The 72,089-nt window shown below is 37.6% G+C and overlaps 3 protein-coding genes across 3 annotated transcripts; 1 reads left to right on the top strand and 2 right to left on the bottom strand.

Annotated features, from left to right (window-relative positions):
• Nucleotides 1-16,322: 16,322 nt before the first annotated feature.
• Nucleotides 16,323-31,619, bottom strand: LOC110738504 (calcium/calmodulin-regulated receptor-like kinase 1). The gene is made up of 5 exons (XM_021918915.1): nucleotides 31,489-31,619; nucleotides 30,713-30,866; nucleotides 30,414-30,540; nucleotides 17,920-17,991; nucleotides 16,323-16,629 (listed from the first exon to the last, which is right to left on the bottom strand). The coding sequence occupies exons 1-4, from the start codon at nucleotides 31,617-31,619 to the stop codon at nucleotides 17,966-17,968; spliced, it is 438 nt and encodes a 145-aa protein (XP_021774607.1). The 3' UTR covers nucleotides 16,323-16,629; nucleotides 17,920-17,965.
• Nucleotides 31,620-41,996: 10,377 nt separating this feature from the next.
• On the top strand, nucleotides 41,997-42,533 carry LOC110738503. The gene is made up of 2 exons (XM_021918914.1): nucleotides 41,997-42,259; nucleotides 42,329-42,533. Exons 1-2 carry the CDS (start codon nucleotides 41,997-41,999, stop codon nucleotides 42,531-42,533), a joined length of 468 nt encoding a protein of 155 aa, XP_021774606.1.
• A 10,217-nt stretch (nucleotides 42,534-52,750) lies between these two features.
• LOC110738454 (alpha carbonic anhydrase 7-like) lies at nucleotides 52,751-56,296 on the bottom strand. Its single transcript, XM_021918861.1, has 7 exons — nucleotides 56,066-56,296; nucleotides 55,662-55,879; nucleotides 54,419-54,525; nucleotides 54,179-54,281; nucleotides 53,342-53,506; nucleotides 53,189-53,242; nucleotides 52,751-53,009 (listed from the first exon to the last, which is right to left on the bottom strand). Exons 1-7 carry the CDS (start codon nucleotides 56,151-56,153, stop codon nucleotides 52,914-52,916), a joined length of 831 nt encoding a protein of 276 aa, XP_021774553.1. The 5' UTR covers nucleotides 56,154-56,296; the 3' UTR covers nucleotides 52,751-52,913.
• Between the last annotated feature and the right edge of the window lie 15,793 nt (nucleotides 56,297-72,089).

Below are 72,089 nucleotides of genomic sequence, written 5' to 3'. Positions count from 1 at the left end.
TCGTCTTCTGGCACAAATGCAATGGAGCAGGAGGTAGAAGAAGAACCGTCGAGCTTCTCGATGGTATGCGCAGACAAATGGCATCACCTGTACTTCTGCCTCGTAACTGAGAAGGAACTGAGACAAATGAGCTCTCAAGTTGCTAAGTTTAAAGCCGACCACCAAACGGGTGAGGGCTATAAAATAAAGATCGCTCCCTTGGAAGGCGTCGTAGTCTGGGAACACGGCGAACCTAGGGCGGATGAGTTTTTTGGATGTTATGAGCCGGCAATTAAAGTCGGCCTCAGGTTTCCACTGCATCCGGTAAGGGATGAGATTTTGAAGGGCCTGAACATGGGCCTGTGGCAACATACCCCAAACTCCTGGTAAAATATCCTGGGGTTTGTTGCCACATATGAGGTTAGGGAAAAACGTCCGTCATTCGCAATTTTTAGCGAATGATATATTTGACGAAGGCCCGAAAAGGAGACAGTTGGTATACCACCCATACCAAGCCCAAATTTATGATGGTGCTCTCCATGCCGTCCAAGTGGAGGGACTGGAGGCACCAGTATTATTATATTAGATCAGATAATAAGGAGTTGAACCTATGGTACAACTCCTGGAATAAAAAGCCCTTCCTTCAAGGAAGGAATTCGGAACTCATCATGCCGCCTGTCCCTAATGACGCATACGAGGCGGTTATGGAGTCAGATCTATTTGGGGGGAAGACCCGGAAAAGTGAGGACGGTCAAAGAGTGATCGTCCCTAAGTTCTATGTGCCCCACTATACATGGCTGTTAGATCCTGTTTTCCTGTCGGCTTGTGGGCTGAGCCGGCAACATGACAGGGGTGAGTAATCCTTTCTTTCTTACAGCTGACGGCATATTCTTTACAATAATTTTTCTAACTCTTAAACTTCTGTTTTAGCATACGCCACATCGAAGCTTCCACAAGAACAGACTTCCGAGGCCGAGAGTGCGAGGCTCCGGATCGTGAAGTTTGCTGCCAAGCAGCAGTGATTTGAGGAGGAGCAAACGACGGCAGTAAGCTTTTCATACTTTGAAATTTTTTTAAACTCACCTTGTCTTTGCCGTCTCCCCCATCCTGCCTTGTATGCTTTGAAACTTCAAGAGTTTGTAGCATGTTAGTTGGTAGTATGTCGTCTGTCCTTTAAGTACCTAAGTTTTTCATATTAAGTTATCTATGCATGTTCTGGATGGCATTTTGCCGTCCATCTTTTAGGCACAAATAATGCTTAGGTTATTCATAAGGGTGCTCGACGGCATTTTGCCGGCCAGCACTATAGACTGGAAAAAAATAATGAGGTTATTCTCTTGGGTGTTGGTCGGTTATTTGTCGTCCAGCACCTTAGAAGATGTTCTGCAAATTTATTGCTTTCTAGATCGGTGTTGGTCGCCATTTTGCCGTCCAGCACTTTGGGAAGAAATGTTTAATTTCATTTTTTTCTTAAGGGATGTTGGTCGGCATTTTGCCGTCCAGCACCTTAGGATGCAATCCATGAATTGCATTATGTATGGGTGCTGGTCGACATTTTTCCGTCCAACACCTCAGAAACCAAAGTTAATATTTCAGTGCTTTCCACAAGGGTGTTGGTCGGCATTTCGCCGTCCAGTACCTTGGGAAGCAATTTTGGATTAACTTGCTCTCTAACGGGTGTTGGTCGGCATTTTTCTATCCAACACCTTAGGAAGCCCTTTTAAAAAAATTTTATGCCTTCTAAGTGGTTTGGGCTAACTTTCCACCTTGAATTTATTTTCCAAGAGGGCGAAACTAGGCCGCCTCCCCGGTCGCTCACAAAAATGACTTTTCCGGCCAGCAGCAAAAGGTTGTGAAGAGGGCCGACTCTGAGGGTAAGCGGCGCAAGAGCAAATCACTCCGCAAAAGCACCATCGACAACCATCTTATATGCCGGCTACTGACTCCAGCAAAAAACACAAGACATAAATTGTCTATATGACCGGCTCTCTTGTGTGAGTCGCCCCCCTCAATCAGAGCCTAGCTAGTGCTACGCCCACTCTTGCCTCCTCCAACCATCCCTCTTAGAAGAGGACAACTCTCTTTGATTCTCCCATAAGCCGGAAGGTATTAATTACCTAGAGAGGGTCAAGTCCTATCGTTACTCATCGGGGTCTGAGGGGTCATGGAGTATGAGAAATATTTTCTCTCTACTAATACAACATGAGTCTTCCTTTGTAGATAAGCAGCCGGATCTTGCGCAAACCGGCAAGAAGGCTATGAAGGCCATCCGGGAAGACCGACACCTGGTGAAGAATTATGACTCCGACAACATCGACAAGTTGATGGCCGTGCTTGCTGAGGTAACGAGCCGTCACCTTTTCTTTTTTCACTAAGGATATTTGTTGAGTCTAATACTTTGTTTTTTCAGGCCATGATCAGAGTTGACGGCTGCAAAGCCTGGCACCGTAAGAAGTCTGAGTAGGTAAGAGCTACTAAAGTCGAATGTGGTAAACAGACTAATAAGGTGCTCTACGAGATGCTTAAAAATGATATGATAACCAAAGAAAGCATCTATAACCAGGAGGACACCACCCTCAGACTACGGAAGAGCCTGGAAGAAGTCGTGGCCATGAACGACAAACTCAAGGCCTAGGCTGCTGATCATGAGGCGGCGGTCTCTAAACTATTAGCTGAGGTTACCAAGGTCAATCTTGACGCTGTTGCAGCTGGCGGCAAGGTTGCCGACCTGGAGACTAAGGTTGTTGAGTTCCACACCAGATGTGACAACTTGGAGGAGGAGAACAACCGACTCAAGAAAGGGGAGGCAGAGATGGATGAGAAAATCAAGCAGGCCAAGATCCGGATCCTTGAGCACTTTGACAAGGTTGTAGAGACAAAGATGAGGCTCGCTTGGTCAGTCACTTGTCCCCATGAAGACTACGAGTCCCTAAAGGAGGAGTCGGCCCAGGTGCCAAACCACGAGTAGAAGTCGGCGGATGATGTCGGCGCTGCGCTAGAGCAGCTACTACCTCTTTAAGTCTAGCTTTTGTGATTTCTATTTTATTCTCTCGGCCTGTGTGCCGGTTTGATTGTAATTATTGCCCCAATGGGGTCCAGCACTTTATGAAGCAACCTTGGTATACAAGGTTGCTTGTTACGGTGCTGGTCGGAAAAATGTCATCAAACACTTTATGAAGCAACCTTGGAATGCAAGGTTGGATATTATTGTGCTAGCCGACAAAATGTTGTCCAGCACTCCATGAAATAACTTTGGACTACAAGGTTGAATATTATGGTGCTGGCCGGCAAAATGTCGTCCATCACTTTATGAAGCAACCTTGGACTACAAGGTTGAATATTATGGTACTGGCCGGCAAAATGTCGTCCAACACTTTATGAAGCAACCTTGGAATACAAGGTTGGATATAATTGTGTTGGCTGGCCAAATGCCGTCCAGCACTCATGAACCAACCTCGAAATACAAGGTTAAATTTGTGGTGCTGGCCGGCACAATGCCGTCGAACACTCAATGAACTAACCTTGGAATACAAGGTTGAATATTATGGTGTTGGCCTGCAAAATGTCGTCCAACACTCTATGAGGCAACCTAGGTATACAAGGTTGATCAATGTATTTGACGATTTCGTGTCATCTTTAAATGCAAAGGAGCCGAAGCCTAGATGGGGAGTCGGCATACTACCAACCATGCGCCATCTGATTTATAGTGCAGGAAAAAACCACCCGAAAGGGAGCCCATACTCTTTGAGCGAATTCACCCGGAAGGATGTCGCCGAAATTGTGCTGGACGGGTGTATGTCGTCCAGATTCGTAGTAAATATTTAAGATATGCAATAAATATGGTCTGGACTGTTGTGTATTGTCAAGCGCTATATTGCTACGTATAAGGGCTGGACGGTTGTATGCCATCCAGCATCCTTGTGGGCCACCTTAAGTGGCGTTTAAAATATGGGAGAGCCGGACGATTGTATGTCGTCCAACACCTTATCAAACAACTTACAACGCATGATTGAAATGTAGGAGGGCTGAACGGTTGCATGTCGTCCAACACTATTGGGGATGTCATCCAGCATCTCATCTAGCAATAAAAGTTTAAACTATATGGGTGTTGAACGGTCCGTTGCCGTCCAGCACCTTAGCAAAGAAAGTAGATTATAAAGCATGATACAATTGAATCCAAATAACTTTATTAATATGAATGTAATTACAAGGATTCTAGAAAAAATACTTTTTGAGATTGTCGACATGCCAGGACCTAGGGAGATGTCGACCATCTAATGATTCGAGACGGGAGGTGCTGTATCGAACTTCTTCACGGATCCGGTAGGGGCCTTCCCAATTAAGAGTCAATTTGCCTTGTTCAATGGCCCTACCAACCGCTTCCATTTACCTTAGTACAAAGTCACCAACCTTTAGAGGTCTCCTATGTACTCTTTTGTTGTAGGCCCCTCCGTTCTGGCAAAAAATCTAAGGCTAACTACATTGCCTCCTAATTTGCCGTTTCATCATATAGCATGACTCGAAAATTTGGTTCATATAATTCAATTGGGAGGACGGCTTCAGCGTCATATACCATGAAGAAAGAAGTTTCACTCGTAGACCCCTTGACCATCGTGCGTATTAACCAGAGCAAATTTTCCAACTCGTCTGCCCACAAGCCTCCGGCCTTTTCAAGTTTTTTTTAATTCCGTTAGCTATTACCTTGTTAAAGTCTTCAACTTGGTCGTTTGCTTGTGGTCGTCTAATGGAAGCGAAGGCATGTGAAATGCCCTGATCACCAAGCCGGTTTTTCAGATATAAGTCTCAAATTGTGGCCCATTGTCAAAGACTATCGATAATGGGACTCCATACCGGGTGATTACATTCTTCCATATGAAGGATATCAAATCTTTTGTTTTGATGCCCCGGACCGCCTCTGCTTCAACCCACTAGGTGAAATAATCCACTTCCACAATGACATACCGGCGCTAATTGGATGCTGCTGTATACGGCCCTAGGATGTCCATGCCCCATTTGGAAAATGACACTGGGCTATGGATTGTCGTCAACTCCCTTTGTCGGCTTGTAGATTAGTCTTGCAAACCTCTGGCACTTGTCACATTTCTGCAACAAATTGCATTGCATCTACTTGCATAAGAAGTATCCTTGTCGGATTGCTCTCTCGGCCAAGACCTTGCTGCCTATATGTGAAGATTAGGGTCCTTGGTGGAAGTCATCCAAAATCTCATGTCCCCTCTCAGGGGTGCATCACTTTAGGAACGACTTGTGGAAGGCTTTTTTGAACAGTTGCCCATTAATTATGACAAAACCGGCAGCTCGCTAAAAGGGCGTGATTCAAGTAATCATTACAACGAAATTATAAAACATGCATTATAACGTTAGGCATAAGCATAATATAAGCATAAATACACGCATAACATTCGATTAAGGATGAATATCAACATGAAAACAACATTAGAAGCATCCTAGGCATGATACTTATAAGATTAATAAAAATCCTAGCATGCTACTACTAATTAAAATTAACGAAGAGAGTTTAGAAGATCGTACCTCATGCTAGCAACCTTTTTACTTTCACATCTCGATTTTAATGGGTTTCCTCGTGCCCGGCTTCATTCACTAGATCCGCGCGTAGAAAGAATGGTTAAAGTTCAAGTTGTTGATTGATGTGTATGTAGTTTAGGGTTATGTTTAGGCTCGAATTTAGACTATATTTAGGCATAATATTTCTGTGTTTGAAGGTTTATTTTGAGGGATTTTCGTGGCTAAGAGATGTATTAGGAATTAGCTATTTTAGGAATATGAAGAATTGTTGATTGTTCGTTGATGATTAAAACGGGGGTCTAAGGTTGGTATTTATAGGCGAAGGGGTAGGCCGAGGTCGGGAAAAGGATAAGAATGGGGTGGCGCGATTCTAGGAGGCTGACGTGGACCGCCACATAAAAAGGAGTTTGTCGCGCCGCGACAAGGTTCATCGCGCAGCGATGAGGTTCATCGTGCCGCGATGGACTCCAATTTACACGCTGGCTGGCACGTGTCATGCTATAACTGGCTAATGGTCTTATACGCGTATTTCTACACGTAGGACTAGATTTTTCAGATAATTAAAAGCTGATCAAAGTTATTATCCTACTTAATTAAAACTTATCTTCACATTTATCAATTATCGCGTTCACACTTTAATCTTATCCTACTCGGGAATATTTCGAAATATTCTAAAATGTTCTAGAACATTTCCTAGGGTCTAGGAGGGATGGCCGAACTATCCTAATGGGCTAAGGTTTGCTCGGCCTAGGGTAGGTTTAAGAACGAGCCTAAGGCTCGGTTCGGGCTTAGTTCAGTGTTCAGGCTATAACTTGGTCCATATAACTCGGAATTTGACTTATAATATATTGCTGGAAAGCTCTTTTCGAGCTTAATCCAATAGAACAATAATCAGACCAAAATAATGGACAGTAAACACGGGCTAGGGGCTTTTTTGGTTGTGGACACGAAAACAAATAATGGGTAGGCTTAGATGAACGGGCTATCGTCACGAAATATTAAATTTGAATTTTAAGAGTCACAAAATGTTAAGAATAAGGCTTAAAGGCACGAAATAAATATTTGGGGATTAAGACACGAAAATAAATATTATTTTTAAAGACACGAAAAGGAATTTTTTCGGGTTTTAAAATACAGAAATATGCGAATCATTGAACCGAAGCCAGACTAATCAATTTGACGTGAAAGTAACCTTCATCATTGGGTCTGGTTTTGGGGAGACACAGAATTAGGTGTCTACAGAAGCTGCCACTTTAACTAAGTTTGTAGAAACCTAAGTTTCAAAAACGATAGTCAAAGTATGCTGAAAAGGACGAAGAATGGTCTAGAACGTTCTGCGATTCCAGACCACTTTATTACGCCAGTACCTGCAGAAAAACATTAGTCCTACAAGCTAAAAGATAAAGACGCGTACCTGGCACCATCGTGTATACGCGTTCTAGTGGTATCCTCTATAATCATTCTTGACAGCCCCCACTTTCTCAAGGAGTACCGCCGATACGACGACCTCCTCACTCTTAGGGAGCGTCGTTTGGTAACCCTTTCATTCTTAAAGGGTGCCACCTGACAGTTCCTCATTCTCAAGGAAGCTGTCAAACTAATTGTGCGACTACAACAACCTCACTCATTCTCAAGGAGTGTTCCTGTATGGGGTAACCTCACTCATTCTCAGGGAGTGTTACCCGGTAATCTCTTCATTCTCCAGAGAGATATACTTGACAGTTCTTCATTCTCAGAGAGTCATCACTATCACACTAAGACAATCTCACAAGGAGCATCGTCTAAAAGTAGCATCTTCATTCTCAGAGAGCGCTACGGACAGTCCTCATTCTCGGGGATATCTGTCCTAAATGTGTGACTATAAACTCACGCATTCTCATGGAGCGATGTTATATGGGGCTTATCTCCTCACTCTCAAGGAGCATCACCCGATAATCTCTTCATTCTCAAGAGAGCATTACCTAACAGTCCTCATTCTCAGGAAAGCCTGTCACTATCACACTAATGTAACCTCACAAAGAGCGTTGCTCTAAAAAGTACCCTCACTCATTCTCAGGGAGTGCTATAGACAATCCTCATTCTCAAGGAAATCTATCTAAAATGTGTGACTATAACAAACTCACTCATTCTCCAGGAGCGATGTTATATGGGGCTTATCTCCTCATTCTCAAGGAGCATCACTCGGTAATCTCTTCATTCTCCAGAGAGCATTACCTGACAATCCTCATTCTCAAGAAAGTCTGTCACTATCACACTAATGCAACCTCACAAAGAGCATTGCTCTAAATCGAGTGGTAGTTCGTCTTCACTCTTAGAGAACACTACCTTTTAACAATAAAGGATCACCTGAGGGGATCCTAAAAATGACGGTCAATCCTATTCTCAAGGAATCTATCGGACCTGTCTTCATCCACTGTACCTGCACAAAAAAGAACTAGGGACTTTGCTGGCGTGTGTGCGGTGTATTCATTTTCAATTTTCATTTACCAATTATCGATTACCGATCATCAATTATCATGTGTATTTCTTTTTATCAATTTTTCGATCGTGCGTGTGTGTGCATGTGTATTTCTTTTTATCAATTTCAATTATCAATCATGTGTTTAATCCATTCTATGTAAGTGTGTGCGTGTATGCGAAAATTTTCCATTTATTTTTCTTAAAAAAACGGAGGGTATCCGACTTTCTCCTCAAAAAAGAAAAATAAACACGGGAACGGAAAATACATGGGCGATTTGTCACGAACAAAGGTTGTAGTATAGGACATTGTGAAAAATACACAATGTGGGAATTGTCGCGTGGCGACAGAATCTGTCGCGCAACAACAAAGTTTGTCGCGCAGCAACAACCACGGATTTTATATTAAACCCCAGAATTTGTGAATTGCAAAACGACGCCCGCAAATCACCACATAACGCCCACACTTTTTTTGTGAATTGACACTTTTGCCCTTCTATATATAAAAAAAAAAAACTCTCATTCACTTCGGCGGCAGCAACGTGGAGGGCGTTTGGCTAGAACGCCACCTCCACGGTGGCGACATCTGGGTTGGACGCCACCACCGTGGAGGTGGCGTTCTAGCCAGACACCCCTCACCAGATTTTTTTTTTTTTTTTGTGTATTTTATTTTATTTATTTTTTAGTATTTTATTTCTTTTTGTTTTTAGTTTTTTTTTTTTGTTTTTTTGATAATTTTTTTGTTTATTTGATTTTTTTTTGTTAGTTTTTAGTATTTTTTTTTCTTTGTTTATTTTATAATTTTTTTTTCAGTTTTTGGTTTTTTTTTTTTTTTTTTTGTTTTTTTGAAATTTTTTTTGTTACTTTTTAGTATTTAACTTTTGTTTATTTGATATTTTTTTTCCTTAGTTTTTAGTATTTTTATTTTTGTTTAATAGATTTTTATTTGATGTGTATGGGCAGACGGGTAAATTATATATTATGGCTTATGTGGAATACATTTTTGTTATGTGGCTTAGTTAGTAACGTAGGATGATGATAATATTATGAATATGATCAATTATACTAGAAAAATGTTGAATGCAACGATACAACTTGTATATGGGATGATGGTGAAATGCCGAGGCCTTTTTTGGACCTTTTTCTTGTCCAACTGCTCGCCACGTGTCTTCCTATGGATGGCTGACAGCTGGAGCGCGTGTTTCCACGCGCTTGACCGGGTCAAAGATAAACTTTAAGGACGTTCAAAGCATTTATCTAAATAATTCAACTTATTATCCTTAATTATCTTTAGTATATTCATACTTGTGTTCACACTCATGTTCAAGAAGTGTAAAACATGCCTTCATACATGAATATCATAACTTGAAATCATCCTTTGCAATATAGGCTTACAAATAATAATAATAATAATAATAATGTTGTGCAATACAAATTTTTTCAATCAAATGTTGGAAGTAAAAGTAACATAATATTATCAGTTATTAACTTGATCAGATTCTGAGGTTTGCGTTTCCGGATCCTTTTGATCTTTATTTTTCCATAGACATCCAAAAAAAAATTCGTATACCCTGTTGCAATAAAAAGTAATAATGGGGCCAATAGGTCCTACAAACCTGACAACGAATACTTTGTGCATGAGTAGCATTGGCATAGAGCATATTACCAAAGTGTAGATAGCGATCCGAGGTTGAACACGGATTATTGTAGTAAAAACTCCAGTCATGAAAGTTTGATTTTATATAATTATATTATGATTGATGGATTATCTAATTTCATACCCCTCTTCATTTTAAAGAATCCACAATCCTATAACGAATGAACTCTTTTAATTGACATTTCCACAATTTAACATAAAATTACTTTGAACTGACTCCAAATACACCACTAACAGCAATATAAATTGACTTGACCTAAGAAATTAGACTCTTCGGCTGAATCTTGGCCCAGCATAGCTCAACAACCTGAATATAGGACCTTAGCCCTTTACTGTCTCCTAGAACAACCGTCTCTAAGTCAATGGATGTTTTCTTGGCCGGTATGTTCATTGAAAAGTTCTAGACGAACAGAAAAGCCAAAGTTCCGAAATAAGTGATGCAACCAGCCAGCAAATTGCTGAACCACCTCTGGGCTATGCCTTTCAGTTTGGCTGAAAAGCATCTGCACCAAGTGGCGTCATCACCCCTTGGAGATACATCAAATAATTAGTGTACGTCTGAATATGGTCTTTCGGTTTGAAAGTACCATCGTAGGCACCTACCAGGACATTCTTAACCTTGAAAGGTTGAGAAGCCTCTAAAATGTTCATTGCGAACGCAGATGGCGGCTCTCGCATATTGAGTAGTCTCATCAGGGGTTTAACGCCATGTGCCAGCCCTCCCCCCAAATGACCGACTTGGGTATACGCCAGCCTATAAGGACCGAGCGGATTTTGAGAGGAAGGATGGGAGTATCCTTCCTGCAGGGTGCTGCCGAACAACATTGGAGACTGGGGTACGTGACCCACTTGGGACTGTCTCAGAGAGCTGTTGTAGAACATTCGATCCGGCATAGAAGGTGTAGATGTTGTATTAGAGATTTGACTTTGAAACCATTTCTTATGCTAGAGGTGTAGGGTTTCGTAGTGACCCACACTACGCGGAATGAAACCCATCAAGACCCGCCCCCATAATAAATGCAATTAACAAGCAAAATATAATTAAAAGCATAATAAAGGATATAAGATTATACCTTTGACGCGTGCTTCGCTCTACTATGAGCTCTTACTTGAACCTCGAAAACACGAGGCCTTCGATGGGATCGTACCCTCGAACCCGACCCGAGCGTCCTAAGCCTCGACGCTTAGTCGAGGCCCGGACAAATATAAACTTGGAGTTTTACGAATTTCAAGGTATACTCAACAATGAAGTTGCCTTTACTTTTCCACTCAAGTGTTCTTCTCAAAATCCCAACCAAGTGGGTATTTATAGAGAATGGGAACTTGAATCCCAATTCATGATCAATGTGGGATCATGTGCAAAAGCATTAATTTATTTAATTCTAAATTAAATAATTAATTAAATGCAATCACAATGCAACAAGTGTCAAGGGGAGAGAGAGAGTTAAGTGAGGACCAAGAGAGGTGGGGGGACCATTGCCTTGCTCCCCAAGGCTTTGCCCAAGCCTTGGTCCCCACCCTCACAAAACCGGCATAGGGGCTGCTGGGCTGGCAGCCAGTTAGCATGCCAGCTAGCCCAGCCAGCCAGCACAAGGCAGCAAGCATCAGCCCAACCAGCCCCCATGCGCGCTGCGTACTGCTGCTGGATGATGCTTACGCTGCTTCTTGCTAGGCGTTGGGCGCTGCTAGCAAGTGTTGCTGGCTGCCTGGCTCTTGCACGCACACGCACACCCAGTCCCCCCACGCACTCCCAATCGCACATACACGCACAAGCCCAGGCACCCTTCGCTGCTGCTGCTTGCTAGCCAACATGCACTGGCACTCGCACATCCAGGCACACGCACACCCCTCGCATGCCTACGCACAGCAAGGCCAGCATGCACTAGCACTCGCACACGCATACGCATAGGTGTGTTGTGCTTGGTGCATGGCCTGCGATGGTGCCTACGCACACGCACACACGCAAGGAAGCCTAGCATGGTGCTGTTGTGCGAGGCTGCTATTGCGATGGTGCGAGGCACACACGCACACGCACACACGCAAGTGCCCAGCACTGCGATGGCTGTGCTTGGTGCATGTGGCCTGCGATGGCTTGCGATGATCCTAGGCACATGCACATGCACACACGCATAGGCCTGGCCATGCGATAGTGCTGTGCATGGTGCGTGTGGCCTGCGATGGTGCTGCCACGCCATGCGAAGGCTACGATGGGCTTCCTTGTGCGCGTAGCACTCATGCCTCGCCTAGCACACCATGGTGCGCCTAGCATACACATGGTGTGCCTAGGTTTGCGATGAGCTAGCCTAGCCTAGCTACGACTATGCTCGTACTTGTTGCTTGTGATTTTGCGACGCTCGGCCTCGACGCCCTAGGCTCGATAACCGACGTCTATGTTCGTAAAACTCCGTCGACTCATTAAATCCTTCGGATTAATTCGTCATCTCGGATCGGTTGTTCGATTGGGTTCGACCCGAAGGGTTCAGTTAAGATTAAGCTGTAATATTAATTATACCTTAATATTACTAATCGAAAGCGGCCTTTACCTAGGCATTCCGATCACTTGACCTTACTGAAGAATTAGCTTTGTAATAATTTTGAACCCTCTATCAGAATAATACACTTGTTGGAAGGACACCATTCCTTTCATTCTCCCACTTGTCCTTCCGGACAAGTGTGCATATAGTGTATAGCCCATTTCCTATGTCTCTTAATGTCTCTTCGTGAACTATAAGGTAAGATTCATCGTCATCCTTATTACGTTCAGAAGTGTTTCTCGATCTCCGAGTTTGACTGTCAATAAGCAGATGATTTCTAAAATCCATCTGAGCACGGCCATGCATTTTCACAGTCTTGCTCATCGAGCGGCCTTGTAAACAACAAAGACATATTCTCTTTTGTTAATAGGGGGACATTCCCAGTCTTGCATTGTAAGTTTCTCTTACTAAGAGGACCTAATCTCCCGAGTGTTCCCGTTATGATCCCCAGTTACGGCAGACGTTAGGCAACATCAAAGAGACTAGTTCTCAAACAAGAAAACTTCACAATACTCATGGTCGAAGAAAACGAGTTTCGATATCTATAATGAGAAATGTACTTATGACAATTTTGAATCTCTTAAAGTACCCTCATAGGTCAATCCAGTGTAGTTCCAAATTGGCACCTGTGCAAATGATTTATGACCATCATGTCCTTGCAGCACAAGAAACGGTGCTGTAAATCATACTACACACTAATCTCTGGTGGTCATCAATCGTCCATCAGTCAGATGACCTCGATTAGGGATAATTTTTGATTTAAATATTCAATGTTCACTTAATAGGTGTTCTTTATCCAAGACATGGTCTTGATACCCTGTTTTGAATATTTCCATAAGTCGAATGGACTCATTATTTAATTCTAAACCACAATTAAATAGCAATGGAGTGAAAAATAATTTTGCACAAAAATTAATTACTCCATTAATGAATGGTTTCAATACAGTGTCTTACATTAAAACAACCAGTTTAATTAAAACACATGTACAGGGAGTTTCAAAGCCAGTCTCCGATGTGCTTGATTCCCATTGCCTCAATGTGCTTGTTGTGTTTCACTTGAGGCAAAGGTTTAGTCAAAGGATCGGCCACATTATCATCCGTGCCGATCTTGCAAATTCTGATTTCACCTTCGGATTCCTATTCCCTTATCATGTGAAATCGCCTTTGGACATGTTTGACCTTCTAGTGCTCTCTTGGCTCTCTAGCCTGAGCGATAGCTCCATTGTTGTCACAGTAGAGATCTATCGGACCCTTGATGGAGGGTACAACACCAAGTTCACTAATGAACTTGCGAATCCAAACAGCCTCCTTAGCAGCTTCTGAAGCAGCCAAGTATTTGGCTTCAGTTGTAGAGTCTGCAGTTGTGCTCTGCTTGGCACTCTTCCAGCTAAATGCTCCTCCATTTAGGCAAAATATGTACCCTGACTGTGACTTGAAGTTGTCTCTGTCAGTCTGGAAGTTAGCGTCCGTGTAACCTTCAACAACCAGATCATAATGGCCACCATAAACCAAGAATTTATCCTTGTTCCTTTTCAGGTACATCAGGATATTCTTGGCCGTAGTCCAATGCGCCTCTCCTGGGTTTGATTGGTATCGGCTCGTAGCACTCAAGGCATACGAGACATTTGGCCTGGTACATATCATGGCATATATGATCGACCCAATAACGAAGCATATGGAATCTGATCCATTCTCTCTCGCTCAACAGGTGTCTGTGGACACTGTTTCTTGCTGAGAGTTACGCCATGGGACATGGGTAGATGCCCTCTCTTGACATTCTCCATGTTGAATCGTGCCAGTACTTTATCAATGTAAGTACTCTGGCTCAATCCAATCATTTTCTTAGATCTATCCCTGTAGATCTTGATGCCTAATATGTACTGTGCCTCTCCTAAGTCCTTCATTAAAAAGCACTTTCCCAACCAGCCCTTTACGGACTCTAGTAATTTTGTGCTGTTTCTAATGAGCAATATGTCGTCGACATATAGGACTAGGAATGCGATGTCATTCCCACTGACCTTCTTGTATACACAAGATTCATCTGGATTCTTGATAAAACCAAACTTGCTGATGGCTTCATCAAACCGCAGATTCCAACTCTTGCTGGCTTGCTTTAGTCCATAAATGGACTTCTTAAGCTTGCAAACCTTTCCAGCGTTGCTAGGATCGACAAAACCTTCTGGCTGTGTCATGTACATAGTTTCTTCCAAAATCCCATTTAGGAAAGGCGGTTTTGACATCCATCTGCCATATTTCATAATCGTAATATGCAGCAATCGCTAGAATAATCCGGACAGACTTTAGCATTGCAACCGGTGAAAAGGTTTCATCATAGTCAATCCCGTGGACTTGTCTATAACCTTTTTCCACCAGTGTAGCCATGTATATCGATACATTTCCATCCTTGTATGTCTTCAATTTGAAGATCCATTTGCAACCAAAGGGTGTGTAACCCTCGGGCAAATTCACCAAGTCCCAGACTTGATTTTCAGACATGAAGTCCATCTCGGATTTCATGGCTTCTTGCCATTTAGCAGAGTCGGGGCTCGTCATAGCTTGTTTGTATGTCGCTGGCTCATCTCCATCCATAACTAGGATGTCTTGATCATCAGTTAAGACAATACCAAGGTATCTGTCTGGTTGAGATCTTTGTCGTTGCCACCTACGAAGGGTAATAGGTTGAGCATTTACATTGTCTGTTTGATTCTGACCAATCTTCTCAGCTGCTTCCAAAGCACTTAGATTTTCAGTTTTATCAGGTTGACATTGTTGCTCGTCCTCTCAAACTTCGTCCAGTTCGATTTTCCTCCCACTTGTCATTTTGGAAAGGTGTTCCTTCTCCAAAAAGACACCATCACGAGCAACAAACACTTTGTTCTCGGATTTATTGTAGAAGTAATACCCTTTGGTTTCTTTTGGATATCCCACAAAGAAACACTTATCCGATGGGGTGAAGTTTATCCAAAATTAATCGTTTGACATATGCTTCGCATCCCCAAATCTTGAGAAAAGACAACCTAGGAGGTTTCTTAGTCCATAATTCTTATGGAGTCTTTTCAACAGCTTTTGACGGAGCTCAGTTCAGTGTTAGTGCCGCGGTTTGTAGCGCATGTCCCCGGAAAAAGATAGGAAGTTCACTAAGACCCATCATTGATCGAACCATGTCTAACAAGGTTCGATTCCTCCGTTCGGACACTCCGTTCTATTGAGGAGTTCCGGGAGGTGTCAACTCTGAAAGAATACCATTTTCTTTCAAGTGATCGTCGAATTCATGGCTCAAATATTCGATACCTCAATCCGATCGAAGTGCTTTAATTTTCTTGCCAAGTTGATTTTCAACTTCTTTATGAAATTCTTTGAATTTGTCAAAGGATTCAGATTTATTTGACATTAAGTAGATATAGCCATATCTACTAATGTTTGTTAACGAAGTTGAATTCTTAGATATCTTAGTTATCGGTATCAACTTTTGTCTAATCATATGTAAAAACATGCAATTTCCATTGAATATATATTTTCAAGACAATTTTGAAACAACTATTGTCAAAGTCTTACATGCAAAACAACTAGGTGTCCAACACCATATATCATATTATGTTCAAAAGTATGATGAAAAACTAAGATTAGTTTAATTACATGTCATAGAAAAAATAGTGCATGCAAGCACGACCGAAAAACCATCTTCGTCGTCTACTTGTCCATGCACCAACACTTGATAAGCTTCTCACTTGGTCTCTGAAAAAGCAACATAAAGTGAGTCATACACTAGGAAAAAAACCTCAATCCCCACCGGTTCAAACCACACATTCCCCACCGGTTTTGAACCGTTCTTGATTTGAGGGGTGCTAAATCCCCAAAGATTTCCCACCGGTTCAAAACCGGTGGCAAAAACCACTTTTCCCACCGGTTTTGGAGTGAACCGGTGGCAAAAACATGTGATTTATCTTAAAGCTGGAGGACTTTTCCCACCGGTTTTCAAGTGAACCGGTGGCAAAACTATAACATTTCCCATCGGTTTTCACACTAGCCCGGTGGCAAAAGTGCCCCAAAAAATAAAAAAAAAAATTTTTTTTTTGCATTTTTTTCACTTAAATTGTACCAAATACTTATATATAATCATAATATACATAAAACACATATATTTGCCTCAATAACTTGTAATATTACACTTTAAAAAACTAAAACAAAATGGACATATAAACACTAACATATATATTTTTGGGCATATACACACTAACATATGCTGTCTGACAGTATACAAAAACTAATAGAACTCAGGACTTCAAGGGCGGCAAGAATGCAAAACTGATGCAGAGCAGAGCACAGTGACATTGGTGGCAATGGTGTTTGTCTTTGTAGTATCAAATGCCATTTCCCCACCCAAGCTGGTGTCCTCATTGCCGATGGCAGCATTGATGTCCATTGTAGGGGAAGGATTCAAGCTAACTCTAGAGTTAACTGCAGCATGATAATTCCGTTAGTGCACATCTAACTGTATCAATACAAATAAACATCAGGCATAAATCAAAAGAATCTAAAAATTCTCTATTTTTATAAGTTGAGCCATTAGCTACCAAATCTTGTAAATATCTGAAACTCATTTCTAACTCTTGTAGATACGGGCTTGTTTGTGACTTGTGAGTGCTCAATGTTAACTATTACAAGCCTCTAGACTCAACAATCCTGAATAATACCATACATTGATGCTAGTAGTATATAACGATTCAGGCAAGATACAGATATTAGAGCTGAAATGTGACCCTTAATAGGAACACCCATCAACACTAGAGCTGAGCATACATGCCAGACAGAATAGTGGTCACAGGATCCTACTACTTGTAATGCCAACAATTTAAAGAAGAAAAGAGATCCTGGGGTGTGTTAGAAAAAGGTGAATCTGCACATCATCCTGAAAGAATCATCCTGAAAGAATCAAGTACCTGTCCTTTAAAAGTGTTGGCTCTTGGGATTATTTTACTGGTTTTGATGCTGAGTTGAAGACAGCAGTAATATTGAACTAGAAGAAAAGCTCGCAATCAAAGCTGTATATTACATGATATACTGAGTCAATATAGCAGTTATGTCTTCATAATAATACCGCAAATTTCATGGTAAATGCTATAACTTTTGATGTTATTGTGAATGAAATTTTAATGAAAGTTTCTTGTAGATGCTCAAATGAGCTTAGAGAAGTGATAGTGATGTAAGGTGGTTGCTTAGCAAGTTTTGTCTGCCTGCAAGCTTTTGGTTCTGTTGTTCTGGAGGTCTGTATTAAGCATTTTCAGTTCTGCATTATTAATAAACTCTCTAACTAATTGCTTAAGAAATGAAAAGAAAAAAAACTCATGCATCTTAAATGATCCTTTTTAAAAGCGCAGTATTCAGATCTATGCGATTACTCTGATATATTAGTAGTCCTATAAAACACTTACACTTAATTCCTAGTTTTTGTTCTTGAGGATGAGCTTATAACACTTGATTCAACTTTTGTGCACAATACAACTTAACTTCTATTCAGAGTTTTGCAACAAAATTGGCCTGACTATAACTAATGCCAAAATGATCTAGGGATAACAATATCTAGAAAAATAAATGCATATAATTATCCATAAACACATGGAACCCCAATATCAAATCCTTTAATCAAAAGGAAGCATCAAGTCCCAACTCCCAAGCCCTTAAATCCCAAGGACATCACAAGCAAAATAAAATGTCAAAGCTGTTGGGAAGTGATAACAATGAACATACCCTAGCTTTCATTGACTGATCCAACAAAATGTTGGAAGATTTAATGTCACGATGTATCACAGGAGGAACTGCCTGAAAGCAGAAGGAAGAAATCAGATTGAAAACAGCAAAAAAAAATAAGTAGGTTTTCGCTTATCTAAACCCCACTCAATAGATAGAATAAATAAATTACCTCGTCATGAAGATACTCCAAGCCTCTTGCGACATCCAATGCTATATGAACCCTTCGTTCCCAGCTCAATGGTTCCATCTTTTCATCTGGAGAAAGAAAATGAATATCATGAACCCTGTATATTATGGGTTAGCTTATGACAATGTAAGAAAGAAAGCGTGGATCTTATCTGCACAGTATTAATCTAATCTATATAAACACTGTGCAACTGTAGGGTTTCGTAGTGACCCGACACTACGCGGAAGGAAACCCACCAAGACCCGCCCCTTAATTAAAGCAATTAAACAAGCATAATAAACTTAATCAAAGAAGATTAAGGACAAGAATTATACCTTTGACGCGTGCTTCGCTCCCAAGGAGCTCTTACTTAAAAATCCCGAAAAGACGAGATCTCCGACGGATCGTACCCTCGACCCGACCCGAGCGTCCCAAGTCTTGAAGGTTAGTCAAGACCCGGACAAAATAACTATGAGTTTTACGAATCAAAGGTTTACTCTTTTCTTAGAGTTGCCTTTTTAATTCCACTCAAGGTTGTATTCTCAAAATCCCAACCAAGTGGGTATTTATAGAGAATGGGGACTTGAAGCCCCTTTTCATGATCAATGTGGGATCATGTGCAATTGCAATAATTTATTTAATTCTAAAATAAATAATTATGAAAAACAATCACAAGCCAACAAGTGACAAAAGGAGAGGATGGGTTAGGTGAGGACCATATCCCATGGGGGGGACCATTGCCTTGTTCCCCAAGGGAAGCTTGGTGGCTTTGGTCCCCTCCCACTTCCCCTCAAACCGCCATTTTCAAGGCAGCTAGGCTGGCTGCCACCTAGCGCTGCCAGCACGCACAGCCAGCTAGCATGCTTGGCTGGCGCACCATGCATCACCCAGCCCAGCACTTGCGTGCTGCTAGCGAGCCACGCCTTGTGCTGGGCGCTGGGCACTGTTGCCTTGCTATCGCAGGAACACGCACACACATATGCGTGGTACTGCTGCCTTGCTATCGCAGGCACACGCACACGCTTGCGTGGTGCTGCCTTGCTATCGCAGGCACACGCACACGCATGGTGCTGCTGCCTTGCTATCGCAGGCACACGCACATGCATGCGTGGCTCTCGCATAGCCAGCATAGCCAGTCCAGCATACGCATGGCCCCTAGCCAGCCAGCACCACTCGCCCCGTGCCCGCACAGCTACGTGCTTCCAGGCCCGCACGCACTAGCGCTGTGCTTGGTGTGTGGCCTGCGATGGTGCCTAGCACACACGCAAGGCTAGCGCTGCGCACCAGCTAGATGTGCTTGGTGCATGGCCTGCAATGGTGCCTAGCACACACGCAAGGCCATCACGCACTAGCGCTGTGCTTTGGTGCACACACACACGCACACACGCACATGTGCCTAGCACAGCGATGGTGTTGTGCGTGGTGTTGTGGGGCTGCGACAATGCCCACGCACATGCACGCACACATGGGTGCTATGCCTGGTGCGATAGGGCTGAAATAGCCCCTATGAGCACCCAGGCACCCAGGCTAGCACGCTGCTAGCTGCGATGGGCTGCCTGGTGCTTGTAGGGCTTGCGATAGCTGCCATGCGCACCTAGGCACCCATGCTAGTACACTGCTAGCTTGCGATGCGCTGCCAGGGCGCGCCTAGGCTGCGATGGTGCCTAGCACACCATGGTGCGCCTAGCACACACATGGTCCACCTAGGCTTGTGATGAGCTAGCCTAGCCTAGCTACGGCTACGTTCATACTTGTTGCTTGTGATTTTGCGACGCTCGGTCTCGACGCCCTAGGCTCGATTTTCGACGTCTGTATTCATAAAACTCTATCGACTCATTAAATCCTTTCGGATTAATTCGTCGTCTTGGGTCGGAGATTCGATTGGGTTCGACCCGAAGGGTTCAGTTAAGATCAAGTTGTAATATCAATTGTACCTCGATATTACTGATCGGAAGCGGCCTCCACATAGGCATTCCGATCACTTGACCATACTGAAGAATTAGCTCTGTAATAATTCTGAACCCAATTTCGGAAGAATACACTTGTTGGAAGGACACCATTCCTTTCAATCTCCCACTTGTCCTTCCGGACAAGTGTGCATATTGTGTATAGCTCATTTCCTTTGTCACTTAATGTTTCTTCGTGAACTATAAGGTAAGATTTTTTGTCATCCTTATTACGTTCAGAAGTGTTTCACGATCTCCGAGTTCGACTGTCAATAAGCAGATGATTTTTAAAATCCATCTGAGCATAGCCATGCATTTTCACAGTCTCGCTCTTCGAGCGGCCTTTTAAACAACAAAACATTTTCCCTATTGTTAGTAGGGGGACAATCCCAGTCTTGTATTGTAAGTTCTTCTTACTAAGAGGACATAGTCTCCCGAGTGTTTCCGTTATGATCCCCAGTTACGGCAGACGTTTGGAAACATCAAAGAGTCTAGTACTCAAACAAGAAAACTTCACATGGTCGGAGGAAATAAGTTCCGATAGTCATAATGAGAAATGTACTTATGACAAAATATTAAATTTTCTTAAAGTACTCTCATAGGTCTTATCCAGTACAGTTCTAAACTGTACCTGTGCAAATGATTTATGACCGTCATGTCCTCGCAGCACAAGAAACGGTGTTGTAAATCATACTACACACTAATCTATGGCGGTCATCAATCGTCCATCTGTTAGATGACCTCGATTAGGAATACTTTTCGATTTAATATTTAATGTTCACTTAACAGGTGTTTCTTTATCCAAGACATGGTCTTGATACCCTATTTTGAATATTTTCGTAAATCGAATGGACTCATTATTTAATTCTAAACCACAATTAAATAGTAATGGAGTGAATGATAATTTTGCACAAAATTAATTACTCCATTAATGAATGGTTTTAGTACAGTGTCTTACATTAAATATCCTATTTAATTAAAACACATGTACAGGGAATTTCAAAGCCAGTCTCCAACATGCTTGATTCCCATTGCCTCAATGTGCTTGTTGTGTTTCACTTGAGGCAAAGGTTTAGTCAAAGGATCGGCTACATTATCATCTGTGCCGATCTTACAAATTCTGATTTCACCTTCGGATTTCCATTCCCTTATCATGTGAAATCGCCTTTGCACGTGTTTGACCTTTTGGTGTTCTCTCGGCTCCCTTGCCTGAGCGATAGCTCCATTATTATCACAATAGAGATCTATCGGCCCCTTGATTGAGGGTACAACACCAAGTTCACTGATGAACTTGTGAATCCAAACAGCTTCCTTGGCAGCTTCCGAAGCGACCAAGTACTCGACTTCAGTTGTAGAGTCTGCAGTGGTGCTCTGCTTGGCACTCTTCCAGCTAAACACTCCTCCATTCAGACAGAATATATACCCCGACTGCGACTTGAAGTTGTCTCTGTCAGTCTTGAAGCTAGCGTCGGTGTAACCTTCAACAACCTGTTCTTTGTGGCCTCCATACACCAGGAATTTATCCTTGTTCCTTTTCAGGTACTTAAGGATGTTTTTGGCCGCAGTCCAATGCGCCTCTCCTGGGTTCGATTGGTATCGACTCGTTGCACTCAGGGCATACGATACTTCTGGCCTTGTACATATCATGGCATACATGATCAATCCGATTAGCGAAGCATATGGGATCTGATTCATTCTTTCTCGCTCAATAGGTGTCTGCGGAAACTGTTTCTTGCTGAGAGTTATGCCATGGGACATTGGGTAAATGCCCTCTTTTGGCATTTTCCATGTTGAATCGAGCCAGTACTTTATCAATGTAAGTACTCTGGCTTAATCCAATCATCCTCTTAGATCTATCCCCGTAGATCTTGATGCCCAATATGTACTGTGCCTCTCCTAAGTCCTTCATTGAAAAGCACTTTCCCAACCAGCCCTTTATGGACTCCAATAATTTTGTTCTGTTTCCAATGAGCAATATGTCATCGACATACAGGACTAGGAATGCAATATCACTCCCACTGACCTTCTTGTATACACAAGACTCATCTGGATTCTTGATAAAACTAAACTTGCTGATGGCTTCATCAAATCGCAGATTCCAACTTCTGTTGGCTTGCTTTAGTCCATAAATGGACTTCTTCAGCTTTGCAAACCTTTTCGGTGTTGCCTGGATTGACAAAACCCTCTGGTTGTGTCATATACACAGTTTCATCCAAAATCCCATTAAGGAAGGCGGTTTTGACATTCATTTGCCATATTTCGTAATCGTAATATGCAGCAATCGCTAGGATGATCCGGACGGACTTTAGCATTGCAGCTGGTGAAAAAGTTTCATCATGGTCAATCCCGTGGACTTGTCTATAACCTTTTGCCACCAGTCTAGCTTTGTATATCGATACATTTCCATCTTTGTCTGTCTTAACTTTGAAGATCCATTTGCAACCAATGGGTGTGTAACCCTCGGGCAAATTCACCAAGTCCCAGACTTGATTTTCAGACATGGAGTCCATCTCGGATTTCATGGCCTCTTGCCATTTTGCAGAGTCGGGGCTCGTCATAGCTTGCTTGTATGTCGCCGGCTCATCACCATCCATAACTAGGATGTCCTGATCATCAGTTAAGACGATACCGAGGTATCTGTCTGGTTGAGATCTTTGCCGTTGCGACCTACGTAGGGTAATCGGTTGAGCATTTACATTGTCTGTTTGACTCTGACCAATCTTCTCAGATGCTTCCAAAGTATCTAAATTGTCAGTTTTGTCAGGTTGACATTGTTGCTCGTCCTCTCGAACTTCGTCGAGTTCTATTTTCCTCCCACTGTCATTTTGGAAAGGTGATCCTTCTCCAAAAAGACACCATCACGAGCAACAAACACTTTGTTCTCGGATTTATTGTAGAAGTAATACCCTTTGGTTTCTTTTGGATATCCCACAAAGAAACACTTATCCTATTTGAGGTGAAGTTTGTCCGAAATTAATCGCTTGACATATGCTTCGTATCCCCAAATCTTGAGAAAAGACAACCGAGGAGGTTTCTTAGTCCATAATTCTTATGGAGTCTTTTCAACAGCTTTTGACGGAGCTCTATTCAGTGTTAGTGCTGCTGTTTGTAGCGTATGTCCCCAGAACGAGATAGGGAGTTCACTAAGACCCATCATTGACCGAACCATGTCTAACAAGGTCCGATTCCTCCGTTCGGACACTCCGTTCCGTTGAGGAGTTCCGGGAGGTGTCAACTCTGAAAGAATGCCACATTCTTTCAAGTGATCGTCGAATTCATGGCTCAAATATTCGCCACCTCGATCCGATCGAAGTGCTTTAATTTTCTTGCCAAGTTGATTTTCAACTTCTTTCTCAAATTCTTTGATTTTCACAAAGGATTCAGATTTATTCGACATTAAGTAGATATAGCCATATCTACTATAATCGTCGGTGAAAGTGATGAAATATCGGTAACCTTGCCTTGCGGGTGTGCTCATAAGTCCACATACATTCGTGTGCATTAGACCTAATAAGTCACTTGCCCTTTCTCCTAACTTGGAGAATGGTTGTTTGATCATCTTGCCTAATAAGCATCCTTCGCAATTTTCAAACGACTCTAAGTCGAATGAGTCAAGAACACCTTCTTGAAGAAGTTTCTTGATGCATTTGATGTTAATGTGGCCAAGACGACAATGCCACAAGTAGGTTTGATTCGACTTGATGGTCTTAGCTTAGTGGTATCAACTTTTGTCTAATCATATGTAAAACATGCAATTTAATTGAACATAAATTTGTAAGACAAACTTGAAACAACTATTGTCAAAAGTCTTACATTTGAAATTCCTAGGTGTCCAACACCATGGATCATAATATGTTCAAAGCATGATGAAAACTAGAAATAGTTTAATTACATGTCATAGACAAAATAGTGCATGCAAGCACGACCGAAAAACCATCTTCATCGTCTTCTTGCTCTTGCACCAAACACTTGATAAGCTTCTTCACTTGGTCCCTAAAAAGGCAACATTAAGTGAGTCATACTTGGTATCTAATACCTATGATAAGCTTAATCCATAAGTGTTAAGGAAGATACCTGAGCTGGTCGGAGTGATCCCCTCTTCCTTGACGAGCATGCATTCCCTCTTGTAATGTCCTTGTATGCCACAATGGAAGCATCTCATCTTTGCCTTAACCTTCTTGAACTCCTTCTTCTTAGCTCTCAAGAGCCTTTTGGTCATTCCATAGGCAGTGGCTTGGCTAAGTAGTTGCACCACCTCCTCGAGGGAGTGTGTCTCCTTTCCCGCAACGATATGCACTCTGAGAACATCATAGCCCGAGTGGAGTGAAGCAAACAAGATATGCCCCGCCATCTCATCTTCCAATGGAATTCCGAGAAGCTGCATGTGCTTGAAGAGCCTAGTCATACCAAGCACATGAGGTCGGAGGGGCATGCCGGGTCTCAATTTAGCAATGTAGACCTTGGTCCAAAGCCGTCGCCTTTCCTTAGCAAGACATCCAAGGTTTGGTGGCTTAATCCTCATGTTTGAGAGTGACCTAGTCAAGTCAAACACGAGTCCATCAAAGTTGCCATTGTCACTCTTGGTGACTCTTACATTGACAACGTCCTCAAGTGCTTTGAGGAACATGTCGGGAAGGTAGGAGGAAAGGGTTTCCTTCCAATCTTCCGGGATAGAATTTGCCATAAGTCGTGAGACCCTTTTGCAATTGGAAGACCATTCTTCATGAGCCTCGTCGGTCATGATCCCTTTGGCAAAGAAGCTTATTGAACATTTTATCCACGCATTTTAAGATTGTCCCTTATGGGCGAGAATAAAATGATTCCGAGATCCCAACGATCAAGAAATGATTAAGCATGCTTTGGCTTGTCTTAACCATTAAATATCTTAAGGTAAGCAATCCAATTGCTAATAGCTCCAAGCTACTCTCGGTTTGATAAAATGTCGCATCTAATGCATACTTGACATTTTATCTCTTTTGCCACGACATCTAAGGACTCCTTACTGATATCGTTGAGCTTAACCAAGACAACTTGTATACCTAGTATACCTTACGTTCCTAGGGAAGTAGTGATGCCTCGCTTTGGCGTAATCCATCACATACGCGCATTAGTTCGGTAAGTGTTGTTCTTGGAACGACAAATTTTAGCTCAATATTATTAAGGGACCTAGGGTTTTTATGTTGGTTGATTTAAGTGAACTTAACTAATCATCGCAACATTATAGAAATCCTAGACATGCATCTAGCAAACATATATAATAACAATATATAAGGCATAAAAAATAGATGCATTTGGAAACTAGCATAACCCCTTGAAATCTTCAATTTCCATGGGTCTTCATCTTGGCTCGTCTTCGTCAAAACGCCGTCTTGAGACATCTTGGCCAAAATGAAATAAAAGCATCTAGCTAGAACGACTAAGATTAATCTAATTAGTACAAAAATACTAAACGGTTCGCAGACCGTATTTAGATTTACAAAAATACATAACGGAACGCAGTCCGTATTTTCTATCCTAGTCGGGCCCCACTAGTTGCCATTTTCAAAGAACCTGTTTTGAAAACAATCTTTCATTCACCCGTTCACTATTTGTGAACGGCCCATGCAATTTTACGAAATACATAATTAAACACGCAAAACTAGTAACTAACTTAGGTCGTTAATCCAATTAACGCGCCTAATTAAAACTAGTCAAAGTGGTTTAATCCATTATTTCTAAACGCAAAATGCTAACGCATTTACTTAAGCTCCCACTAAATTCTGCATCCGTACTTAATTAATCCAATTAATTAAGTCAGCATAACCCGTAATTTGTCAAAATTTTGCAAAATCAAAAATCGAGGTTTTTAGCCTCGTTAAAATAATTAATTAAAATTATTAACACGGAAAAAAAATCGCAAAATCATAGCTCAAGTACTAAGCAGCAAAAAAAAAAGGCATCATCCTATGATGGATGGCGCACCATGGCTGCTAGGCAGCCCATGGCCTCTGCACCATGGTGCGTGGTGCTAGCAGCTAGCAAGTGTGCCTAGCACAGCCTGTCTAGCTAGCTAGCACCAGCAGCATGCTAGCAGCTTGCTGGCACAAGCATCAGAGGGCTGGCTGGCTGGGGCTTGCTGCCTCGCTGCCCAGCAGCAGCACAAGCGTTCTAGCAGCCTAAGGCCCCATGCGCCAGCACACGCACCACACAGCAGACCCCTCCTCGCCACACAGCCACGCACCAAGCGATGCACAGCCTTATGCGCACCACAGGCAGCCTACATGTGGGCTGCTAGGCAGCCCGGCTAGCCTTATTGACGCTTGCGGTTTTGCATCGTTTTGCGTGCATTTTACTCGGAATTTAATTCCAATTTGTGTGTGACAATAATCAATTCTAAATCAAATTTTAGAATTAATTTTTGAGGGAAAATAAAATATAACAAATATTAAGTCTAACTTAAACAAATTTATTTTATTGGTGCACAAGCCTAAATTTATCCAAAATTTCAATTTTGAACAAAATTAGGTCAAACTTTATGCTTAAAATAAAATGAGCTATGTCCAAAATTAATCTTGCCAATATGCAAATTAATAATGGATTTGACAAAAGGGAGTTGGAAAAATAAATTAACCATCCAATGATAAAAAAATTTCCAACTTGCATACTTGTGTAAAATACCAAGATTACATCTTCCAACATGAATATTAATCAAATTTTACTCACAAGTAATTGAACTTAATGGATTTTAATCAACCAAAACATGAAAAAAAATCCAAACTTTGTTCAACATGGAATTTAGGGTTAGGGTTCCAATCATTTAAACCTTTAAAAATTATAACTTTAACATATCTTGGGAACTTAAAATACAAAATCACAACAAGTTTTCACACCTTATTGCAATTTATTTGCAAAATTTGTGAAAAACAAGTTTATGTGACAACTTCGTATATCAACTTAAGCACTAATAAACACTCCATTATTATGCTCAAGGATATTTTAAAAACAGTAGATTAGTGATGCAAATGTGCATTTAATCTAACCTTGTAATACTTGCATTAATCAAGGCTTAAAAAGAATTAAAATTTTCGTTGAAAAACGAAAAACCCCAGAAAAATTTGGTTTCTGGTTCGAATTTGGTTTCTGGATAACCCTATATGGACTGAAATAGTTCCAGAATGTCAATTCCACCAAAAAATCACTATTTTTGAGCCAAAATCTGGGTTCGACAGCCAAATCGAAAATAAAATCGAGTTTTAAAAATTAAATAAAACGAGCATCTAATCTAATTAGATGAATATGAACCAGAAAATTAAATTCTTTCAAACACCCTAATTAAACAATAATTGCAAAAATTAAAAGGAGCGTGGCTCCGATACCGCTGTAGGGTTTCGTAGTGACCCGACACTACGCGGAAGGAAACCCACCAAGACCCGCCCCTTAATTAAAGCAATTAAACAAGTATAATAAACTTAATCAAACAAGATTAAGGACAAGAATTATACCTTTGACGCGTGCTTCGCTCCCAAGGAGCTCTTACTTAAAAATCCCGAAAAGACGAGATCTCCGACGGATCGTACCCTCGACCCGACCCGAGCGTCCCAAGTCTTGAAGGTTAGTCAAGACCCGGACAAAATAATTATGAGTTTCACGAATCAAAGGTTTACTCTTTTCTTAGAGTTGCCTTTTTAATTCCACTCAAGGTTGTATTCTCAAAATCCCAACCAAGTGGGTATTTATAGAGAATGGGGACTTGAAACCCTTTTCATGATCAATGTGGGATCATGTGCAATTGCAATAATTTATTTAATTCTAAAATAAATAATTATGCAAAACAATCACAAGCCAACAAGTGGCAAAAGGAGAGGATGGGTTAGGTGAGGACCATATCCCATGGGGGGGACCATTGCCTTGCTCCCCAAGGGAAGCTTGGTGGCTTTGGTCCCCACCCACTTCCCCTCAAACCGCCATTTGCAAGGCAGCTAGGCTAACTGCCACCTGGCGCTGCCAGCACGCACGACCATCTAGCATGCTTGGCTGGCGCACCATGCATCACCCAGCCCAGCACTTGCGTCCTGCTAGCGAGCCACGCCTTGTGCTGGGCGCTGGGCGCTGTTGCCTTGCTATCGCAGGCACACACACACGCATATGCGTGGTGCGGCTGCCTTGCTATTGCAGGCACACGCACACGCATGGTGCTGCTGCCTTGCTATCGCAGGCACACACACATGCATGTGTGGCTCTCGCATAGCCATCATAGCCAGGCCAGCATACGCATGGCCCTTAGCCAGCCAGCACCACTCGCCCCGTGCCCGCACAGCTACGTGCTTCCAGGCCAGCACGCACTAGCGCTGTGCTTGGTGCGTGGCCTGCGATGGTGCCTAGAACACACGCAAGGCTAGCATTGCGCACAAGCTAGCTGTGCTTGGTGCATGGCCTGCGATGGTGCCTAGCACACACGCAAGGCCAGCACGCACTAGCGCTGTGCTTTGGTGCACACACACACGCACACACGCACATGTGCCTAGCACAACGATGGTGTTGTGCGTGGTGTTGTGGGGCTGCGACAGTGCCCACGCACATGCATGCACACATGGGTGTTGTGCCTGGTGCGACAGGGTTGCGATAGCCCCTATGAGCACCCAGGCACCCAGGCTAGCACGCTGCTAGCTGCGATGGGCTGCCTGGTGCTTGTGGGGCTTGCGATAGCTGCCATGCGCACCCAGGCACCCATGCTAGTACACTGCTAGCTTGCGATGGGCTGCCAGGGCGCGCCTAGGCTGCGATGGTGCCTAGCACACTATGGTGCGCCTAGCACACACATGGTCCACCTAGGCTTGTGATGAGCTAGCCTAGCCTAGCTACGGCTACGCTCATACTTGTTGCTTGTGATTTTGCGACGCTCGGTCTCGACGCCCTAGGCTTGATTTCCGACGTTTGTATTCGTAAAACTCTATCGACTCATTAAATCCTTTCGGATTAATTCGTCGTCTCGGATCGGAGATTCGATTGGGTTCGACCCGAAGGGTTCAGTTAAGATCAAGTTGTAATAATAATTGTACGTCGATATTACTAATCGAAGGCGGCCTCCACCTAGGCATTCCGATCACTTGACCTTACTGAAGAATTAGCTCTGTAATAATTCTGAACCCTCTATCGGAAGAATACACTTGTTGGAAGGACATTATTCCTTTCAGCAACATGTGTTTTAAGAAATTCCATCAGAAATATTAAGGGAGCATAACACCAAATTTCATACTACATATATATACAGTAGAAGCACGAGTCAGGTCAGGCAGGTTAAAATTTAATGCACTCAAATTCCTGAAGGAGAACTTGGAAACTTATATTATTCATCAGCCTATTATAAATCAACATGAATGCCTACTTATATGTATTTTTTTATGATTTAATGCCAAAATAGAGGTTTTTTATTAATGTCCTATTGCTAGAAGAAACCAACCATATGACAGACAAACAGGAATATCAGACCCAAAGCATTCCCCAAACTTATTATTACGCTACTACAATTCATTCAGTTTATCGTCCAGCTATAACAGTATATAAGTTGCAAAGCAGAGAATTTAGTTCCCCAAATATCTCAAAATGCCACCATGCTAAAATCAAAAGAAAAGGGTCCAAATGAGCATTCGTAGAATCTATTTAATTGTAGTAAAATTCTAAGATACAGCTCACCTAAAACTAGAATAATCAACCCAAGATTGTAATTCAAGTCCTGTAGTTCTATTTCACAACAAATTTCAACCCAATTCGGATACTACCCTCCATCACTTCTCGCGAATAGCAATAAAAATTACGCTCTAGAAGATCATAAGAAAAGGAAAAATCAAAGTTTGATTAATAGATGATAAGGGAAACAAAATCTTATTCAGACAACTATAGATTTTGTTAATGGGACTGGTGTCACTGGTCTGAACAGGATGATACCAATTAGGGATGCTGAACAAGAAGTTCAAGCGACAAGAACTTCCTATAGAGCCACTTTTAACAGAAGAACCTCTTCCTAATTAAGCTTGCATAGTTGCATGCATGGAAGCCCCAATTGCAATTATCCTTGCAATGGGATCACTTAAGCTGAAAAATGAGGAAACCTGTCAATTTGCAGGCTCCAACGTAAGAAAGGTTCACAAAACTAGGTTTGCAAGGTAGTTTAATCATTGATGTTCTTCAGTCAATCCACAGATGAAAATCAAATATCGTAACTTTTCAACATATCTCAATGTATCCATTTACATGCACAGTAATTAATTTTCCTGGAAAAGAAGTTGGTTAAATCTGATTATTTCATATCATTGCAATGACACCTAGAAGGGCTGGAACACTCTTATTTCTACATTAACCTAGGCTCGCATAAATGCTGAAGATATAATTTGTTCACTTACTGTATAAATGGGAAGCTAGGCTGCCATTGCTCATATACGCATATATAAGCATGTTTTTTCCCTTCTCTGTACAATATCCAAGCAAATTCAAGAGGTTCCTGTGATGCAACCTTCCTAACAGCTTAACCTGAGAAACAAGAGCATGCAATAAAAGAAGGTGAGATCAAGAATCAATCAGCACAATAACTACAACACAAAAAGAGACAGCAACTTGTCTACCACACAGGACATCTAAGGATGAACCTTGGTATAGATTATATTGCCGCTAAGAAGTTGCACTGATTAAAATATGACATTACCTCTGTTTCAAATTCTCGCTCCCCTTGCTTTGAATCAGTTGCCATCACCTTCATAGCAACTATTTCACCAGTTGACATCTGAGCTTTGTACACAGGACCATATGCACCCTGGCCAACCAATGTTGTGAAATTCTGAGTCGCCTTCTGCAAATCCCTGCAAAAGAAGTAGCCAGCTTATACTCTTATAGTCATCAAGTAAAGTGCAATCACAGTTCTGTTCATATCAGTAGTTTCACCATGATTTGAATCTGCAAGAAATTACTCTCCAACAAGGATATGACAAAGAGGGTGGAGAAAGAGAGCACTTGAGATACTGAGACCAAAAATCATATTAAGATGTAAATTATACTTGAATTATACATTCTTAGCAAAGCAATGACACCAGCCAAACACAGTAATATGACATTATAAGCTGTAATGAGGTCTGCTACGACAATTATTTATTACCATAAGAAAGCAATTAATACCTCCTTTTACGATTCTCACGTAAATTACAAAGAATCAAAACAGCAGCATATATGTAATAAAATCTAACACCAAGATTCAAGCATCAAGTTATGAAACATAATTGATTTGTTAGCAACATTTACAAAATCCATTGATCAATCTATAAAAATGGCACTAATCGGACTGATAAGATTTCTCATCTTCACTACCCAATTTGGTTTTGTCCCTATGATCACATAAAGAGGATTGCCAATTCCTTATTTTTAATGTCTCAACGGAATAATGTTAACATTGTCACTAAAAACTTAAGTAAATTTCAGAAAGCAAACCTGTAAGCAAACTCAAGTATACCAGATACAGAAACAACATTACTTCTCTTAAAGCCGTCAAGCCACAAAGACATCCCACTGACACTTTTTCTATATCGTCTTGGAGATTCAGGGCCAAGGGTAACGCTCATTTTATAAAACAAATTAACATTAAAATAGTTCATCCAAACAACTTATTTTTTTTTATTTTTTTTTTTACCAAATGATCCATTTACACAGAGCAATTACAACTTACAATCACCGAAGCATGGCAACAGTTTAAAGGTTTTTCGACTTTCCATGGAACTGAATTATCAAATGTACTCAACATAATTCCGTACTTCCTTTGTGTATTTGTAAAATAGTTGTATAAAAATAGATAAGCAAGCTAAGCAGTTGACCTGAGCAGAAGATATGGCATAAGCATTGAGCTCACTGTCAATGTAGTAGCAGCTAACACACAAATCATCTCCCTGATAACATCATCAACAAAACATATCACAACACTTATACGATTGTACCACAAATCCACAATGTGCATTCCGTAATCCGGTCATCATTTCGATTTATATCATTGCTCTTTATGTCTCTCTAAACACCAAAAAATAAGTATCTTCAATTGAAATGACTATAAGTAATCACTAGGCGAAAATACGCATTCCCCACCGGTTCAAACCCCCCGAAAAATCAACAATGTCTTGTTAGCAAAATACAGGACAGGGATGTATGCCTAATCAAGGCTCAACTAAACCTATTCTTCCAGTGTTAATTACACCTCTAACCTATATTATATACGCTGCAATCTTAGATTTGTAAACAAACTTTTATGCACAATCTACCATTTCTAGCTTCTTTCCATTATCCCCTTTCACATACTACAGCTCACAGGGGCTATAGCCTATAGGACCCCAAGGCTTTCGACCACATGAATATATACAGCTATCAAAGGAATGGATTATGGATATAAACGCCCCCAAACCTCTCAAGAATCTTCAAGCTCGAGTTCGCGACTAGGTAGCCATTGTAATGTCTTAACAAATCCCACAATGATATATACACGACACAAGCATTTACATAATAAACACAACAACGCAAATATGCAATAACACAGAATTCAAACCAAAACCATATAAACAAACACTAACCAGTCCCAGCAGCAGTAACAGCCTGCCTATACTTCTTATCCTGAACATCACCCGCTACAAAAACACCCTTCACACTCGTCTTCGTCGTACCCGGTGTCGTAACCACATACCCATCCGCATCCAACTCCACCTCATTCCCAAAAATCCTAGTAGCAGGTTCATGCCCAATAGTAAAAAACAACCTAGAAACCTGCACATCCTTAACCTCCCCACTAACAACATCCTTCACCTTCAACCCTCCCAAAACCCTATTCTCCTGTCTATCTCTTGACTGCGTTTCAGCCCAACAACCACTCCCCAACTCAGCCCCAATAGCCACCCCCTCCCCCTGCACCACCACCAAAACCACCTTCCTTCCAGAGCCACATAAGCGCAATAGACCCCCTGCCCCAGCCCCACCAACGAAACCGCCCAAAACTTGAATTCCTTAACCCGAAACCACCCTAACTCCCATCCCTTTCCCCACCAGAAACCCCCACCCCTTTCCCTGACCCGAAACCGCCGTAGACTCAAAACTCTACCCCTGAAACCATTCCTCCACCCCCAGAATTTGTGAATTTGTGTTTTTCCTATAAAATAAAATAAATAAACTAAAATTCACAAATTAGCAACCAAAATTGACTCAATTATCAAACTAGACTCCAAAAATTACGTTAAATTCTTCGACTTTGTATAACCAATAGTTCAATTTTCCAACTTCGAATAACCCTAAATTGAGTATATACTAACAATTAAATACACGATTAACACTAGATTGTCAAAATTAATATTAGATGATTAAAGAAAAAGAAGCATCTAACCTTAGAGACTACTTCAATGGAGGAGAGAAAGCTCAGAAGCCCCTTTAATGGAGAATTTCGAGTACGCATAAATGGAGGAGAGAGAGAGAGGAAAGAGTACAGCGAGAAACGCTTAAATGGACGAGGGAAAGAGGAAGGAGTACGGCGAGAAAGATATGAAGGAGTACAGAGAGAGGAAGGAGTACAGAGAGGTTCGTTTTAATGGAGAAGAGAGAGAGGAGAGAGAGGTAGCGCAGACGAGAGAGGAGGAAAGATCGAGGAATTGAAGGAGAAAGAAAGAAGAATATAAGCGGTTTTTTTTATTTCATAACACTTTTCCCACTGGTTTTGTTAGAACCGGTGCGAAAAACATACTTTTCCCACCGGTTTGGTTAGAACCGGTGGCAAATCCATTTTCCATCTTTTTTTTAATAAAATAAAACTTTTCCCACTGGTTTTCAAGAACCGGTGGCAAAATGGGGGTGCCTTTTTCAATTTTTCTACTAGTGAGACTTGGTATCTAATACCTATGATAAGCTTAATTCACAAGTGTTTAGGAAGATACCTGAGGCAGATGCTCCATTCCTCTCTTCCTCTTCTCGAAAGAGCTTGCATTCTCTCTTGTAGTGGCCTTGCCCACCACAATAGAAGCAACACATCTTCTCCTTGACCTTCTTGAACTCCCTTCTCCTTGTTCTTAAGGGCCTCTCGGTCATTCCACATGTGTGGCTCGGCTGAGTAGTTGCACCACCTCCATTAAGGAGCGTGTCTCCTTTCCTGCTACTATATGCACTCTAAGTGCATCATAGCCCGAGTGGAGCGAAGCAAGCAAGATATGCCCCGCCATCTCATCCTCCAATGAGATTCCGAGAAGCTGCATGTGTTTGAAGAGCCTAGTCATTCCAAGCATATGAGGTCGGAGGGGCATGCCGGGTCTCAATTTGGCATTGTAGACCTTGGTCCAAAGCCGACGCCTTTCCTTAGAAAGACATCCCATGTTTGGTGGCTTTATCCTCATGTTTGAGAGTGACCTAGTCAAGTCAAACACGAGTCCATCAAAGTTTCCATTGTCACTCTTGGTGACTCTTACATTGACAACGTCCTCAAGTGCTTTGAGGAACATGTCGGGAAGGTAGGAGGAAAGGGTTTCCTTCCAATCTTTCGGGATAGAATTTGCCATAAGTCGTGAGACCTTTTTGCAATTGGAAGACCATTCTTCATGAGCCTCATCGGTTATGATCCCTTTGGCAAAGAAGCTTGGAATGGGAGTATCAAGAGTATACTCCAAGGAACAATTCCAGAGAGTTCTCCTGAGTTCCTCCTCCCATTCCTTGAAGTTGACCAAGTTTAAAGAAAAGGCCAACTTTTTGGGGAGTTCCGGGCACATTTGGTTGTTGTTTGAGTTACTTGCAGACATTGTTCTACAATTGAAAGAATTTAAAATGAAAAACCATTCATAAACCAATAAGTTAAAATTCAAAAGCGTTCATGCAAATTTTCAATCTTATTGAGCATTTTATCCACGCATTAATAAATTGTCCCTTATGGGCGAGAATAAAATGATTCCGAGATCCCAAAGATCAAGAAATGGTTAAGCATGCTTTGGCTTGTCTTAATCATTAAATATCTTAAGGTAAGCAATCCAATTGCTAATAGCTCCAAGCTACTCTCGGTTTGATAAAATGTCGCATCTAATGCATTCTTGACATTTTATCTCTTTTGCCACGACATCTAAGGACTCCTTACTGATATCGTTGAGCTTAACCAAGACAACTTGTATACCTAGTATACCTTACGTTCATAGGGAAGTAGTGATGCCTTGCTTTGGCGTAGCCTATCACATACGCGCATTAGTTCGGTAAGTGTTGTTCTTAGAACGGCAAATTTTAGCTCAATATTTTAAGGGACCTAGGGTTTCTATGTTGGTTTGATTTAAGTGAACTTAACTAATCGTCGCAACATATGAAATCCTAGACATGCATCTAACATTCATATATAACAATAATATATATATAAAGTATAACTTGATGCATTTGGCAACTAGCATGACCCCTTGAAATCTTCAATTTCCATGGGTCTTCATCTTGGCTCGTCTTCATCGAAACGCCGTCTTGAGACATCTTGGCCAAAATAAAATAACTAGCTAGTACGACTAAGATTAATCTAAAGTACAAAAATACTTAACGGTTCGCAAACCGTATTTAGATTTACAAAAATACATAACGGAACGCAGTCCGTATTTTCTATCCTAGTCGGGCCCTACTAGTTGCCTTTTTCAATAACCTGTTTTGAAAACAATCTTCCATTCACCCATTCACTATTTGTGAATGGCCCATGCATATTACGAAATACATAATTAAACACGCAAAACTAGTAACTAACTTAGGTGGTTAATCCGATTAACGCGCCTAATTAAAACTAGTCAAAGTGGTTTAAACCATTATTTCTAAAAGAAAATTGCTCACGTAATCAATTAAGCTCCCACTAAATTCCGCATCCATACTTAATTAATCCGATTAATTAAGTCGGCATAACCCATAATTTTGCCAAAATCAAAATTTTGCAAAAGCCAGAAAAATCGAGGTCTAACCTCGTTAAAATAATTACATAAATAATTTAAAACGGCAAAATTTTCACAAAATTGCATAGCTCAAAATTAAGCAAAATAGCCCACACAAGCGCTTGGTGGGTGCGCACCATGGCTGCTAGGCAGCCCATGTGCTGCGCTTGCTGTGCTGTGTGCCAGCATCCATGCCCAGCGTAGTATGCTGCGCCAGCTAGCACTAGCAGCTTGCTACGAATGCTGCGCATGCTAGCTGGTGCCTGGCAGCGTATGGCAGGTTGGCTGGGGCTTGTTGCATCACTGCCCAGGAGCACGCACAAGTAACTCCAGCAGTCCTGCCATGCACCTAGCACTATGGCAGCACGCATGTCCCACTGCCACACAACAGCCCCTCAAGGCACACCCCTGTGCGCACCATAGGCAGCCACATGTGGGCTGCTAGGCAGCCCGACTAGCCTTGGTGGCGCTTGGGTTTTTTGCCTTGATTTGCGTGCCATTTCTCGGGATATTAATCCTGATTTACGTGTGACATAAAATTAATCTAAATTTATTTTAGAATTAATTTAAGGGCAAAAATGAAAATAAAATAAGTCCAACTTAATTAAATTCAATTTTAACAATGCACAAGCCTAAATCATCCAAAAATTTATTTTTGAAATAATTTAGGTCTTCCTTTATGCTTAAAATTGAAATAGCTATGTTCATAATTAATTTAGCCAATATGCAAATTAATAATGGATTTGACAAATGGGAGTTGGAAAAATAAATTAACCATCTAATGATAAAATTTTCCAACTTTCATACTTGTGTAAAATATCAAGATTACATCTTCCAATATGAAGATTAATCAAAATTTTACTCACAAGTATTTGAACTTCATGGATTTTAATCAACAAAAAATGAAAAATCCAAACTTAGTTCAATATTGAATTAAGGGTTAGAGTTCCAATCATTTAAACCTTTAAAGATTAGAAATTTAACATACTTGGGAACTTAAAATTACATATTCACATCAAACATTCACACATTAATGCCACTTATTTGCATAATTGTGAAAAATCAAATTTGTGTGAAAAAGGCATATCAACTCAAGCACTAATTAAAACTCCATAATTATGCTTAAGGATAATTAAAATAGCAGTAGATTAGGGATGCAATAATGCATTTAATCTAACCTTGTAATGCTTGCATTAATCAAGGCTTAAAAAGATTTAAAATTTTCGTTGAAAAAACGAAAAAAACCCCAAAAACTTGGGTTTCTGGTTCGAATTTGGCTTCTGGACAGTTCTCGAAGAGGGTTGAATCTGTTTCAGAATATCGATTCCACCCAAAAATCACTATTTATAAGCCAAAATCTGGGTTCGACAGCCAAATCGATAAAAATACGAGTTTTAAAATTAATTAAAACGAGCTTCTAATCTAATTAGAAAAGCAAAACCAGAATATAAATCTTACTTTAAAAACACCTTAAATAATCAATAATTGCAAAAATTAAAAGGAGCTAGGCTCCAATACCGCTGTAGGGTTTTGTAGTGACCCACACTACGCGGAATGAAACCAACCAAGACCTGCCCCCATAATAAATGCAATTAACAAGCAAAACATAATTAAAAGCATAATAAAGGATAAAAGATTATACCTTTGACGCGTGCTTCGCTCTACTATGAGCTCTTACTTGAACCTCGAAAACACGAGGCCTCCGACGGGATCGTACCCTCGAACCCGACCCGAGCGTCCTAAGCCTCGAAGGTTAGTCGAGGCCTGGACAAATAAAAACTTGGAGTTTTACGAATTTCTAGGTATACTCAACAATGGAGTTGCCTTTACTTTTCCACTCAAGTGTTCTTCTCAAAATCCCAACCAAGTGGGTATTTATAAAGAATGGGAACTTGAATCCCAATTCATGATCAATATGGGATCATGTGCAAAAGCATTAATTTATTTAATTCTAAATTAAATAATTAATTAAATGCAATCACAATGCAACAAGTGCCAAGGGGAGAGAGAGAGTTAAGTGAGGACCAAGAGAGGTGGGGAGGACCATTGCCTTGCTCCCCAAGGCTTTGCCCAAGCCTTGGTCCCCACCTTCAAAAAACCGGCATAGGGGCTGCTAGGCTGGCAGCCAGCTAGCACTGCCAGCTAACCCAGCCAGCCAGCACAAGGCAGCAAGCATCAGCACAGCCAGCCCCCATGCGCGCTGCGTGCTACTGCTGGGTGATGCCTACATTGCTGTTTGCTAGGCGTTGGGCGCTGCTAGCAAGTGTTGCTGGCTGCTGGCTCTCTCACGCACACGCACACCCAGGCCCTCGCACTCCCAGTCGCACATACACACACAAGCCCAGACACCCTTCACTACTGCTGCTTGCTAGCCAGCATGCACTGGCACTCACACATCCAGGCACACGCACACCCCTCGCATGCCTACGCACAGCAAGGCCAGCATGCACTAGCACTCGCACACGCACACGCATAGGTGTGTTGTGCTTGGTGCATGGCCTGCGATGGTGCCTACGCACACGCACACACGCAAGGAAGCCTATCATGGTGCTGCTGTGCGAGGCTGATGTTGCGATGGTGCGAGGCACACACGCACACGCACACGCATACACGCAAGTGCCCAGCACTGCGATGGCTGTGCTTGGTGCGTGTGGCCTGCGATGGCTTGCGATGGCCCTAAGCACATACACACGCACACACGCATAGGCCTGGCCATGCGATAGTGCTGTGCATGGTGCGTGTGGCTTGCGATGGTGCTGCCATGCCATGCGAAGGCTGCGATGGGCTGCCTTGTGCGCGTAACACTCATGCTTCGCCTAGCACACCATGGTGTGCCTAGCATACACATGGTGCGCCTAGGTTTGCGATGAGCTAGCCTAGCCTAGCTACGACTTTTCTTGTACTTGTTGCTTGTGATTTTGCGACGCTCGGCCTCGACGCCCTAGGCTCGATATCCGACGTCTTTGTTCGTATAACTCCGTCGACTCATTAAATCCTTCGGATTAATTCGTTGTCTCGGATCGGTTGTTCGATTGGGTTCGACCCGAAGGGTTCAATTAAGGTTAAGCTGTAATATTCATTATACCTTAATATTACTGATTGGAAGCGACCACCACCTAGGCATTCCGATCACTTGACCTTACTGAAGAATTAGCTCTGTATTAATTCTGAACCCTCTATCAGAATAATACACTTGTTGGAAGGACACCATTCCTTTCAGGAGGTACTCTCGTGCATCTGTGAAAATGGGTTTGTTGTCGTCCGAAACTTGCTGGCGGGACAGTTTCCTAGGAGGGTCACCCTTTGGAAGGCTGACCTTGTCCCAATCAATGGGGATTGTCTTCTTTGGATGTGGAGTCGACAGTCTAGTCCGCACATCCTTTAAATTATAGGGCTGAGCGGCAATTTCCATGCCTTTATCTTTTAACTTGGCTGGCTTTTTTGGGGTCGGCTCTACGGGAGTTGGAGGATTAGCCTTTAGCATGCCGGCTATTTCCCCCTTGAAATCTGACAAAATTTGCAGCAACTCAGCCTGCATTATTGCGGTTGGAGGCAGCTGGAGTGTGGACGACACAAGGGTGTAGACACCTAATTCGGTGCCTCCCCCAATACGAGACCCGATGATGAAGGTTACCTAGCCGTCAAATGATAGTTTGGCTTCGATTTAATGATTCGCGCATTCCCCTTACCTTATTCTTAACTATTTTGTGCCTTTAAGAGTCTAAAATTATATTTCGTGACATTTAGCCCATTCATTCAAAGCCCTAAACTAGCCCATTTCACATCCACGACCCCAATAACGTTTTTTCATCTCAATGATTGATGTCAGAAAACAAGGTGAGTTATAAAAGCAGCTAAATTACACCTTTATAAGATTGAAATATAAACTAAACTTGTTTCACTACAACTAGTCATGATTTATTTTGAATATGAAAGTCAATCGACAAAAATAGATGAGTATTTCTATTAAAGATTGAAGTTAGTAGCCTTAGCGATGGTAGTATTCTAATCCCAAAGAGTCTTCTAAAGAGTCAGATCACCGACGTATAGCCTAAGATGTGAACATTTTTTTATTACTGCGTTTATTTTAAGTTGTCTACTTATAAAATTGAACTAAATATCATTCCTTAGGCATGCTTTGATTGGGTATAATATATTAAGGGGGTAATAAAAGTCAAACTTGAAAAAACATAAGTAATTAGAGGTGTTGCTATAGGAGGTATGATGTTTACAAATGAATAAGGTAGTTGTTGCATGAGGAAAAGAGAGAAATTGAGGAATTATTACCCTCATAATGAGGGTAATAGTTACACACCCTCCCCTAAGTGTAACTATTACCTCATACCTCACGATCACTAACATAATTTTTCTTACAAGCACACCATCACTATCTCCTTCTTCTCTATTTACTTTCATTTTGCATAGTTTGACTTTTATTACCCTACCTATTAATACATTTTCCTCAATCCAAGCACGCCTAGATAAAAATCTTCTGGTTGTTGATCTTGTAGCTATAAATCTTTAGAATGGATATTTATAGAGAGTGGATGGAATGTGATAATGTAATTAGTGATTTATATATAAATAGAGCTAATGAGTTACTTTGTTTTAATTGTTTTGATTTCTTTCTTTGTTTTTTTGGGCTGTGTGTGTTTGTGTTCTGCCGTTTGATGGTTCTTGTAGATATAGCTGTTGTGAGTCTGTGAATGGTTGTGATGATGGACTTAAGGTAAGTAAAGGTGGATAGATTAATTAGGATCAACAAAATAACTCGCTCTATATACTACTTCCTTGACTTTGATTCCTAAGGTTGCAAATGATGTTGATGTGACTCAATTTCGTCCTGTTGCTTTTTGTAATGTGCTTTATAAAATTCTATCTAAAATGATCTGTTCTAGACTTAAGGAGGTGTTGCCTTGTATCATCAGTGAGGAGCAGGGGCTTTTGTCTCTGGCAGAGCTATTCTTGACAATATTATGTTATGTCAAGACCTTGTGAAGGATTATAAGAATAAGATAAAGCCTCCTAGATGCACTATTAAGGTTGATATCAGGAAAGCTTATGATATTATTAAATGGCTTTTTATTGAGAGAATGTTGACTGCTCTTGGCTTTCCTAGTGTGTTTGTGAAGTGGATTATGGCTTGTGTTTCTTCTCCTACTTTCTCTCTCATGATAAATGGTGGTAGACATGGTTTTTTCAAGGGAGCCAGGGGTATTAGAAAAGGAGACCCCCTTTCTCCTTTACTGTTTGTGGTGTGTATAGAGTACCTTACTCGGTTCCTGAAGAAAGTTGGACAGAAATCAAAGTTCAGATACCACTATAGATGTAGGTCTCTGAAACTCAATCATTTGGTGTTTGCTGATGACTTGATGTTATTTGCTCATGGTGATAAGAGGTCCAATTCCCTTCTTTCTAGAGCCCTTAAGACCTTTTACTTGGTTTCGGGTCTTCAGGCTAATGAGGATAAAATAGCTATTCTGTTTGGCAATGTGCAAGATGTTGTGAAATAAGATATTCTTCAGAATTCTGGATTCATTGAAGGACAGTTCCCTTTCAGATATATAGGGATCCCTCTAAATTCTAAATATATTAGAGCAAATGATTTTGATGTGCTTATTGATAAGATGATGGCTAGGATTAGATGTTGGTCAAGTAGAAACCTATCTTATGCTGGTAGAGTTGTCGTTCTTAATGCAGTGCTGATTAGCTTTTATTCTTTTTGGGCTCAGTGTGTCCTTCTCCCAAAGTATGTCATTGCCAGAATTAATCAATTATGTAGGGCTTTTCTTTGGGATAGTAGCATTTCTCTTTCTAAAGCTCCTCCTATTTCTTGGGATTGGGTGTGCAAACCAAGGAAAGCTGGTGGTTTGGGAATCAGAGATTGTTTACTGGTAAACATGTTTGGAGAGTAGCTTGTAAAAAAGACTCTCTCTGGGTGAAATGGGTGCATGCTGTGTACATAAAGAATAAAAATTGGTGGAATTATGTGCCAAGTAAGGGCTCAGGTTGGGCTTGGAAGAGAACTGCAAGGTTAAAGAGGAAATGAAGGCAGGCTTTGATAGCAGAAACTGGACTGACAAAGGCTATTCAATTGGAGAAGGCTATAAATGGTTACAAGGAAGTATGCCTGATGTTAGATGGACCAAATGGATATGGAATAATTTCAATATTCCAAAGCACTCTTTTATAGCTTGGATTGCTATTCATGACAGATTAAGGTTGAGAAACAAGTTGTTCAAACTGGGAATCTGTGAAGATGAGGCTTGTTTGCTCTGTGGCACTGAACCTGAGAATTTGCATCATCTGTTTTTTAATTGCATTTACAGTAAGGGTTGCATGAAGAATGTTTGTAACTGAATTGGTGTGAAGTATAGAGATTATAGCATTGAGAATGCTTGGAAAATTTGGAGCAGAGGACTGAAAGATCCAATTAAGAAGAAGGTGGTGTTGGCTGTTCTTACAGCCTTACTTTATCATATTTGGCTGGCCAGAAACCACTCCTACTGGAAGAAGGCTGTGATTCACCCTGAGAAGCTTTGCAAAGTGATTTGTGTGGAAGTCATTGAAAGAAGTCAGTAGATGATAAGTAGGAATTGGACTAGAGCTCAAGTTAAATGGCTTTATAAGCTTAGAAATTCTGTTTAAGGCTTGTTTGGTTGGGTGTCTGTTTTGTTGATCCTTGTGATCTTTTTTTCTTTTGTTTTGTTGTGGCTGTTTTTGTTGGTGGTTGGTTGCCCTTAAGGGCGTTGTAGTTTGAAGTTGAGGGCTTGTCCTCTTTTTTTTTGGTAATAAATTCTTACTTACCAAAAAAAAAAATAAAAAAAAAAGAGCAACAACCCAAATCTTGTTGTCTTTCGAGCTACCAATAAGAATGATTTCCTAGATAATTCTGGATACAAGTCATACAACTATCTTACTTCTTTTTATCAAGAATGTATTAATATACCTGTAAGGCTGCACATCCTACCATTTTTATTAGGTTGCACTTCTGAGTTCTAAAGGGTATTTATTTCTAACGTTTAACAATGCACTATAGACAATAAATTAATCGTATTTCATAGGGTAATCATATTGTAATCTTTGATTTCACTGTCTTCTTTACCAAGGTTTATCTTAGGCTGTGAAAGTGACTGAAAGATCATAATGTATATGGATTATTTTCTACAGGCCAATTCCAACACTTTACTTTGCCTCTCATGTCCAGTAAACTTAGTTGGAAGTTTTATCTTTTTACTACATTTTTAATAAGGTAAGTTATAAGATTAGTTGTTTGGCTATACCTTTAATCATATGACAAATGATTTCTATTTTGTCTATTGTTTCATTATGTATTTTATCTCACTATCCCTTCGATCTTTTTTTGTTGTTCTTTCCACTTTTGACTTTTTTTGTCTCACAAAAGGATTCCGGAGTTGAAGAGCAAATAGAATGGGAGATAGTATTATTTACTCTTTATTTTCCTAATTATGCATGGTGAATATCTGACGTATTACATTAAAAATTGGTGTTTGTCTATTTCCTTCCCTTGGTCTTGGATGAATGAAAAATTGCTTTATGAATTTTGATATTTGTATGTTTTGCTTGCCATACTAGTAAAATGTTTTAATTCTATATCTTTGCTTAGAAATTTAATTATTTTCCTTAGTTTTTGAAAAATTATTATTCTAACTTTGTTATTTGATAAGTAATACAGGTCGTACAAGTACATAGAAGAAGATATATATTAAAGACAAAAACGAAGAGTTGATATATTAGCATTTTAGATTGTTTATAGTAATTTTTCCCTCTTTAAGGGTTACATTCCTTCCCCCATGTACATAATTAGATATAAACAAATATACATTTAGTGTTATTAGAAATGTACTAGCTTAGATCATGAATTACAAGTTATTTAGGATTTTTATAAGTATTGTGTAGTAAAATTTTATTGGATATTATTTTTTGGATTTTAATGAGTTCACATGAATTTTGTTATAAAATCAAATTTCTTCTATATTGAGGTTCTGCTTCCTATTAAACTGATTATTGTGTATGGTTGAGTTCACATGTTGATTCATCTTTGCTCATTTAATTTAAAATTTTATAAATAATCACTTTAATGGTGTTTTGGCAACACTTTTGTATTATTACTAGCTAATACATCGACTGAAAAGGTTGTTACACATTATGACATAAGGTTCCAATTTCAAATTGTCTCCTAAGGTGGCAACAATTTTCATTTGTTGCCTTTGTAAAAGTGTTGCCTTAGGTATCATTATACCTTGGCTTTTAAAATTGTTGCCTTTGAACTAAAATGTGTTGCCTTATGAATAGACAACGGGGGCATAAACTACGCCTCATATGTGTTGCCTTAGCTACAAGGCAACAGTCATATTAGGCAATGGTTTTTCATTGTTACCTTTGCTTTATTCTGTTGTAGTGGTACTTAGGCAAACCTTAATTCAATAATGTCACATAATTAATAAACTAATGTCTTATTCTTGATTACTACAAATACATCTAGGCTACTATAAACTGCTTGCAACTAACAAATACTGATCCAATTTGAAAACATCCTTGTTCGTTTAAACTGCAACTAAGTCGATGTCAAATATTATTGGACTTCCTTATAGATACTTTACCAAAGCAGCATCATCAACCTGAACACCATATTGATTGATCAATGCACTTACACCATTCCTAATAGTACATTGAGTAATTGTCTTTTTATGTGTCACAGTCTTCAACTGTGCTTTGAACTTTGTATCACCATCTTAAGAAGGATTTCAACTTTCTTTGAAAATCCGACAAAAAATTCTATAGCAAATGGTAGAGGAACATTCTACGCAGAGAAATTTAGTCAATTAGCATAACATAAATGATGAATAGTTTATAAGATATTAACTTCTAACACCAGACATACAATGATCCCATGCTCAAAATAAGCTTCAGAAAAAGAAAACTTGAAGTAGGGTTCATCACAACCACTAACAAGAGCATCAATCCGAGCATTTATTTCATGCATCCTCTGTGAAGAACCCTCTAAAGTTGATTTTCGACAACGTCTTCTAAACAAATTACTGCATACACTCACATACCCTGCAGCTTTACTTTTTCCACCACCATTAGATGACAAAATTTTAACAACAAAAGAACTATTCCCTATATATATAAACACTAATTCATCCCCTACAACTAGCTTGTTGTCTTCCACTAAAGCTAACTATCCAGCCTCTACATATGTCTTCCATCCATTAGCAGATTCCTCATGCACTAAGGTAGGAAACCAAGGTTCTTCAACATTACTCAGATAAATTCAACATTGAAAAACCCATCTTCAAATATTCTGTAAAACAATAAGGGATTCACTGGCAAAAACAATGCACAACAAACACACAACAGAATACGAACAGGTCAGAATACAACTAAAAGCATAGCATACGTATATGTCACACTTTAAAAAATGCATGTCAGCTTTACATACCAGCTTATGATGATCATCATTTTCATAGCGAATAGTAAACGTTCTTTCATGGCTATCCATAACGACAAACTTAGAAAACACTACCTTATTCAATCTGTACTTTCAACATACAACAAGCTGCTTTATATATATAAATCAATAACCTTTAGCATCGACTAAACAATTCAAAATAGTTCACAAAAATCTTAAATTTATTCAAACTCACCATTAATTTTTCTAACGACTTTTCCATTAAAATTTTACCAAATAAAACATGGTATTGAGTGATTGTTGACTTGAACTGTAACTTATATATGCTAGCTCATAGCACCAATGAAATTACACTTTATAACCCTGACTACAATAAATAAATCCCAATATCGCTTAATAACTTGATCTACAACATTGACCAGCTTCTTATTAAACTGAGTATAAATATTGAAAGAAAAAAGTCAAATCTTAAAGTCACCAATCACTAAATAAGTAAATAAAATTAATATTGCAAACACACAAACCTGCTCGATTCACACTATCAAGGTCAAGAGGAAGAATATTGTACGGAGGATAATTGCTTCATTGACATCATAGTTACTATTAAATAAGCATTACAAAATCAAAGGCACCAGAAATTTTGATATATTCAGATCAATTCTATTACAAATGCAGCCACCTACTTAGGCCCCTTCTAATGTCTAATCATCATGTTGCAAAGGTTAAAAATTAATACCCATACACTTAAATCTTAGCTAGTTGTTTACAAATTTTAGAACTTCATACTACATTTCTTCCCCAAAAGCTATACTTTGAAGCCCTGATTTACTTTTTACTTACGCTTCATACTACTTCTTCCCCAGAAGGCTAGAATCAACGCTCGTGAATTACATTTTTCTTGAGCTTCTTCAGAATTGCATCAAGTTTAGCCTTTTCATTCTCTTTATACCTTTACAATCTATCTAAGTTTTCGGTACCTTGTGCAGTTGTTTGCTCCACCCAATCTAAATACCTGAGAAATATAGCCACCACAATAGGTGCTTCAATGGTTGCTTCCTCCATACCTTCTGCTGCATTTTTTAAAAGGGTATCTACTTTATCAATCTCTTGATTAGCCTCTATCTTCAACCTCTGAACTCCAAGTTTCATTACCTCATGAAACGATTGTGCACTGCACAAAAATTTCGATAATTCGCAAATGCAATGTCAACTTCTTCTAGATTATCCATTCTGATATGAGATTAGTAACAATGAAGAAAAGAGGTTTTAAATCTAATTGAAACCAAAAAACAAAATTCCTTTCTAAACCTAATTGTTCAGAAGCAATTACACTGCTTCATATCAGAGGAAAAGAAAACGCTTGACATTCCCAAAAAAAAATAAAAAAAAAAAATTTATAAAAGGATATCTATTGGATTGGGCCAGCTTTTTTTTATGGCTAAATAACCAAGCTTTTATTAAACCCAAAACAATCCAATACTAACAATTTTTTTTTTTTTTTTTTTAATTTTATTAAGACAGTCAATTAAGCAACTAATATCATCACACCTAAATAATTTTTTTTTTCCGAGTAACTCTAAAATCTATTCGAAACAAATATAACCAAATTCCTTTAAGAAGATCCACAGTAAAACATTACACGTATCCACAAATATTTTAAACAAAGAAAAAACACATATTTGGATTGGGCCACATTTCTTACTAAAATAAATAATCTACTATTCAAAACTAGGCCCAAAACCTAACAAAACCAAATACTATTTTTACAACCATCTAATTTAATGAGAAAATACAAGTTTATAACCTTGATAAACAAGAATTGTTTATCAAGGGGTGTATATGTAAATTACAAATAAGTTTGGTTAACTATTGTTTTCTCTCTCCTCTTTCAACCTTTTGGTATTTTTTTGATTTTCTCTCTCCTCCTTCAATCATTTGTTGTTTACTCTCTCCTCCTTCTACCTTCAATTTCAAGGGTGGAAAGTACACATTTTCACTATATAACGTCGAACAAGTCAAAATCAATGGAGGGAGAAAAGATTATCTACCCTTTAGGGTTAACCATGCCCGTTATTCTCACTTTGTTATTTGGGTTTTCGTTTAATTTCGGCGGCGAAGCCGCCAAAAATGTTGGTGCAAAGTCTAATTTAATGGAGGAAGGAAAACTCAGCTACCCATTAGGGTTAACCATGCCATTAATTTCTCCTTTTATTATTAGGGTTTTCATTTAATTTTGCCAGCAAAGCCGGCGGAAATGGAGTCGAACGGACTTGAAAGAGAAGGTGAAAGTGGGCAGAGATTGGAGGGAGAAGATTAAGGTGGGTGGGAAGAAAAAATATGAATAAGACGAAGAAGATGAAATGAAGAAGAAGAAAAGAAGGTGGGAGGAAGAAGATGATGAATAGCAACAAACGGAGAGGTTACGGTGTTAACTTTGAAAATTTGTCCAACTTGTTATAGTGGCCTACAAACAGTTAAAATATATATATTTTTAATCAAAAAACACAACTTTCAATGCAACTTATTTACGAAAATGTCATTTGATAAATATAATTTGTTTATCTAGGTTATAAATTGAGGAGTGCTCTAATTTAATTTGATCTAACAACATTTTTTTAATAGTCAATTAAACAACTAATATGAACAATCTCAAAATTAATTACATCCACAATTTGTATTTTACCACAAAATACTATATATAGTTAATCCAACTAAAATACTAAACTACACTATACCTAATCACCCGCTTTTTAGTTTGATAGTAGACAATGGTATACACAACATTATTAAATGTTGTTCTCCTCTTTTCCGATTTAACTTGTTACTGTTACCTTTTTTTTCCTTAAACAAACTTTCTTCTACTTTTTAAACATATGCATCCCACACTAATAAAATTAAGACAAATATGATACAAACTTTTCGCCTAACCTCATTAACCATGGGAATGCATTACTGTAATAATACTCCGTATTTTTATAATATTTTCATGTATATAAATTATATATTTTATTTATTTTTATAAATTAAATTGATTCATTTCATTTTAACAGATATTAATTATTTAAATATTATGTAAGTGTGTATAAAATAATATGAGTCATCATTTGAGGCAATAAAAATATTTTGAATTGGGTCATCCTTATTTAAATACTTGGATCAACTTGTTGGGAAATTGAGGACCCTTAAGAGCCCAACAACTTGACCCCAAAGGAAAAAGTTAAGGGGGAGTAGGATTTAGTAATGGCAGTCTTATAATTATGAGTTTTTGTTTTAAAAGGGAAGTATAAATACTTTAAAACCCCAAGATTTTTCAGTCAAAAATCATAATTGTCAGATTTCACAAAACCCCAAAAGTTTTCCTTCTATTTTCTTTCTTCTTTTTCTCTCTTTTTCCTCTCTTTTTTCTCTCTTTTTTCCCACGCCTCTCTCTCCCTCTTCTCCTACCCTCACGGTCGACAGCCACCTGCGCCACCGGCGACCACCCGCCAGCCACCCTCCTTCTCTCTCCTTTTGCTTTTGGTTCGATATTGTTAAAAAAAACTCTTTTCTCTTCCTAATTTAATTCTAGTTATATTATTAATTTAAAGCATGATTTTGATTATGTTTTGATATTGATTTTGGGTATTTGATGTTGTTAAATTATCCATATAAATTTCAGATTTTTATTTAATCAAAAACCCTAATTTATAAACCCTAGAATTTGAAATTTTAATGTATATGGTTAGGGTTTGATCCTAGATTGTTATTGTTTAATTAATTGTTTAAACATGTTTTTAATGAGTTTAAAGCCCTCAAATTAACACTGGAATTTAATTATACACACTACTTTTTAATTATTGTGTTAGGGTTTAATTACCCATAAAAGAGGAAAAGGTTTTAATAATTTAAATATGATTTCCTAGTCTATTATTGATATTTTATATTAAATAAGTGTGATGGGATTTTATTTAGTCATAAAAACTAAGTCTTTTTGAAAGGATTTAAAGTACCCACTTAAAGAAAAGGTTTTATGGCTTTTATGTCATTAAATTGGGTTGATTAATAAGGTTTAAAGTGTATTATAGTTGCTAGAAATTTGGGAGAATAGTGGATTAATTATAGTTATGTATTCTTATTTGTAGGAAGCTTTGAGTTAGGTGATTTCTAGCGAGTGTGGCCGAGTTTAGGCACTATTCAAGGTACGTATGTGCACAAGAATGTTTGTGCATGCATAGTATCATGCTAGGGTTGTAAAGTATGATTTAAGTGATGAATTAGTAGCATGTTTGGTTGATTATATGCTTGGAATTGATGTTGGTTGAGCATGAATTGTTATGCAATCATGTGAATATGTTATTTGAGGCATGATACAAGTTGAATATGTAGGAATCATGGAAGTATGTTTTATTTTCAAGTATCAAAAAAGCATGAATTTAATAAGTAAGGCTAATGTATGTTTAAAAGAGCTAAAATTAGAATAATTGAGCATGAATCATGAATTTATTTCTCACCCATTTATTATTGGTGTTGAGTCAAGAAGTAAGTTTATTTATTTACTCGCTCATGTAAGTTGAGTTTGAGTCAAGGAAGTTTAGTAGTGCATATTATGCACCAAGGTAGTAATCGTGCAATTTTGTGCACAAAACTAGACAAAGAACCTTAATTAAAATAAATAGTATGTGCTGACTAATTAATTCAAGAATGAATTGGAAGTATGTGTTGATTGTTGCCATGTTTGTTCTTGATTTATTGGTTAGAGTCATCACGAGTTAAATTGGTAAATCACGTAAAGTGTAAGAGGATACGCACCAAAACTCTTGGAACATATATACCTTGAGTATGAACACATGGGGGGAGTTATGGGGTTTTATATTTAACCATAGTTTTTGCAGGGGTACAGGACGCTGTACTTTATTTTATTATTACTGTATTTTCGTCACAAGTGTGACATAGTAGGTGCCAATTGGGGTACCTCCCTAATTGAAAGCTCCATGTTTAATGGGCTATTTTTAAAGGAAAAAAACCCGTTCGATGTGTAATCCAAATTTATAATTAATAATTAATATTGCTAGTTATAAGTCAAAGGTAAGTTGACTTGTGATTGTATGGTAAACATGTTTTAATTATTTAATTGATGCTAGTATATTCATGTTAGTGTGGTGCATATGTACTCAGCTTTTGTTGATTCGTACTTTTGTGTTTGTGTTTGGCTTTCCTTTGGATTGGCCTACTATGACCCATTTATATGGTGAATAGAGGGGTTGAAATAAAGAAAAAGTAACAGGTACTTGAAACATGAACAACATGATGGGAATGAGTGCAAAGAGTTACTTGTTATGTTTCTTAGCTTTGATATTTTTGAATTATTGGTTTGTTAATGGACTAACGTTATTGTGTTTATTTTTAATTGATTTTTAAGAAGGGTCATGTTTGAATTGGTTCCAACTTGTGAATGATTTATTCTACTTTTGTTTTGAGGTTGTGAACTCAAGTTTTACTTTAAAAGTTGATTTATGTTTTAGACTTCCGTTGTGTGACTTTGAAAATTTGCCTTAGCCATTATCTCGGTGGCGGTAATATTTTGGTTATTTCCTAAAAAGGGTTTTATTTAGAGTAAAATGAGTATTTTAAAAGAAGAAAATTTACAGGGTATTACAATTACATACCACTATAATAATAATAATAATAATAATAATAATAATAATAAAAATAAAAAATAAATAAAAAATGGCACATTCTCTATTTCGCGTTTGATTTCACCAAATTGGGGGGCACCCGCGTTGCGGGTGCACCCACAACTAGTAAAAATATATAAAAGAATCATTTATACAATAAATTAAACAAATATTTTAAATGGAACCACTTATATTTTTCTTAAACAATGTGCCACTTCAACGTTCTAGATATTCTATGACGGAGGGAGTAATACTTATAAATCTCTCCTTGTGTCATTTTGAGTTCAAAAGAGTCCAATTTTGGAGTCATTACAGTCCAAAAAAGTCCGATTTGAGGTCAAAATTGACAAAAAAAATATATAAAAAATGCCTCATTTTGTATTTTTTTAGTACACAAAACGAGGCATATCTAATAATGTTTTTGTCACCCCAAAAACTTTTAAAAGCATGTTTTTGGCCCGAAAATCGAAGAAAAAATTACAACAACGTTAAATTTAGCGGTTTTATTGATGGAAAATATTAAAGCGGTATTGAGATCTAATTATTTGTCTTTTGTTTGGTGGTATTTAAAATAAAAATTAAAATGGGTGGTTATTAGTTCAAAATATGGGTAATTTTTGGGTGGTAAAATCAAAATAATCTTAATGTGTTATTTGGTAGGATATAATTCAACACTCCCTCTCACATGTAAGGTCCTTTTAATTAACTCAAGGATCACATGATCCAATTTAATTTGGCCCAAAAGACTTAATGCCATTAAAGGTCCCAAACCATGGGCCTGACAATATACTCAAGCCATTAAAGGTCCCAAACCGTGGGTTAGGCTCTGATACCATGCTAGAGGACCAACTAGACAAAAAACTTAAGCTTTAGGTTGAGATGGTCCTCTAACATGGTATCGGAGCCAGCTTGACTCCAAGGTCAAGGGTTCAAATCTCATCCACCCTTACTTTCATTAAGCGCTGGATATGAGGGGACGTGATAGAGTATAAAACATACTCCTGAGTTTCAACTATCAGCTTAAGCTTTTAGTTCGTTGACTTTGTCCTTTAACATTATGTTAAGATTTATCAAACATTGACAATGAATATATCATTTTATAAAGCGAAAGAAGATATTGTTGGTTGTTTATGCTTTGGACACCAACTATCTACTCCACCTCCCTCCTTTATGACTTATATAATAATCAAGACAATATCCTGAAATAGGATATTTTTTACTTTTCACTTTGTAATTTTCACTTGATTTATACTTTCATCAATGAATCTTACATTATTTTATCTTCTCACATGTTTACATCCTCAATTTTTAATAATTATTTACTTCATCGACTCTCATTTCATTGCAACGTTTTGAATTTTTTAACCCTTTGCACTTCTTATAATTATTAATAAGTAAAAATATAAAGATTAATAATATAAATGTATGTAACAAGATCTCACATGACTAAGCTACATTTTACATTTTTACCAAACATATAAATTAGCAAAGGGGATTAAATGAAAATTAATGAATAATGGAATTTTCAAATGTTTTAAGTAAAAGGAAACAAATGAAGTATTTAATTATTTATTAGTACCTTCAAGTTTTACAAAGCTAAAAAAGTTTTAAAAGCGGGCACGACTAGATTCAATCCGTTATGAATACCAAATTTATTGTGTGCAGTCAAACCAATTTGATATTTTGTTACCATAATCACACATATATTCAAAATAATGCACTATTTTATTTTTATTTAAAGTTTAAGTGAAAGCTCTGCCGAGTTAAATCCTCGCACAATTTGTAATTTTAATACTCGCAATAGATGTACACCCAACAATTGGATACCGAATATGACAAAATATTGTACCAAAAAATAATGGTAATTTACTCCTAATTATCTCCGTTATGGCTCTTGATAGTTGTTGTATAAAGGCGAATCTTCCTTCCATTCTTTGGATGCACTGGTCTTGCATTTTTCTCCGCATCCTACCCAAAACAAAGGAAAATAGAATTAACATCCATTTATTATATGCAAGTAGTTATCAACTCAGCTAGTTCTTCCCTGTCTTATAAAGCTAGAAACTTTGTGTATGAAAGAAGATCAATTCATTTATAAAGAATCATATATACTAAATCTACAAAATATATTTGTACTCTTAACTTACGTCATGAACAACTTCTCGCATCATTGCTACTTGATGTTCCGAAATTGTGGCAACCTGTAGAAAAGGAAATTATTTTATAAAACTTGCATAAAAATTATTAATGTTTCAAATATTAAAGAAAAACGTACATAGTTTTTGATAAAGTTTACATACCCGTTTATCGACAGTCCAAATGACACCTTCAGTACAAGGAGGAGTGGTTAAAGATCCCATGTATCTGTAATACTTATTTCCTCTAAACTTTATTTCACCTGGATTAATTTCACCGGCGTTTGTCTTGTCTAGAGCATGAGGTACTAATTCCAGTTTTTTCATTAGCTGTAAAAAAAAAATTGAATATATGTAAAAATAATGAAGGTTACATATTTGGCCAATACAGATTAATACAATCGAAACTAAATATATTCAGATTGAATGGACAATTGATGTCAAAGTTTTGCCAAATCAAATATTCAACTCAAACCACATAAGATAAGATGAATTATTAAGCATAACCATGATAGCCACTAAAATACCAAAAAAATAAAAAATAAAAAATAAATAAATAAATAAAATAAAACCATCTTTTTCACGATTTTTAAAATGATGGAATATTGCAAATCAACCCTTTAATAACTTTTGTAGCATATAAGAAATATTTTCTCCGTTTATGACTTAGGAATTATTTATTTATTTTTTTTTATTTTTTTTTTGAGAGGACTTTTTTATTTTTTCCCCCCTTATTAATACATAATTTATATTGTTCAGCATAAAGAAATTATATAAAAAAAAAATTTATAAAAAATTGGTTGTTATAAATATTTGCTGATGTGAGTCCAACAAGCTAGATCTCATATGTTTTTTTATCTGGAAAGTATTGCATATAAAATTATAAACCAATAGTACCATATAGAGTTTGTATTAAGTTTTCTACTATTTACTTAGCTTGCTCCACTTAAAAAAATTAATTTTGAACAAATGGAGTATAAATATATGATTTCAATTCCGTACCTTTGTAAGGAAAAGATTAGGCTTGCCAAGCTTGTAAAGAAGTCCAATAACAGCAATCTTGTTATCTAAGCTTTGATGTACCAAGTGCAACTCTGCAGCAAACCTAGGTTCGTTGTTCCAACACAATTCATTAATTTATTAATATTCACTTTTGTGAGAAAAAAGAGTTTATTACCAATCAACATGCAAAAATATGTATAAGAAAAAATATAATTTGAATACAGTAATGAGTAGTTATACCTAATGCCATTAATAGTATGCTCTGATGGGGAGTGCCAATGGCATTGCCTAAGGATATAAGTAGTGCCATTCATCTCAATTGTACTGTGTCCATCCTCCCACTCAATCTGGCAATACAAAATTATTTCTCTTGTTACAAAATTTTGAAAATTTGATTAAAAAAAAAATTGAGATATGGAATAAGATACTTCATACCAGGCAACTAGCTAAGAAAGGATTGAACTTTCATTTATTCAAACACGGAGTAGTTAAAAGATATTAATATAGTTTTGTATTGTAACATACTTTATCCGTAATTTAATACTTACAACACACATTTTTTCACAACCTTTAAAAAGTGGAGTTCACATGATTTAATACGCTTTAAAATGGGGGTAAGATTTAAGAGTTTGTTAGGAGTATAATTAATTATCTTAAAGTTTTTAGATCTGATCAAGGTTCCCCTGACTTTAAAATGAAAAAAAAAATTACTATTAGGCCAGTGGAGAGAAGCAACAACAGAGTTTGTTTGGTGGAAATGGTGAGGAATCACCTTTAGGTTACAAGTTCGAGCCCCATCATTTGTATATGTTTGGGAGTATGGGGTTTCCCAATTCCCATGAAGATGTAGTGAAGCAAATAAGTTACTTCGTGTTGAGTAAAATAAAAGATCCTCTATTGATTTATGTTTGGATTCTACTTGTCATATATAATTGGTAAATATGATGGACATGGGCTAGGCTAACATAAAGATCGATTAGGCATGGCACAAAAATGCTTGACATAACATGAGAGACCCGTCGATGGGCCATGCATGGATATCATTTTCGAATGAAATTTGGCGTGAACCCGTCACGAGAACAACTTGCCAACCCTCTGTTTTTTTTTTTCCAAGTTGACAAAAATGTAACTATTAACAGGGCTCAGTTGCATGACACGGCACGCGGCTTAGACTATGCATGGGCAGTTGGGCACAAAACGTAACACATGGGCCTACATGTTACAGCCGGTGCCCAACTTAAAATTGGTAGCCATACGTGAAAAACGAAATATATTGTAGACATAACAGAGTAAACATACTTTTCTACGACTACTAGTACAAATCTACAATATAACTCTTTGACAGATTTTTCTACGATACAAAAAAAATACTGTAAAAAAAAATTTGCAATCATAAAGAATCTAATTTTGAAAAGGTAAGATATTATAAAATAAAATAAAATTGCTTCAAAAAGAAAAGCCAAAAAGAGGATTAGAAAATTACCATAATATCATGTCCCCTGTTTTTGACGGTAGCATTACCAGCCCTATAAAACTTGACAATTTCTTCAGATCTGGGCAATACTTGAACTCGCCGATGTAATAAATCAATTGGCGATTGTAATTTACCCGTTTTACAAGTCGCCCATTCTTCCTTTATGTGTCCCCATTTATCTGGTCCTCTTTCACTTCCTCTTATATAGTCAAATTCTGTTTCATCATCTGCCAATCAAAATTTAAAAATAAGTACACAAAAACTTACCCTTGTATAACTTTTATCCACTTTTATACGTTGAGCGACGGCCCTTCCAATCGGATCTTAAAAAATATTAAATATTATGCTATATAAAAAGTTCATATAATACGGAGTACTTCAAAATAAAATAGAATGGAAGGTGGATATATTACCAACTTCTTGAGCGATAGTTGATTCGATGACGAGCAAGATGAGGAGGGAGAAGATTAGAGAGGATATTAGCATTGAAGGGTACTTCATTTTTGTATTTTAAAAGATTAAGTGTACAAATCTTTGAGATGTTCTTATGTTTGAATTTATAGAATAAATAAGAATACTTGTAGTCCTGCCATTTCAGTATTAAAATAAAAAATGTAGTACAATCTGCGCACCTTCATATTATTATGTTGATTTTTATAATTATTTTGGTGTTGGGTCTTAACTACTCGGTGACTATTCTTCAGGTTACACCGTTGAAGCTAATCTTTAATTGAATATTCTAATGTTATTAATTTTGACTAATTGTAGCCTTCTTAGATGAAAGTTAAATGGAACATTCTATGATATTTTGAATAAATATTGGTTGAAATTGATAATCATAATAATATTATTGCACACCAAAAAAAAAAATAAAAAAAAAATGATAAATTAGATAGAAAATAGAATTGAATGGTTTGAATTTCTCATTGATCGTAATGTCATATATATAATAGTTACACCTCCTAACAATAAAATCAAAAGATATGCTAGAATCCTAGGAAGTTAACTAAAATACAATAGATAATATTTGCCAAAAGATATCCTCACAAATATATATTATACGATGTCTCATTAATAAATAAATAAATAAAATAATATTATTGCATTTGCGGTAAGCCATTGAAATGTACTTTTAAAAAAGAAAAAGAAATACCTTGCGAATTTTCAAATGATTTATGTAAAGAGTTTTGTCAAATGTTATATGGGTCAGAAAAATGGGCATTCAAAATTAATCATATTATATTAGGAAGATGGAAGTAGTAGAGTCGCATATGTTGTGATGGATGTGTGAAAAAACCTTAAAGAGGATAGAATTAAAAATGAAGACATTAAGAGGAAAGTTGTACTTGAGGATATTTTGTGAATAAAATAACAATAAGTCTTGTGTAAGGCAAGTGTACGTTAATTTTATTGTAAGACGGTGAGTTTTAGGTTAACTTTAACTATTTTTATAGTTACTTTAATCAAGGGTAACTTTTAATTTGTCATTGATTTGAATTTTATTTTATTGTGTAAATTCTTAAAGATTTATGATTACATATAGAGGTGTCAAATCGGGTACCCAGATGGAGTTTGGGTAGACCCACGACGGGTCGGGATGTTTGGGTCGGGTAATGATGGGTCATTTAAATCTAACAAATCAAATCAAATCGGGTTAAGCTTAATCAAATTCGGGTTAAAGTTGAGTTCAAGCATGGTCGGATACAAATCAAACTTGGGTCAAGTCAAATTCGGGTTGAGTCATATCGAGTTAAGATGAAGTCGGATCCGTATTTTATCGGGTTTATTTGGGACAAAATGGACTTATTTGACTTTGGATCGGGTCATTTCGAATTCGATTAGATCTTGGTTTAAATCAATTCAGTTCCAGTTAAAATTTGAATATGGTTACTTCAATTATTACCTCATTCTCAGTTAAATTTACTTTAGCTAGTTTTGGTTTCGGGTCGACTAATTTGAATTCAGGTCAATCTCATTTCAAGTCGTTTTAGCTATATTAAAATACATGTCATGTCATTTTTGTTATTAGAGATTTTCATCTATATATAGTCTGTTGGGTTCAATTTAATTAAGTTTCGTATTGGCTTATTAGAATTGTTATAAGATTGACAACTCAAGTTATTACAGAAAATGACTATTTATCCCCTTGATCGGGTGATTATCACATCATTGTAAAATGTCTTTTTCTTTTCTGTTTTGCGTTTATCGTCGTCTTTGCGGCTATTTATCATTGTCAATTCATTGGCAACTTGATTATTAGAAGTATTAAGATTGTTCATTATACACTATCATCTAAATCGTGATTAAGAATACAAGATTTTCAAATTTAAGTAATGTTTGACTTTTGTTATTGTTAATGAAGTTATACCACTCCTTCGTAATAATCACAACACATTTATTATATGTTGGTTTCATACTAATTCTAATACCTTATTTAGTAAGGCCGCATTACTAAGGGTCAATAATGAATAAATGTTACTTGAGTTTGACGTATAACTAAAATAAGTTTTTATAAAGCTTAGGCGAATTTAAATAAATTACAACTAAAATAAGCTATAATAAGGTCTAATAAGTTAAAGTATGTTATTGAGAATTTAGATCTCTTAAGGGATGATTATAAGTGGCGAATGACTATTATTATTTAATGAAATCACCTCTCCTTATTCCATTCAAAGAAAAAAAGAAGTTAAAGTATGTTTAAATAAGGATTTGTTCAATTCACCTTTTTTTCTCTTATTTCAAGACTATAAGTTCAGATAATATCATATAATTTTAGATAGGTTTATACAAATTCAGATTAGTTCAGATAAATTCAAATTAGTTCAAATAAATTCAGATACATTTTGAAAAGTTCAGATAATTTTTGAAATATTCAAATTAGTTCAGATAATTAATGATAAATTAATATAAGTTTAGATAATTTCAAATAAATTTGGATTAGTACAGATAAATTAATATAAGTTCAGATTATTTCAGATATTTACTTATAATTTCAAATAAGTTCAGATAAATACAAATAAATTCAGATAGGTTCAGATTGTTACGAGTTCAGATAAATTCAAATATGTTTATATAAAATCAGATAAATTTCAGAGTTGTTTATATAAATTCAGATAAGTTCAATTATGTTGAAATAGATTCAGATTCGTCAAAATTAGGTGAATATAACACACCTAATCACATATTTATGTTATAAATTTCATATTTTATACATTCTAGGAACTAATTGCAAATTTTATACATTTTAGGAACTTATATTTTATGGAATAATGATAATTTAGGATTGTTTGACTTTAGAGTAATCATGGACTAATATATTGATCATTGTACCGTCCCTATAATGTTGACTCCATTCAAACACTCTTATTGCTTTGCCACACCACTCTTTACCTCTGTAGTATCTCAATGTTTACTATAAATTAAAGTTTTTTTAAAACAATTTTATTACCAATTACTATTCCATTCTCTGTCTCCCTTCTTTGTTCTCTCTATAATTCACAACTTGGATTATGAGTTATTATTGGTGCCCTATTACCAATTACCTTAGTCATGTCAGGTTATCGTCATGGAAAATTTTTAGTTAGTTTAATAATATGTCGGGTTTAATTGGATCATGAGTAATTTCGGTTCTGTTTTAATTGGGTCATGGGAAGTTTCAAATTGGGTAATTAAAGGTCGGGTAAAAAGAGGTATTGTTTGAGTCTAAATGGTTTCGGGTAGATTTCGTTCGGGCTAGATCGAATTCGGATTTTATATTATTGGGTCTTATTGGTTTTGGATTAAATATGAGTCGATTCCAAGTTGGGTTTGGATCATAAATTACTGGATGGAGTTAGTTTCGAGATGACGTCGGGTCGACTTCAGATCGAATTCAGATAAAAAATACCCGAATCCAACTAGTTTGAAAACAGTTTGGTTTCAGGTAAACCTTTTGGGTCGGGGCGGGTAACTCCTTCAATATAACTCCAAATCGGGTGATTTTCGAGCCTAACCTCAAGTATTTTTCTAGAGGAACAAGCTTTTGTGAAATAGAAAAACCCCAAAACCGACCATAAGTGCCCAAAAATTGGCTTCAAAGGTATACGAGCTGATTATGTATGAAAAGAGGAGAAGAAAAGTAGGTAAAGGTTTAGGGAAAAGAAGAATAAGAGAGAAGAAGAGAATTGGGTTTTGGTGTGAAGAATATGAGAGGTATGAAGGGGTATTTATAGGCTCATGAATGTAAGAATCAAGACAATTAAGTGTAGGAAGAAATATGGTAATTTTAGTTTAAGGAATTACTTGGAAAAGAGAGTTTAAGAATTAAGGAAGATTTAGTTTATGGTCATTAAGAAATAAGGAAATAAGGTAAGTAGTTTGATCATGAAATAAAAGATGACAAGTGAGCTTACTTGGAGAATAATTAAGAAAATAGATTATGGAAAGTGTTAAATAGTAATATAATCATGAAAATAGTTTAAGTAAATAAAAGCTTGCTTGAAAAATAAGTATGAGAGATTTAGTATCAAAATATATATGATCAAATATAAGTAAGATATTATTTTATAAAAATAGGAAAACTTAGGAATTTAATTAATTTAAGATAATATAATTAAATCAAACAAAATCTATTTTATTTTCCTCATAAAATCCGAAATTATTTAAACTTCCAAAACTCGTTTTTATTTTCTAAATTTTCAAACCAAATAAAATATTTTTTATTTTCTCAAAAATCTGAAAATTACATATTAATTCTCGGTTTTATGAAAACAAATAAATTAGGAAATTTGATAAAAATTTGGACCAATATATATTAATAAAAATCAGATTTTTATTTTCTAGAAAATCCGAAAATTAATTATTAATTTTCGGTTTAATAATATAAATATTTAAGGAAATTATTTTAATAAAATCGGAACAAATAATATATTTTAATAAAATCGGAACAAATAATATATATAATTTATTTATAAAATCAGATTTTTATATTCTTTAAAATATACGAAAATATATATTTTAAATACATAATTCCGATTTTTCTAAATTAATTAAATGGATAAATGTTTTATCCAAAATATAATATAATAAATAGGATTGAAAATATATTTGACACCAAAATTCAAATAATCTTTTGGCTTCATAATTCAAATGTATAACTAAATTACCAAAATATCCTTTTGAAAAAAATAATTAATAATTAATTAATTAGAAAATACTTTTAAAAAATACGAGGTATTATAGTCTAACCCCCTTAAAAGAAGTTTTGTGCCGAAACTTAGTAAAATTAATAAAGAAATTAATTTTAATTTTTAGACTCATGCACATCCTAACTAAACTCAAGATCATAACTGTAGACACCTGATTGTGTCTCCCCAAAAATCAAACCTAGTGATGAGTACCTTTCACGTTCTGATTTACGAGTTCGGTAAAGTGTTAGTGAATCTCGCAAAGTTCCCTTAAGCCTTGACTATATTTCTAACCTTTCCTAAAATGTTTTAATCCAAAATCATTCATTTCGTGTTTTTAAACCCAAAATCATTTATTTTGTATCCTTAAAATCATTTATATCGTGTCCAACTCATAAAAACGTTCAAACCAGATTATTTTAGTCCATAATCTCATTCCAATTATTGCTTAGTTGGATGGGGCTTGAAAAGAGCTTTCCAACAATATATTATAAGCCCAAATCTGATTTAAAACGAATAAGTTATTGCCAAACTACTAAATCGAGCCCAAACCGAGTCATTCTGAATTTCGTGCCTCATAATTTCTATCTAAATCTTGAATGGTTAGATAGCCCTTGAAATTATCATTGCAATGATATATCATAATGCCAAATTCGATTAGAACCAAAAAAGATATGATTAAAATACTAAACTGTATCCAAAATTGACACCATCCCACTATTTCGATCATACTTAAATTCTGTAAAAGATATCAGTATGATTTCAATCGGGTTGAAAAGTAGACTTTCAGAGCTTTGCAACGATATATTATTTATCTTATTCCGATTTCCGGATCAAAAGTTATGATAAAAATAAAACCCGCAAAACTGCAAGATCGCACTGCGACAGTCCTGACGCGATGCGTCAGCTTTCAGCGCGGCGCTACATCCTTGTCGCGTCGCGTCAAAAGTTGTTCTATTTTATTTAGAACTTCTGATCTTTTCAGATCGTCTAGACTCTCTTTTTTCCCTATATATAGAGGTTGTTTTCCCCGTTTCAGATCATTAACAACCATTATAATCCTGAGCTAGAACCATCAATCATAAGCTATAACTACCTAACTCCAATCATCATCAACAAGCCTTATCAAACACCTATCATTAATCAGCAAACACCTCTCTCTTTTAAACATATATGTTCTTAGCCTTAGCCTAAACACATCATTGATATTCTCCCCATCCAACACAATACCTCATTCACGAGATTCGTATACTCTAAGCCATACTCAACGTTGCCTTCGACCTCGACGTGGAAGGTTGATAGTTCTGAGGGCTTGGTCAGAAATTTATATTTCAATTCATATTTAATTATTTACTTTATTCATTTAACTTTCTTGAAGTTTACTGACGCGTGTATTGTTTTAATAGCAAGAAGGTTGAGGCATCAAGGTGAGTAATTCAATCACTCTTATTATTATTCTTTCGATTTTGGAATAGAAATCATGTTTACAATGTTATATTAATTCCTAGTATCATGTTTAGGATGTTATTATGATTTCTAGTATCATGTTTAGGATAATGTGTTGATTTTGTTATTAGTGACATGCTAGGATTTGTTATTAATCCGTTTAGTATCATGCCTAGGATCTTACTACTAACGGTGTTTTGATGATGTTCTTATGATGATGATTGTTGTATTAATGTTATGTTGCTTGATTATTCATGATTTATTGCTATTGCTTGATCATGCCCTTTTCTTGCAGGTTTTAAAGGGAATTTGTACTTGAAATCACGCCTAATAAGATAATTAATAATTTGATTTAGGCTTAATATGATTTTAATTCAAGTGATCACCAATAAATAGATTTGATTGTGCATTAATAATCAACCAACATAGATTAAACAAGTTTAGGATAAAATTGATGTATGTATGTTGATTGAAAGTGCGCATGAATATCAAAAGAATTAAGTAGAGGCCTATTTAGGGCCGGTTTGACTTCTCTTAAATTAAATTCGTACCATCATCCTCAAATATCCAGTCATGATTCCGGACCACTATGGAGTTAGCAATCTCTGTGATTGTGAATGGGGTGTAACCTTCACACCCGTGAACAATTTAGAAGTTCCCTAAACTTGTTGGCGACTCTTTTTCTCTAGCTTCTTTTCCTTGGAGCGCCGCCATGCTTAAAAACATGACACCATAGTAGGGCTCGAGTTGAAAAATTCCCTACAATAACTAATTCAAGAAAGACTAAAAAATATTCAAAAATAACTCGAAAAGTAAATGCTCGGAAATCTATCACACTCTACCCCCCTTAAAAAGGAGTTACGTCCCCGTAACTCGACTAAAACATTAACTCATTAAATCAATTATATTAACACTTTATCAACAAGCATCAAGCCAAGTTAGGAAAACCAACAAGTTTTTCAACACACTACTATTCAATTTAAACATCCAAAAGAACTTAGATTTCAATATGATCTGATTTGATCAAAAGTAGTGGAAAACTAGAAAATACATTTACATGCCATTTGAAAATTGTTTTAATTTAAGGAACTTATATTAGAAGAAAATGTTAAAATACTGTAATAGTCTCATATATTTGATTATGAAGTATGAAATTTCAAATATCAAAAGATTTAACCAAAGAATAAAAAATATTTGTATCTGAAAATTCTAAGTCTAAATAATTTCTTGAAAAAAATTTAACAAGGAAAACAAAACTTTACTCTGAAAATTAATTATTTGTAAATTCATTTTTGCATACTTATAAAAAAAATACTCTTTTGAAGAAAAGACTTACTTCTTCATAAAGAAACTCTATAACTACAATAACCACAAATTCAACTTCACATCAAGGACTGTCATAGGTACCAACCAAGAAAAAAAAATAAACATATCTCATCTTGACCGTACCCTCTAATCGCTTGTAAATTAGTAACTTGTCTCAGGGTATCTTTCAAAAGTATTGACAATTTTCCCCCAAATTCATGATTCTTTGTAATACAACCTTTAATCGTAATCATTAACTCTTGATTACTTCAAACAACATTTCACTTTTAAAATTTCCAATAACTCGATCATCTTTTTTCATAACTTCAAATATTTTAATCTAGTTGTTATAATCCATAACTTATCATATGACTCAATTGAACAAAATACAATCATTGGTTCTTCCAACATCATTAATAACTTTTCTTAATCAATTAACTTTGTTGTCAATCACTTAGAGTAAAATCTTTTAATTAACCATCCAAACAATCATTTCCTAGCTAACTTCATTAAATATGTCCCTTCACATGGTATTATTTCTTCAAAACAGCTTCAGTTTCAAACAAATTCCCCTATCTCAAATATATTCCTCATACTTCCTTTCACTTCAATTAACTCAAAATCCTCTAACTTGTATTTAGTTCATTAAAAATTTCAATCTTTAACAATTGTTTCTTTAAATAATCATTACAATATTCATCATCACATTGTAGATACTTTCCACCTTTAGATACAGACAATCATAAAAAAATGCAAATCTCAATTCATAGTTCATATCTCCCAAAAGGTATCATTTACTTCATCATTTATATAAAATTTTTAACTTATCGTTACCACAAATAATATATTTCCACACTAAACATAAATCATATTCCAAAATTTGTTAAGACTTGTCAACACAATCCTCAAAATATTCTTGATAAAGGTCTTCAACAAGCCAAAATAACTCCTCATTTATCACATGGTAATCAGCAAATCCTTTAACCTCATCAAAGTAACAAACTCACCCATAGTGGCCACATGTAAACTTCGTACGATTCAAATACTTTCCACATATCACTTAGTTAATTATACCATACAAGGTTTAAACTAATCAATATATTATATCTAACTTATAAAAATTCATACTCACATAGGTTAACCAAAACAACTTATTAGAAGTTCATAATCATTCCACAACCCATCACCCTTAACCACATCCCCATATTTCTCAAAGAGAGGTTCATGCTTCTTAACTTTAGGCAAATGGACTAGAGATAATAGTATTAGACATGGTGGTTGAGTAAACACTTCAAGGTCAAACTTCTCATAAAGAGCTAGAGCAAGGGTGGTTATTCTAGTCACAAAATCATTAACACGTACTAATCCCTTCACCTTTCAAGTAATATATATTAAAGAATTTCTTTCTTATTTCATCCAACATCTGTTTAACAATATTTAAATAAATCACTTCAGTAAACACAAGAATGCTATTCCACATAAGCAATTCAAATCAAAACTCAATGAATTCCATTTGTATAAAGCAATACGTATAAATCAACAAATATAACTTAAGATGACTCAACTATGAGCATCGAAACACCAAAATTTCAGACCTCCCATCACCTTACGAATCAAAGAATTCCTTCCTCATATCATCCATCATTTTTATCTTGTTTACACATATAAATTTATCAATTCAATGCTATTTCATATAAGCAACTCAACTCATAAATTCCATTTGCATAAAGAAATACTAAACTCAATAATAAACCAAGTATAACTCAAGATCACCCAACTATGGGCAATAAACTCAAAAAGAAAAAACAATTCGGACCCCTTGACCTCAACTAAGGTGTTAAAACACCAACTTAATGCACATCCAATCGCGTAGACTCAAGCTTTTAAAGAATTTCAATTCTTTTCGTTTTCGAAAATAATAATAATGTACTTGAATCATGATATTAGACGGTCGAGCATGCGTCTTCAAGGTAAGTTACCTATAGAGTCGAGGTGAGCCTTACTTAGAGAGAGAGTCGTACACGAGAATCCTTTTTTCAATCATATTTCCAAATAATTTTTTTTTTATATTATTTTACTTATTTATTTTTTTTAATCTAAAAATAATGCTTTTGACCTTCACATACAAATGCGAAACTCTATTCTATATGCCCTCTTAATGTCTTCCCATCAATTTTATTTTTATCAATTTTAATCTTTTTAAGACCCGAAAAACTGATACCATTTTGTAACACCCCCAAATCTCCCTCTACGGAACGTATAATTATCCGTAGAGATAGATTTAGGTGTATTACCGCCGCGTGATAACGCAAGGCTACTCAAACTACTAACTTAATAATAAAAGTTTGCAGCGAAAACTCAAACTCTTTCTTTATTAATAATTATAAAAATAGTAACAATTGTTATGAGTACTCAAAATAGCAATAATAACCCTTATTAAGCATGTTAATGAAGTCATATTTGGTGCTTAATTTGGTGAGATCATTTTTTCACATGAACTTGTGATTTCACATTTTTGCAAATTAATTGCTTCAAGTGTGAATGTTTTTGGTGAATTTGATATTTTGAAGTCCCTAAAAGTGTTAAAGATCCAATCTTTAATTGTTTATTTGGTTGGAACTTAACTTTCTAAATTCTATGTTGAACTAATTTTGGATTTAATCATTTTTGACTTGATTAAAGTCATGAAAGTTCAAAACTTGTGATTGAAATTTACTTAATCTTCATATTGGAAGATGTAATTTTTCAAGTTTACACAATTTAGTGTTGGAAATTTATCATTGGATGATTGTGTAACCCTTTTAATTTTGGCAAATCTCATTATTAATTTATATTTGGTTAAATTAATTGAGAGTATAGCCCTTCAATTTTGTAGCACCAAGATGAACCAAAATAATGTAAAGAATGGTTCTTGAATTAATTTTGGTTTATGCACTAAAATTGAATTTATTTAAGTTAGACTTGATTTATTTTAATTTTTGCTCAAAATTGCTTCTAAAATAAATTTAGAATTGATTTTATATCACACATAAATCGGGATTATATCCCAAGCTAAGAGCACGCAAATCAAGGCAAAGACCGCCCAAGCACACTCTTCGGCTAGCTGGGCTGCTCACGCAGCCCACATGTGGCTGCCAAGGTGCGTGTGTGGGCTGCTCATGCCTCAAAAAGCGCTGCTGTGTGGTATGTGCGAGCTAGGTGCACGCTTGGTGCTTCGATGTGGGGTGTTGCATGGAGCTGGAGCCTACCCGCAAGTGCTGCCAGGCAGCGAAGCTTGCGAGTGCGAGCAGACCAGCCACACGCTGCCAGCACCAACAACATGCAAGCATGCGTAGCATGTTGCGAGGCTGCTGGTGCCAGCTAGCGTGGCAATGCGTGGGGTGCTGCAATGTGCGGTAGTGGGCAGCACAATCCCGCACACTCTAGGGCCTTTGAGGGCACGTCTTGCTTGCACGCAAGCACGCTGATGTGGCCAACATCACGCGTAAGCGATGCTGTCAGCCATTCCCACGTGCTTGGCGCAGCAAGGGGTGTGCGAGGGGTAGCAGCCAGCATGGCAGCTGGACCTTGGTGCCTAGCACACCGAGCCTCGGGGTTGGTGCTAGGCACTCGGGCATCGAAGGGCTATACAATTTTGCGTTCTTTGTCGTTTTAATTATTTTATTAATTATTTAACGAGATTAGACCTCAGTTTTGCCGGCACTTGCAAAATAATTTGGCAAAATTTGGGTTAACCGGATTAATTAATTTGATTAATTAAGTTGGATGCAGAATTCAGTGGGAGCTTCGTTAATTACTTAAGCTACTTTTATTGCGTTTTAATCACATAATCTGTTAACAACTTTGACTAGTTTTAATTAGGTGCGTTAATCGGATTAACCACCTAACTTAGTTAGTAGTTTTCGTGTGTTATGCATTGTTACTTGTTTTTCGTTGTAAAAAGCATGGGCCATTCACATATAGTGAATGGATGAATGGAATGTATATTCTATCACAGGTTTTGTGAAATTGGCAACTAGTGGGGCCCGATTAGGATAGTAAATACGGCTGCGATCTGTTATGTATTTTTGTAAATCTAAATATGGTCTGCGTACCATTACGTATTTTTGTACCTAAATATTTAGATTAGTCCTAGTCATAATAACTAGTAGATGCATAATTGGTGGAGATGTCTTGAAGACGGCGTTTCTAAGAAGATAAGCCAAGAGGATGCATCGAAGACCCTTGAAGACTTGAAGACTCAAGGGGTCATGCTAGTTGCCAAATGCATCTTTTACTTATGTTTTCTATATATAATTATGTTTATATATGAATGAATGGTATGTTAGATGCATGATTAGGATTTCGAATGTTGTGATGATTAATTAAGTTCACTTAAATCAACCAACATAGAAACCTTAGGTCCCTATAAAATTGAGCCAAATTTGCCATTCCAAGAACAACACTTACCAAACTAATGCGCATAGTGATGGGCTACGCCAAAGCGAGGCATCACTACTTCCCTAGGAACGTAAGGTATACTAGGTTACAAGTTGGTCTTGGTTAAGCTCAACGATATCAATAAGGAGTCCTTAGATGTCGTGGCAATGGAGATAAAACGTCAAGGAAGCATTAGATGCGACATTTTATCGAACCAAGAGTAGCTTAAATCTATTTGCAATTGGATTGCTTACCCTAAAAAATTAAGTGTTAAGACAAGCCAAAGCATGCTTAATCACTTTTTGATTTTAGGGATCTTGGAATCCTTTTATTCTCGCCTAAAAGAGACAAATATTAATGCGTGGATAAAACGCTCAATAAGATTGAAAATGTGCATGTATGCTTTAGATTTCATCTTAATGGTTTTATGAACGGTTTTTCATTTCAAATTCTTTCAATTGTAATATCATGTCTGCAAATAACTCAAACAACCAATTTTCGTTACGCTCAATTCTCGACAAGGAGATGTTAAGTGGGCCAAATTTTCTTGATTGTCAAAGGAACTTGTGTATAGTTCTCATGCAAGAGCAAAAGGAATACGTCCTTGATGAGGAAATACCCGACGCTCCCAATGAGGAGGTCACTCAGGCTGCCCTTAACTGATGGCAAACTGTCAATCGGGATGTCAAGTGCATCATGTTTGCCACGATGTCTCCGGAACTCCAAAAGACTTTGTTTGAAAGGGAGACGACTTTTGAGATCATTTCTGAACTTCAGAACATGTTCCAAGAGCAGGCCCAAACTGAAAGGTTTAAAACCCACAGGCAGATCCTTGAGAGCAAGGTCAAGAAAGGAGAGCTAGTCAGCTCACATGTACTTAAAATGATCGGATTATTAGAGAACATGGAAAGACTTGATGCCGGGTATTCAACCGAGATGACAATTGACATTATTCTCCATTCGCTACACAAAGGCTATGATCAGTTCAAGATGAAATATAATATGCACAGCATGGAGAAAACCCTCACCGAGTTTCATGGAATGTTAAAGCAGGCCGAGCAAATGCTCAAGGATGAAGGGAAGCATGACATGCTCATGATAAAAAAGGGCAAGCCATTTAAGCACTCACGCAAGAAGAAAGGCTTTAAAGGTAAAAAGAAAAGACTTTTTCGCCTAAGTCAAGCGCTACCAAGAGCAACAAGGACAAGAAGGTAACCTCTTCTAAATATGATTCCGAATGTTTCTATTGCAAGAAGAAGGGACATTGGAAGTGGGATTGCCTCAAATTCAAGGAAGATAAGAAGAACGACACCGTTGCTTCTGTATCAGGTATTTTTGCTATAAACTTAAACTTCGCTTGCAAAGCATCATGGGTATTAGATACCGGATGTGGCTTACACCTTTGTTCCAATGCTCAGGGACTAAGGAAAAATAGGAGGCTAGAGAAAGGAGAGGTCGAACTACGGGTCGGCAATGGAGCCAAGATGTCAGCGGTATCCGTTGGAACTCTCGGTTTGTCTTTGCCCTTTAGACTTGTTTTAGAACTTGACAATTGCTAGCATGTTCCAAGAGTTACTAAAAACATTATTTCAATTTCGGCGTTGGACGCCAAGGGATATGAATTTCGGATAAAAGAAAATAGTTGTTCGTTTTATTTCGATAATGTTTTATATGGTAAGGCATATTCAGAAAATAGTCTTTATGTGCTTTCTCTAGACAAACAAGTTTATAATGTTGATAATACCGCCAAAAGAGCTAAGACCATTGAGTCGAATCAAACCTACTTGTGCCATTGTCGTCTTAACCACATTAACAATAAACGCATCAAGAAACTTCTTAATGAAGGTATTCTTGACTCATTCGACTTAGAGTCGTTTGAAAATTGCGAAGGATTTTTATTAGGCAAGATGATAAAGCAACCATTCTCCAAGTTAGGAGAAAGGGCTAGTGACTTATTAGGTCTTATACATACGGTACACCGTCAAGGCATCGTCATCGATATATCATCACCTCCACGGACGACTATAGTAGATATGGATATATCTACCTTATGTTGAATAAATCTGAATCTTTTGAGAAATTCCAAGAGTTTTAGAGTGAAGTGGAAAATCAGCTAGGCAAGAAAATCAAAGTGATTCGATCATATCGACGTGGCTTGTATTTGAGCCACGAATTCGACGATCTTCTGAAAGAAAATGGTATAACTCTCAGAATTGACACCTCTCGGAACTCCACAATAGAACGGAGTGTCCGAGAGGAGGAATCGAACCTTGTTAGACCTGGTCCGATCAATGACGGGTCTTAGTGAACTTCCTATCTCTTTCTGGGACACAAACTTCTAACCGCAGCACTAACTCTGAACCGAGCTCCGTCAAAAGCTGTCGAAAAGACTCCATATGAATAATGGACGAAGAAACCTTCACGGTTGTATTTTCTTAAGATTTGGGATTGCGAAGCATATGTCAAGAGATTAATTTCTGACAAATTTCACCCAAAATCAGACAAGTGTTTCCTTATGGGATACCCAAAACAAATTAAGGGGTATTACTTCTACACTAAATCCGAAAACAAAGTATTTTTTACTCGTGATGGTGTCTTTTTGGAGAAGGAACACCTTTCCAAAATGACAAGTGGGAGGAAAATCGAACTCGATGAAGTTCGAGAGGACGAGCAACAAAGTCAACCTGACAAAACTGACAATCAAAGTGCTTTAGAAGCAGCTAATGACATTGGTCAGAGTCAAACCAACAATGCAAATGCTTAACCTATTACCCTACGTAGGTCGCAACGGCTAAGATCTCAACCAGACAGATACCTCGGTGTTGTCTTAACCGAAGATTAAGACATCCTAATTATGGATGGAGATGAGCCATCGACGTACAAACAAGCTATGAAGAACCCCGACACTGCGCAATGGCAAGAGGCAATGAAATCTGAGATGGACTCCATGTTTGAAAATTAAGTGTTGGACTTGTTTGATTTGGCCCGAAGGCTTCACACCTATCGGTTGCAAATGGATTTTTAGTTGAAAACCAACAAAGATAGAAATGTATCTGTATATAAAGCTAGACTGGTGGCAAAAGGTTACAGGCAACTTCACGGCGTTGATTATGATGAAACTTTTTCACCAGTCGCCCTTAAGTTCGTCCGGATTATCCTAGCAATTGTCGCATATAATGATTATGATATATGGAAAATGGATGTCAAAACCACCTTCCTTAATGAGATTTTGGAAGAAACTGTGTATATGACACTGCTAGAAGTTTTTGTTGATCCAAGAATTGCTGGGAAGGTATGCAAGCTTAAGAAGTCCATTTATGGATTAAAGCAGGCGAGTAGAAGTTGGAACCTGCGATTCGATGAAGCCATTAGTAAGTTTGGTTTTATCAAGAATCCAGATGAGTCTTGTGTTTAGAAGAAGGTCAGTGGGAGTGACATCGCATTCCTAGTCTTATATGTCAATGACATAATGCTCATTGGAAACAACATTACAAAGTTGGAGTTTGTAAAGACTTGGCTTGGAAAGTGTTTTTCAATGAAAGACTTGGGGGAGGCACAGTACATATTGGGCATCAAGATCTATCGGGATAGATCTAAAAGGATGATTGGATTGAGCCAAAGTACTTATATTGATAAGGTACTAGCACGATTCAAAAAGGAAGGCGCCAAAAGAGGGCACCTACCCATGTCACATGGTATAATTCTCAGCAAGAAGCAGTGTCCACAGACACCTGATGAGGGAGAAAGGCTGAATCAGATTCCATATGCTTCGCTTATTTAATCGATCATGTATGCCATGATATGTAATGGGCCGGATGTATCGTATGCCTTGAGTGCTACGAGCCGATACCAATCAGACCCAGGAGAAGCGCATTGGACTATGACCAAGGACATCCTAAAGTATCTAAAAAGGAACAAGGATAAATTTCTGGTCTATGGTGGGAGTAATGATTTGGTTGTTGAAGGTTATACCGACGCAAGCTTCTAAACAGACAGAGACGACTCCAAGTTGCAGTCAAGGTACATATTCTGCCTAAATAGAGGAGCGTTTAGTTGGAAGAGTGCTAAGCAAAGCACAACTACAGATTTTACAATTGAAGCC

This window comes from Chenopodium quinoa, unplaced genomic scaffold, assembly GCF_001683475.1.
Source record: "Chenopodium quinoa cultivar QQ74 unplaced genomic scaffold, ASM168347v1, whole genome shotgun sequence".
In the NCBI taxonomy this organism is placed as follows: Eukaryota; Viridiplantae; Streptophyta; class Magnoliopsida; order Caryophyllales; family Amaranthaceae; genus Chenopodium; species Chenopodium quinoa.
Note: the sequence above shows the minus strand (reverse complement) of the source record. Positions and strands in the feature narration are given on the sequence as shown.

What these genes read in the sequence shown, in the direction of transcription:
- LOC110738503 (XM_021918914.1), top strand. Translation starts at nt 41,997, where the DNA reads ATGAAGGCAGGCTTTGATAGCAGAAACTGGACTGACAAAGGCTATTCA. An exon ending in CCTGAGAATTTGCATCATCT is followed by an intron (nt 42,260 to 42,328) that starts GTTTTTTAATTG and finishes TGTGAAGTATAG; the next exon opens with AGATTATAGCATTGAGAATG.
- LOC110738454 (XM_021918861.1), bottom strand. Translation starts at nt 56,153, where the DNA reads ATGAAGTACCCTTCAATGCTAATATCCTCTCTAATCTTCTCCCTCCTC. An exon ending in ACAGGGGACATGATATTATG is followed by an intron (nt 54,526 to 55,661) that starts GTAATTTTCTAA and finishes TTGTATTGCCAG; the next exon opens with ATTGAGTGGGAGGATGGACA. An exon ending in CATACTATTAATGGCATTAG is followed by an intron (nt 54,282 to 54,418) that starts GTATAACTACTC and finishes CAACGAACCTAG; the next exon opens with GTTTGCTGCAGAGTTGCACT.
- LOC110738504 (XM_021918915.1), bottom strand. Translation starts at nt 31,619, where the DNA reads ATGAGCGTTACCCTTGGCCCTGAATCTCCAAGACGATATAGAAAAAGT. An exon ending in ATACTTGAGTTTGCTTACAG is followed by an intron (nt 30,867 to 31,488) that starts GTTTGCTTTCTG and finishes CTTCTTTTGCAG; the next exon opens with GGATTTGCAGAAGGCGACTC. An exon ending in CCTAGCTTCCCATTTATACA is followed by an intron (nt 17,992 to 30,413) that starts GTAAGTGAACAA and finishes TTCTGCTTTCAG; the next exon opens with GCAGTTCCTCCTGTGATACA.